This window comes from Nuphar pumila, chromosome 3 (assembly GCF_984573655.1).
Source record: "Nuphar pumila chromosome 3, dmNupPumi1.hap1.1, whole genome shotgun sequence".
Lineage (NCBI taxonomy): Eukaryota > Viridiplantae > Streptophyta > Magnoliopsida > Nymphaeales > Nymphaeaceae > Nuphar > Nuphar pumila.
Window position 1 is genome coordinate 59,726,368 of NC_143251.1, and position 72,089 is coordinate 59,798,456.

Consider the following 72,089-nt stretch of genomic DNA (forward strand, 5'->3'; position numbering starts at 1 on the left):
TTAATCACAAAAACCCAAATGATGGAAAGGAACAAAAATAACAAATTTGTGAGGGTGGGCCTACAAAAAGTGTTTCTTCAAACTACGAGAGAGAGAGAGAGAATGTGGTGGGTAGGCATGGAAATTGTAAAAGCAGCTTAGAAATCAATGGTCCCCACCTCTCCTCTCAAAAGAAAGCATAAGAGATTTGTTAAATAAAAAAAAAACACAAAGATAAGTTTCTTACCTTATTTTTTCCTTATGCTCTCTCAATTACCTTTTTTAGCCTAGCCAAACCCACAAACCCCAAATTCGAGAAAATAAAAAAAAATCAATGATCCTCACATCAACAAGAAAAAAATGGACCATCAGAGGAAGACGAAAAGGGAAATGCATTCAACAAGAAAAACATACAAAGAAAATAAACCAACCTTTTCAACTTTGAACTCTCTTTCTGTTATTTTTTAGAGAGAGAGGGAAGCTGGGATGAGGTGAAACGGTTTCTGCTAGAGATAGATGGGTCATAGAGAAGAAACTGAATGGACTACATCGAATGAAGAAAAACCCTACAATTTTTTTAGAAAAGTACTTTTTTTACAATGTTGGCACCCTTTTTTTTATGGGGTTCACTTGGAATGCCAAGTAATGTTGTTGTCGAAATAAACACCCAAGACTAATCTCCATGTAACTTTGAATCCAATGTTCACCAGCCTAATTAGTTTCTCATATACCTTACTTTCATTAGAAGTATATACATATATATATGAAAATTAGAATATGTTTTCCAGCAACTGATTTTAACCAACAATCATCCGATTTACAGATCAAACAGCTTCTATCTTTCTCCTTCCCTACCTTCCCCTTTTCTCTCCCACCACTTCCACCACTATGCCACTAGCCTTCTCCCTAATGACCATCGTCACCCAACAAGGTCCACTAGTTTCCTCCCTATCACCTTCAGCCTCTATTAAAGTTGATTTTCTTCCCACCACCAACAACATTCATCTTGGTCAGTCTCCTCTCCACCTGCCGCAGTGTCTATCCAGGCCAGTTTCCTCCCCACCACCGGCTAGTCTCTCTCTCTCTCTCTCTCTCTCTCTCTCTCTCTCTCTCTCTCTCTCTCTCTCTCTTTCTCTAGAAAGTGACGACCATCATCCCTCCGATGAGCCTCTTTTTGGCACTTTAAACATTGTCCCTCTGGCGAGCAATGACAACCATTCCTCCATCTACGAACCCCACCTCTAGCGATCTTCTGCTCTCTCTAATCAGGTTCTCCTCTGCATGTATCTCTCTGAAATCCACCAAATCTTCCCTTCCTTAATTACCCACGACCCAACTCCCCATTTTCTGCCATTTCCATCAGAAAGGCAAAACCGCATATTTCTCTCATCGGTTGCTTCGTCTCTGTTTCAAACCCTAATCTTTTCTTATCGCAGAATCTCTCTGTCCCTACAAAGATCGGGAAATCTCTCTGTCCCTGCAAAGCAGAAGAACCCTGGTTGAAACCATAGCCTCTGCCCCTCTCGGTCTCGACTCAAGTCTCACCTTCGTCCTGCGGTTCGTCCCCCTTTGCCACCATTCCAGCATCGACGACGGTGGGAGATTGGGAGTTTTTGGCGTCTAGCCACCGGTGAAGGAGCAACCCCCCTCGACACTCAGGAGCCACCGTCGCTCGACCTCCTCTGCACGACGCCTCTAGCTGTGCTCGAACCACCATCACTCGACCTCCTCTGTAGCTACGCCCCACCGCCCCTCAGGCAGCAAGTTCTTTCGAGTTTTGGGGGTTTCATGTCTGCTGAAGAGGGCCTTTGACTGTGGATCCTCGGTCCTTTGGAGATTTGGGGGTTGCATCACCCTCGCTCGCTCGTCGTGCTCCAACCCTAGGTCGACCTCCGACTGCAGCCATCCACTGCACCTCCGGCAGCCAGGTGCTCTCTCTCTCTCTCACCTTTCTTCCTCATGAATAGCTCGCCGCGTGTTTTCTAGGGTATTGCTTTCGATCTCTCTTTGAGAGCAAATCAACGGGCCCTCCATATCATTTCTCAAATTTTGCATTTTCAAATTCCAAAATGATTTCATTTAAATTTCTTTTTCAAAATTCAATTTCATTTCTCAAATTTCAAACTTTTAACTTTCATTCAAAATCCCAATTCCAAATTCAATTTAAACTGGGATTCTGAGTTTCAACTTTAAATTTTAAAACAAATTCAAAGTTCAAAATGAATCTCAAATTCAATTTTGATTTTCCACTTTCAAAATTCAAAGTAAATTCATTTCAATAATTCAATTTGAATTTTTGAAATTCTCAAAATTCAGAGTAAATTCAGTTTAAAAGTTCAATTCTAATTTCAAATTCAAAATTTGTATTCTAAATTTTAATTTCAAATTTCATTTTCAAAATCAAGAGTTCAAATTCAAGTCTCAAATCAAGTTTTCATTTCAACTTTTAATTTCAATTTCAATTTATAAGTTCATTTTTCAAAACTCAATCTTTCAAAATTTCAATTCTAATTTTAAGTTCAAGTTCAATTATGATTTCAAATCTCAAAATCAATTTTTAAGTTTGATTCTTTATTCAAAATCAATTCAAATTTGATTTTCAATTAATTTTAGATTTAAAAGTTCTCAACTTTGAATCCAATTTTAAAATCTTCAATTTCATGCTTTCAATTCAAGTTTTAACCTTTCAATTCAAAATTGATTTTTAAACTTCAAAGTTTACTTCTTAAAAGAATGTTTTTAAATACATTTCAAAATCACTTGAAAAAATCCAAGTTTCTGAAACATTTTCAAAGAGCATACACATTTTCCAAGTTCAAAATCATAGCACGAGCCTGATTCCATGTGCATTAAGAACTTAGAATAATTACTTAGACCAATTTACGCAAAGCAAAAGGCATGAATTTTATCCATGGTTTGATTACCTTTGGTAAAGGCGCTAGAAACGGTTGAACCTCGTACCGACGAGCGAATCGTGTCTCTTTATTTTCTCATAAATTTCAAAACGGAGGTGAGTAATTTCAAAATATCTCTACAAAAGGTCAAGTGAGACCTTGCGAGAGTTTTTCTCTTTTTTTCCTAAAAAGGAAGAAAAGAAAAAATTTTGCAACGATCATAAAAACCCATAAAATTTTGATACTTTTAAGAAGAATAAAGGCAAATTTAATGTTAAAATATTATTTAAACTTAAGATATGATTAAATTGTAATTCAAGCTTTAATCTAGATTTAGAAGAAATTTCAAATTAGGAATTTATTTTGAATCGGGTTTTAATTTTTAATTAGATTTAATCTAGATTTAATTTGAATCTAATTTTGGAGTTTATTGTGAATAGAATTTTGAGTTTTGATCTAGTTCAAATTTGACTTAATCGTCAATTTGAATTTAAATGTAACACCTTTGACTTTTTTAGAGCATTTTTAATGAATAAAATAATATTAATAAGGATTTTTATATGAAAGAAACATAAAAATGCAAATTAGTCTAAGTTGAATTTGAAAAGATATTTTATAAAGAATCAAAGTTGATTTTATTGAAGTTTTCATTCAAAATTAAATTTATAAAAAGCTAGAATTTTAATAAAATAATTGGCAAATTGTGTCGAAATAAAGTCAAATATGATTTTAGATGAATTTAGGTTCAATTTGATGTGTAAGTGACGTAATTTTATTAAGTTAAAATTTGGTTTGTATGGATTTGAAAACCATTCTAAAATAGCATAAAATAATAAATATATATTTTATAGAATGAAAAACTTGAATTAACAAAGTTTAATAGAATGATAGAGGTCCACATGTGGGGTGTCCCCTTATGTGGGCCCATCTTATGTGGCAGCTCATGTTGGAATTAAATTTAAAAGTTGTAAGTTAGAATCCGTGAAAATTGATATTTCAAAAGTTTTCTAAAAATAAAACAAACAAAGAGAGAAAAATATATATGTATGTTAAAACTTAACAAATAAGTGATGTGTGTTAGGCTAAGTTGTTTTGAAATTTAGAAAGTTTGGGCTGAAAAATTAGGAATTAGAAAGTTTTGTAAAGGAGAGAGAAACTATATAAAGAGCCAAGAGGGGCTCATGCCCTCCCCCCTCCCCGTTATTGGTATGTTTAGAATTTTTGGCCTTCTCTCTCTACTCTTCTCTTCTCTCTCTTATTTTCTCACTTTTTTATCTTTCCTTCTTGCTTCTATCCTTCCACTATTAAGTGTAGGAGGTCTGAACCTCCGTTAAAGTTAGGTTGATCAAGGAGTTGCAGCCACACAATCGAAAGAGTTTTAAAAATAGTTTATTTGAAAAAATGTTTTTGAAATCATGTAAGTATTTTGCAAAACTTTATCCTTGTTGTACATATTGAAGTGGTGGAACTAATATGCTTATAAGTAAGTATACATTCAGTTCGTCACGGCTAATAAAAAATATATATGAGAAAGAACACTTATGTTTGTTTTTACTAACCAAACCGGTTTTCAAAAGAACATAAATATGATTTTTGTTTAAAATGAACCCATAAAAAGAAAAGAAAATAAAAAATTTGCTTTCATGAATCAGTGAAAAGAAAATATGGAACATGTGTTAGTCATTTCACCCGAATGTCTATTCTCGACTGTGTGAAAGATATGACATATGTCGGGTAAATAGATCATATCTACCTCATTCAAAAAAGATTTTATGAACGGTTTATTGTGTTGGAAAGCTGAGGAAATTTCATATATTTTAGAAAAAAATTAAACTTTGTTCTTCGAATATGCATAGAACAGTGACAATTAGAACAATCAAGTATACATGAGCCTAAATCGATCATGTCTCCTTAATTCAAAGGAATTTTTGTTAACGATTTGCGGTATTAGAAATCTGGTAAAATTTGTTACATTTTGTAAAAATTTGAACTTAGTTCTTAGACTATGAATAGAGTTGTCACAGTCAAAACAAAATGGCAGATATGGGCCTAAGCGGATCTCGAACCAGGTATGAATCGGTTAAGCAATACATGCAGTGAATGTATGATTTGAGCCTATGTTTTTAAATGATAAATAAGCATGCAGATGCAACCTATAATGTTGTGTTTATGCAGGTAATAAGTGCCTAAAGGAACATGACATGAAAAGAGAAACTTTTGCATGTGCATGATTGAATGCACACTGCCCCCCCCCCCCCCGTTATTGGTATGTTAAGAAATTTTAGCCTTCTCTCTCTACTCTTCTCTTCTCTCTCTTATTTTCTCTCTTTTTTATCTTTCCTTCTTGCTTCTATCCTTCCACTATTAAGTGTAGGAGGTCTGAACCTCCGTTGAAGTTAGGTTGATCAAGGAGTTGCAGCCACACAATCGAAAGAGTTCTAAAAATAGTTTATTGGAAAAATTGTTTTTGAAATCATGTAAGTATTTTGCAAAACTTTATCCTTGTTGTACATATTGAAGTGGTGGAACTAATATGCTTATAAGTATACATTCAGTTCGTCACGGCTAATAAAAAATATATATATGAGAAAGAACACTTATGTTTGTTTTTACTAACCAAACCGATTTTCAAAAGAACAAAAATATGCTTATAAGTAAGTTAACATTTCAATTCAAAATTGATTTCTGAACTTCAAAGTTTACTTCTTAAAAGAATGTTTTTAAATACATTTCAGAATCACTTGGAAAAATCCAAATTTCTGAAACATTTCCAAAGATCATACACATTTTCCAAATTCAAAATCGTAGCACAAGCTTGATTCCATGTGCATTAAGAACTTAGAATAATTACTTAGACAAATTTAGGCAAAGCAAAAGGCATGAATTCGATCCTTGGTTTGATTACCTTTGGTAAAGGTGCTAGAAACGGTTGAACCTTGTACCAAGGAGCGAATTGTGTCTCCTCATTTTCTCATAAATTTCAAAATGGAGGTGAGTAATTTCAAAATATCTCTACAAAAGGTCAAGTGAGACCTTGCGAGAGTTTTTCTCTTTTTTTCCTAAAAAGGAAGAAAAGAAAAAATTTTGCAACGATCACAAAAACCCATAAAATTTTGATATTTTTAAGAAGAATAAACACAAATTTAATGTTAAAATATTATTTGAACTTAAGATATGATTAAATTGTAATTCGAGCTTTAATCTAGATTTAGAAGAAATTTCAAATTAGGAATTTATTTTGAATCGGGTTTTAATTTTTAATTAGATTTAATCTAGATTTAATTTGAATCTAATTTTGGATTATATTGTGAATAGAATTTTGAGTTTTGATCTAGTTCAAATTTGACTTAATCGTCAATTTGAATTTAAATGTAACACCTTTGACTTTTTAAAGCATTTTTAATGAATAAAATAATATTAATAAGGATTTTTATATGAAAGAAACATAAAAATGCAAATTAGTCTAAGTTGAATTTGAAAAGATATTTTATAAAGAATCAAAGTTGATTTTATTGAAGTTTTCATTCAAAATTGAATTTATAAAAAGTTAGAATTTTAATAAAATAATTGGCAAATTGTGTTGAAATAAAGTCAAATACGATTTTAGATGAATTTAGGTTTAATTTGATGTGTATGTGATGTAATTTTTTTAAGTTAAAATTTGGTTTGTATGGATTTGAAATCCATTCTAAAATAGCATAAAATAATAAATATATATTTTATAGAATGAAAAACTTGAATTAACTAAGTTTAATAGAATGATAGAGGTCCACATGTGGGGTGTCCCCCTATGTGGGCCCATCTTATGTAGCAGCTCATGTTGGAATTAAATTTAAAAGTTGTAAGTTAGAATCCCTGAAAATTGATATTTCAAAAGTTTCCTAAATATAAAACAAACAAAGAGAAAAAATATATATATAAGTTAAAACTTAACAAATAAGTGATGTGTGTTACGCTAAGTTGTTTTGAAATTTAGAAAGTTTGGGCTGAAAATTTAGGAATTAGAAAGTTTTGTAAAGCAGAGAAAAACTATATAAAGAGCCAAGAAGGGCTCATGCCCCCCCTCGTTATTGGTATGTTTAGAATTTTTAGCCTTCTCTCTCTACTCTTCTCTTTTCTCTCTTATTTTCTCTCTTTTTTATCTTTCCTTCTTGCTTCTATCCTTCCACTATTAAGTGTAGGAGGTCTGAACATCCGTTGAAGTTAGGTTGATCAAGGAGTTGCAGTCACACAATCGAAAGAGTTTCAAAAATAGTTTATTTGAAAAAATGTTTTTGAAATCAATTAAGTATTTTGCAAAACTTTATCCTTGTTGTACATATTTAAGTGGTGGAACTAATATGCTTATAAGTAAGTATACATTCAGTTTGTCATGGCTAATAAAAAAATATATGTGAGAAAGAACACTTATGTTTGTTTTTACTAAGCAAACCGGTTTTTAAAAGAACATAAATATGATTTTTGTTTCAAAACCAACGGTGACCTTGAATAAATCAAAATTGGGGTTTGGTTTAAACTGAACCCATAAAAAGAAAAGAAAATAAAAAAATTGCTTTCATGAATCAGTGAAAAGAAAATATGGAACATGTGTTAGTCATTTCACCCAAATGTCTGTTCTCGACTGTGTGAAAGATATGACATATGTCGGGTAAATAGATCATATCTACCTCATTCAAAGGAGATTTTATGAACGGTTTATAGTGTTGGAAAGCTGAGAAAATTTCATATATTTTAGAAAAAAATTAAACTATGTTCTTCGAATATGCATAGAACAGTAACAATTACAACAATCAAGTATACATGAGCCTAAATTGATCATATCTCCTTAATCCAAAGGAATTTTTGTTAACGATTTGCGGTATTAGAAATCTGGTAAAATTTCTTACATTTTGTAAAAATTTGAATTTAGTTCTTAGACTATGAATAGAGCTGTCACAGTCAAAACAAAATAGCAGATATGGGCCTAAGCGGATCTCGAACCAGGTATGAATCGGTTAAGCAATACATGCAGTGAATGTATGATTTGAGCCTATGTTTTTAAATGATAAATAAGCATGTAGATGCAACCTATAATGTTGTGTTTATGCAGGTAATAAGTGCCTAAAGGAACATGACATGAAAAGAGAAACTTTTGCATGTGCATGATTGAATGCACACTGCTATTGAAGTGCATGTGTTATGCATTATGTGTTTATATGATTGTGTAAGAATACATATAGTTAATCATGATCAATGCCTATAAGTGAATGCATAAATGAGTTTGATATGTTATAATTGCATGTGTCGCATGATAGTATCTTTGGCATTGAATTTTGCATTCTTGAACCCAAATAATAGGGCTAAAATTATATTCATTCTGTATATGCATGGATAAATAATAGACTTAATCATGTAAACATTGATTCTATTGAGCTTATAATGAGAAGGTAAGTAGTACTTTCGACTTCATGGAACTTGTTTTGAGCATGGAAGGTTGCTCCTTCTCAGCCATGAAAATAGGAAAATGCCTCCACATTAGTCATGGGGTGGTAGGTCGCGAAACACATGAGTAGAAGTTTGATGCATCAGGAAAGAGGTGTTGGGAGCTCTCACCCAGGACAAGTGAAAGGTGTCCGTCTAGAGCATAACCATAAATTGTTTGAATGTACCTCCTAAGTCATGGTCATGATCTTGATCTAGGTACTATTTGTATAATACCCACAGGGCTAAGAAATGATCATCGTAATTGTTTGTGCATTTAGTTAAGCATGGCATGCATCACGTAAAACAATAACCTAAATAAAGACAATTAAAGTCACGCATGCATGAAAGATCTTATGTCCTTGAATGGTCAGTGCATTTACGTTTATCTAATCATGCATAAGATTATAACTATTTATAAATGATATTCTTGTGATGCGTTGTGATGATATGTATATTTGAATGAATAATTGACTGCATCATTATGTGAGTTTGTTGAAATATGATAATGTATACTAGTTTTGGTTTACCTGTGTTGTTATTTCCAATCAGGCTTTCACGAGTCTGACCCATTTTATGGATTTTCAAGTGAGGTATGATATATAGCTGCGGAGCGAATATGGAATGCTCCGACGTTGTTGAGAGCCAATCTTTTTCTTTTTTGATGATAGTTTTGAAAAAATATTTATTGTTATTTTAGATTGAAAATACTCTGATATGATTTTTTAATTATTGAGACTGAATTAAATTTTAATAGTGAATGTTATTCGTATTTTAGTTCAGTTATGATGATTGTTCATACTGTAGCCCACCCAGAATATTTAACCCAAAGAAAAAGGTTGTTTTCACTAGTTTTAAAAGAAAAAAATTTCTCAAAGTCATTAGGAGGGCTACCAAAGTCCATAGTAAGTTTACTTTTATTTATTTTTATTTTATTTATTGGGGTGTATTTAATCTCTAATTTCTATATTTTTGTTTGTTTTCCATATTTTCTAGTGTTGGTGTTGACATATACCATCAACCGCATTTTTATTTTTAGAAAAGCAAATCGAGGTATGTTGGATCGTATGACAAAGGAATCAAAAGATGAAAAGTTGCACCCTTGAATCATCTGATCCTTGCTCACAGAAGGAAGAAACACTCAAATTCTTGAAGAACGAAACCCATAACTTTCAAGAATCTAATCCCAAATCTATATTTTTAAATATTTATTTAAAACTCATTTTCAAAATCTTTCCAAAAATATGGATCTAGATAACCCGATGGAATCCCATAAATATTTGAAAAAGCCGATGGGAAAGCCATCGACCCCTAGGGCTTTCAAATGGGCTAAGTGCCAGACCACTTGTTTAATTTCAGAGAGTGAGAAAAGCCATTGTAGTACCTTTAAAACTGCATGCTTTTATCCGATATTGACCTTGTCATGTATGCGTTATGATTAAAATCTTAGAATTATAAGATGATGCACCACATATTTTCTTGTCCCGTCCTTGGTTTCAAAAAATATTTGGATTGCCATGGTGGGGTTTTTAGTCTAATTTGAAGCTCTATGTACTCAATTAGAGATCTCATATCGACTTAAATTTAGCGCCAAAAGGAAAGAAGAGGCAGATTATTTGGAGTTGGTGGATTAATCTTGTGTAGTGCTTGTTTTGGTAGGGACGAAACCCAAGGACTTTTAAGAGTAATCTTGCAATACATTGAAGAATTTAGTTTTTATTGAAAAATCCTTGAAAATTATTGATATATACTAATAAGTCATAAATTTTTTAAAAATTATTGTATTAATATCAGGTTTTTACAATAGCAATTCTTTAAAATATCAAGTTAAAATTTTCACTTTTATGAAATATATATTTTAGATCTGGATTCATATATGAATCTGATTTTGACCTAGATATGGATTTGTTATTAGCATTTCAGGTTCAGATTAGGATCTCCATGATAATGCAGAGTGCAAGGAGAGTGGAACAGCAAAACTCACGCACACACCGAAATGCCCACACCAGCACAGTGATGTAGCCCATTCACTATCTCAAATGAAGCTTGTCCCTCGTGGCGGCCTGCAATGGTATTCGGCTACTCTCTAGATTTGTCATAGTTAATTAAATTGAGAATTGTTTGTATTGCCTAAGAATCATTGCACAGATTGGATCCTTTTGCTTATATTTTTGTTATTTGAATTTTAAATTGGATTTCAGTTTTTTTATTAGGCTTTAGGTTGATTTTGGATTCGTAAACTTTGGCCTTTTTCTATAAACAATCATTGTTCAAACAAATTTGGGACGATTAGAGATTTATTTTTTATTCTTTTAAGCTTCCAAAATTTTCGTTTTATCTTCAGTCGATTTTTAGTGTTTTGATAGTTTAGTATGCAATAGTATAGATCGTGGTGTAGTTTTTACTATCCCACTCTGGACCCTTGCATCATATTCATTAATCATTTGGAAGAAAATCACTATTTGAGGGAGCTTTAATCCCATGAACCATCCACACAGACACTTGTGTGTGCATAAGTAAAGCAAAGATATAATCCAACCAAAAAAAGGTCCAAAATCTATAACCAATGATTATCAGGCAGCTTTCCTTCTTTAATATTTGAGTGTTTCATCAACTGAATCTTATATATTTATTATTTATAATTTATTTAACAAGATATATGTTTTGTGAAGATTTTATTTTTTGAGAAGAAAGGCAAACATTCTCATTTTGTAGAAATTAATTCATGACATATACAAAGATAATTAAAAACACGGTGATTGAGACAGCTGAATTCGAGATGAGCTATCAAAAGAGGTCCCAATTCTAGAACCGCTAAACATGAGCATGTTGAACCAACATGTCCGGAAGCAAGGCGTTGCTCCTGTTTTTTGCTTTCTTCAACATCATCCATTCTCTACACTTGTTGGTGGTTCTAACCTGTAATAACTTTATGCTTGGGGTTGCCCTCTAAAAAACAATCTCATGCTTGTGTAACCAAATCAGCTGCCATTGAAATCAAAACCCAGCTACTCCACTTGTAGTCCCCTTTGCCCGATCCTTTTGAGAGAGGAACACATCTCACAGACTGCAAAAACTATCAGCTGTAACCTTGTTCTAGAAGAACTCCTGCAGCTTCCTAAACCATATGCACCCAGCGAAGAGGTGCTCATTAGATTCCACAACACACTCACAAAAATAGCACCGACTAACCAGTTGAAACCCCATCAATTGGAGATTGTCAACAGTTTTTGACATGCCGTGGAGAACGAGTCACCCTTGGAGGAAGGTCAGCCCCCCCCCCCCCCCCCCGTGATAGTGATCTAGCAGCCAGGTCGCAAAAAGGTTGGCTGGTATCTAGTAACAAGAGGTCATATTTTACTCTCTATCTTTCTCGTATTTTCACCTTATTTTGTCATTATTGTTCCTAATCCTCATTCCTGCCAATGATCACATCAAATTCTGAAGTTGTTGGCTAAACTATGTTGTCTAGCTACATTAATCTGCCATTGTCCCTCAACCGACCAACTGTTGTGAAGTTTTTACATCTCAACATGTTTTTCAAAAAGTGCAAAGGGATGACTCACAATGCATTTAAAACTTTACAATACAAAGTATTATAATCCGTTAATGTTTAGCACTTAATTTAAAGACATACCAAAATCTTGAAAATTCAGAATCTAAAACATACTTTTTACTTCCTTAAAAGAATATTAATTAAAAAATAAAAAATAAAAAATAAAAACAATATGTATTGTCTGATTGAAGAAAAACTCAACTGTTGGAGAATATATAAACACCATATGATAATCCATGATTGTAGAGGGTGTTCAAGTTCAGCTCATTTCTTGATTGAACTGAGCCATGGTTGAGTTCGTGAAAAGCCTGAGCCAAACAAGCAAAGTACAAGCTAGTTCATTTACAATATATATATATACTTGTTCATAGTTGAAAATAATAGAATTTACAACATAAACCTACTAAGCCAAACTCAAACTCGGCTCATTTACAAAATAAATTATTGTTTCAAACTTATAACGAATAGGATTTGAACTCTAAACTTATTGCGTGCAGGCTAAACACTTCAACCATGCATCGTTTCATTTCCAAGCGCAAGCTTTAAGATTTGAATATGAAGCATTTAGGAAACTGAAGTAGAAGAAAGTAATAATTGAAGAGAGAAAAAAGTAACATTAAAAAGGGTAGATAAAGCCTGCATTTTTGCTCATCCTTGAGCCTCTTTTCCAAAATAAGAAATAAATAAGTTTTACATGAAAAAATAATTAACTAAAAGAACAATTCTTCTTATAAAGTAAAAGTGTAATTTCAATATCATGAAAGTTTGACATTTTACATGTGGGTGATTCCTTGGAATGGAGCCAATTGATATACAACGATGGGACTTCTGACTTTATGTTTTGAATCATCCCAAACAAGTGAAGCTGATGCCATAGGATTGGCGCCAAGAGGATCACCATTCACCTCTACCTTAAAGGATAGACGTTGTCCCCGTCTGCTAAATAAAGAGTTTCTGGTGTGACACTGATCTTAAGCCCACTTGGGACATTGACCATTGCTTTGTAGACTGAAGTTGTTGCACCAACATTGGTCACTGTGCGATAGAACACGGCATGGATCGGGTCGGATCCATTGTTAACTTGGACCTGCATCAATGGGTAGTTGAGACCATCATAGCCTTGGCCGGCAGGTATGGCAGAGCAGTTGTTATATTGACCACCAGTCACGATTCCCAAGGCAGCACCGTCTATGTGATCTTTACAGAGAAATTGGGCGTATGACAATTGGTCCATGTCATACACTAGGCCTGGGTGAACAGCATGTCTTGGATCAAATAGACCCGAACCGTAGGCAAATTCTGCGTCCTCATTCAGCCTTGGGTCCATCATCTTTGCTGGAAATGAGAAAGAAAAACGGTTAAAGATATGGTATAGGCACCTTTGAATCTTCAGACATAATGGGCTATCTGGGTTAGCAACTTCCAAGGTTAGGCACATCTAGAGCAGTTACGGTCATGGGTTGTATTCAATCCATCTTGTACATCTCACTTGGAAACCATGAGAATGTTAAAGCGGGGGGCCATACATAGATAGCTCCATCAAGTGAGATGTGCAGTTGCGATGGAATATAACATCATATCAAATAGCATGACAACTGCCCTCGTTGCAACTATTTGTAAGCACCTGCCATGGTTTTTTTTTTTTCCCTTATATTGGCAAAAATAGGCACCTACCATGTTGAGAATTGAGTATTCATTTCAATGGAGAGAGCAGAAACATTTTGCAGATTATTTTTATGAATTGCAATATAGAACTATTGGCATGTTATTTGGCGAATCTCTAATTATATTTTTGTTTGCAAAAGGCAAATCAATGGATTTCCAAATTCACACATTTACATACCGGAGCAAAAACAGAGAACAACACTACTATTTTGATGCAATCTACCAACTGTAGAATTCTTTGAGTGAAGTAATAGATCAAACTTACGAAACCACAAAGACAGATCTATACATCTACAATCAGATACTAGTGTGTATTTATTTGTTTTAAGGTATCATTGTCAATGCAAAGCAAATATTATAGAGGAAAAATATCAAATCAAACAAAATAGAAAACAAATTTACCTGTGGTCATGAGAGCAGACTTGATTGCAGCAGGAGACCAACGAGGGTGGAAAGACTTGACGTATGCAGCCGCACCACTCACATGAGGACATGACATTGAAGTTCCAGACATTATATTATAGTTAACCATTTGTTCGTCATCCTTCTTCCCAGTCATTGAAGATAATGGTGTATATGCGGCCAGAATATCTAGCCCAGGGGCAGTGATATCAGGCTGTAATCAAGGGTATGGTTATTAGATCAAGCAACAATGATTAGCACTATCCGATCATTTAGAGGACATAAGGGGATGCATGGCATCCAGTCATTGGGCAGAGTACCTACTCAGCCAATGATCCGATTTGCTCTCCCTTTTAAGCATGTAAAATACTGCATTACCTTGAGGATTCTTGGTGAGAGTGTATTCGGGCCACGAGATGAGAAAGATGCAATTTGTGGAATGCTCACATTAACTGTATAAGACTTGTATATAACTGCATAAGGCGACCTTCAAGAAAAATAGAGGAAAAAATCAATTTTAATGGATAATGTTTGGAACAATCTTTGTGCAACAAGTATATACGTGATGTAATATAGCAATTCATAGAGCTTTGGAGAATAATTAAGATGGCAAAATCAGGTTTTTGGAAGGTCTGTTGGCTTCAGTCTCCCATTGCAGACAACATTGTCAAGAGTTGGTAGTCTTATTGATGTGGCCAAATATCGTGGGTGGGCTTTAATTAGAGTTCCAGATATGACTACTCCATTGCTTAACTTTATATTGACATCGAATTGCTTCCCAAATACGAATTCGGGTGATATTCAAGGATGGGTTTGTGTCACAAATAACCCTATCCTCCTCTGGAATTAGCTAGATGAACAAGGTTAGGGGCCCAACCGAGAAGGAAGGAGCTGTAGGCTGACAGAGAAGGATCGTCACCTACGATACACGCCACCGCGCAACAACAACAACAACAACAACAACGCAATTGCACAAAAAGGGAGTGAAGATGATTGTATAGTGGTGGTCAATGCATGGAAGCCTCTCACTTCAAGGTTTCATTGTAACCGTTACCCATGTCAGGAATTTCAGTGAGGAGATCGAGTTTCAATTTACTTACCTAGTGGAATTGATGTAATCATTTATTGTCATTGATTTGTTGGTATCCACTAAAACTGCTGGTAGAGCAAAAGGGAAAGCTGCGTCTTGGCTTTTGTAACTCTGAAAGATGATTCCAGCCCCTCCAATGTCCCTAACACTGGAGTCAAGGTCTCCTTTTACCAAATCACAAAGAACAATCTTCCCTTTCACCTTGTTGGGATCTAGAGTCTGATCACAAAAACTGCAAACAAATTGTTAAGCAATCATGAGTACAAGCTATAATCCTATTGCAGACATTTTATTGGGTAAGAATCTTCAACCCACTTTTGAAAAATATTTTTTGACAAATATAACCATACGGATCGGATCTCTATGGTCAAAAACCTAAGGATTGCCTCTTGTAGCGAATTCTTTTAAGAAGTACGTGAGATTTTATATATATATATATACACTACACGCGCAAATGAACCCCAAGAATTTCTAAAAATTATCTTGAACTTTCCCGAGGAACGCAAAGACTATACAAGTATGCAGTTGTTCTTACGTTGGATATGGCCCGTAGCCACCTGAACTGCTTCCTGCCTGGGCCCCAGTGATGAGTGGGTAATATTTCTTATTCGGGGAATAAGTATTTAATGATATGCTCTGTCATTTTAAAAAGAAGAACCAAATTAACAAACTTAATATATAAGCTAAAACAAGCGACCTAGCTAGAAAAAAAGATTGTGAAGAAAATTTTTAGTGAAGAGCCAAAGGTATACTGTAATCTGCATGCCATTGCCCAGTGCAAGTTTGGTTCTGAACTGCCGATCAATGGAACTCGCCGCCACCGTAAGGATCCATGGTGACACATTCTCCACCATGCCAGGGTCAGGGCCATCGTTCCCGGCCGACGCCACCGTGATAATTCCCTTACTCATGGCATGAAACGACCCGATCGATATTGCATCCTTGAGGTATCCATTGTTCATACCGCCTATGGAGATTGAGATCACATCAACACCATCGGCGATGGCATCGTCGAAGGCAGCAAGAATGTCGATGTCGGAGCAGCCAGTGTCTTCCCAGCATACCTTGTATGCAGCAAGGCGAGCTGCAGGGACTGCACCCCGCGCAGTGCCATTAGCAAGCCCATACATGCTTGCGTTTGGAACTTGGACACCAGCTGCAGTTGATGCTGTGTGGGTGCCATGACCCTTAGTGTCAACTGTAGATAGTATATCAGAGGGTTGAAGTTGCGTGAAGGTCCGTCTATTCTATAATAGTTGGCTCCGATGAGTTTGCTGTGTCAATTTAATTATTGAAGGTTGGGAGTGTAAATCTTTGAATGAATCAGAGAGAGAGAGAGAGAGAGAGAGAGAGCATACTTGTTACACCCACTAAAATGCTCAGATCTTTCACATGTGCCCTTCCATTTAGCAGGAGGAGGTCCAAGATCCTTGTCGTCAAAGCTCTGTGAATGGGGGCTGATACCTATGTTTATATGAGGAAAGATGGCATCATTTTCTTGAAAAGAATCAATTTTATGAAAAGAAGAAGAAGAAGAGCTCCTTCAAAATAAAATAAAATAAAAAGAGCAACAAATGTGACTGGGTCAAGTTGGCTAGAAAACCAAGGAACAACTTATTCATATCTAATCAAACCATTGCTTACATTCATAATACCCTTTAATGCTTACCTGTGTCCAAAACTCCAATGATGACATCACTTTCAAACTTGAGCTGCCTTTTTACATTCAAAGGGAAGCCGACGAAATCCCACGATCTTGTGGTGTGAAGCTTGTGATAGGAATTAGGAAATACTGATGTCACGCCTTCAGTTTCTGCACATTATTAAGTAATAGTATATTAAACAAGCTAAACTATTGGAAAAATTGATTATGTATACAATAGTCAATGTACTTGTGTTTCATACTAACCAGCTAAACTTTTTGCTTCCTCCGGTGAGAGTTTTGCAGCGAATGCATTGAAACTTCGCTTGTAACTGTAGACCATTGTCTCTCTTGCAATGTCATGGCTGCCAAAATGAATTTCATGAAATTAAAGCAAATTGCTCATCACATGCTCAAGGAATGCCAATAATTAATTGTGAACGAGTGGAAACTTTTTGGATAGTATACACATTTATGATTTAGTATCAATAACAAATAAATTTTCGAAATTTAAGTTTGATAGGAAAACTCATTCATTTGAGATACTACTGCTACCATTTTGATGTAGGATTGGTTGGAAAACATCATGTGGCACCAGCCATGATTGTTTGGGAAAGCTAGGTTTATATATATATATATATATATATATATATATATAGAGAGAGAGAGAGAGAGAGCGAGAGTGCTAAATGAAGCATGCTATATGGGTTGTATGAATTTTTTTTGTTTTATTTTAAAAGTTTGATCATACAGATGAGATCTGTGTGCCTGGTATTATACGGATCAAGGCATGTAGTGTTTGGTTTCAAGACATGGTTGGTTTTTATAATGTTTGAAAAATTGATGGCCAAAAATCATAAATCTTCAAGACTCCAAATATATATCATGATAGACTGCACCTGTCGATGGATTTAGAGAGGGAGAGAGAGGGAGAGAGAGAAAGGAGAACATTCACCATTCAACATTACCAAAATACATCCAACAGAATATTGGATGGGAGAGAAACAAAAGAGAAACAGAGAGAGAGAGAGCGACCTGCCGGTTACAGATGCAAGCATGTGATGGTGCGTGTCTGAGAGAAAATTGGATGGCACGTCTCCCATGTACACGATGTATGACTGCCAATGTTAGACAGTTTAATATATGAAATGATTAATCTATGTCAAGTATCAACAGAAAATCTTAAGTTATGTGAACCACCAATAATTGCTTGAGATTTATGACTTCCAAATAATCAAATAGGAAAAATGATATCCAATTGACTCACTAGCTACCTACTTGTGAGAAATAAATTTGAGCTAGTCTCATCAATTACTTACCTTCCTTTCCGTGGTGCTACTGCAATGGACCACCGTGAGTAATAGGAAGCAAATTATGAAGGACATTTTTGAAGTACCCATTTTTCTTTATCTGTTTGGCAAAAGATACTTGGAAGAAATTGGTAAAATGGATTTGGTAGGAAAAATAAGGGAATTTATTTGAAAGAATTTGGATTCTTTTTATTTGACTGCCTTTTACATGCATGCCAAACGGAAAAACAAATGCATTTTGGAATCCTTAATTCCCAAGAATCGCTCTACTTCCCAAGCAGAACCTTCACTTTTGCTAGACACAATGGAGGGCAAGGAGAAGATCGGTAAGTTGTTTTCACGTGGTAAGTATTAATAAGGTGATCAGTTGCTAGCCTGTGGTTGAGATCTTTTTCCCTTAAATTCTGGATGTTAGAAAACTTTCTGCATTTAGACAATCATAAAGATACCCTTGGCATTACAAAGAATGGAAAATCAATATATGAGCTGGATCCCAGCAACCTGGATCCGAACTTGAATTTAATGCTGCAAATATGGATCCGAACTGAAATTGCAGTAGAGTTGAACTCGTATATGAGGTTTTATATGGTAGTACTGATTCTGACAGTGTTTGTAAACGAGAGTTTTCATGGAAATAAGCATAAATAGGTTGATTTGTATTGTTGTATATATTCCCACACATGCATGGATCTAAATAGATTCAGATTGAGTCCAAAATAACATAAATATGAAGTCAATCTAAATATATAAGTAGATCTTATTTTAAAATTCATGTATGGGTAGCATGTCTAATTTGTAGTTTGGATCAAAAGTCCGTCTGGATCCAGTCCCATTGATGACCATTTCTGATCAATTAGACAAACCGTGCTTGGAGATCCATTTGTTAAAACAGGCAGGCTTAACCCCTGGACAATGGAGCAGGGCCCAATTCTGGCATAGGTGAGGTTGGTCCAGATCTGACTCAATTCCTAATTTTCGTCATTTCTTTTTTGTAAACCCTAAATGTAGAACCACCCATCTTATACGTTTTGAACCGATTGATTGCCCTATTAATTGGGAATTAGGGTATCTTCAAAGGACTTGCTGTCAATTAGTAAATTGAACATATTTACAGCCTACAATTGTTGTCTTAAAATTAAAAGGCTCATCAAGTGGTTGGAAGACCATGAGCTTCGGGTCCTATGATTCGGTTCAATTTCAAGGGGTATCCAAGCTTTTGGCTTGAACCACCTTGAACTGTGTCAAACGTAAAAAAGCTAATGGCAAGTGAAGATGATCATGCTTATCCTCAGCTTTGTACAAAAAATTCTCCAATAAACAAGGAACTGATTGTATGAATTTTTAGGGTAAAATGATCCGCCCCAACCCCAAATTATTTGTTCCAAATCTGTCATATTCGGATATGGATTATCTGAATATCAGATTTTATAGGTCAGATCTACTTCGGAATAGGATTGAAGCTTCAGACCCATTTTTCACCCCTACGCTATGCCACTTTTCAATGATCAGATCCAGTGTCGATTCAATCAAGACCGGATCCATATCCGGACCTGTTTTGATCCCAAGGTAAAACCCAGTCAATGATTCTGTTAGTGTAAGTGAAACATAGACCTTGACAGACCATAAATTGTGTGCCTGGAAAGTAGTCAGTCTTCCGTGCTCTTGTGGACATTCAGGGATTCCATGGAGCCAAACGTTTGCTTTGAACCTTGCAATGTTGTCCCTAAATGTGGGTCAATGGTTCCATTCCCAGCCATGTACTGGACCTGCTACTTGGCCTACAACCTACCGAGCAAGTTCATTTGGCTTCGCCAAAAATATTAAAAAACAAAAAACCAATAACAAAGACCATCATAAGTGTTTAATTTGGTGCACCTCTCTTTCCATTATTCGATCCACATATTCTTTGCGTTGGGAGTGTTAACTTGTATAGTGTAACTAGTGTCCTGCAGTCCGGCGCTATAGATGTGTTTTGATATGGTCAATTTGCTAAGAATCTACAGTTGAATTATGCTTTTTTGACAAAATTACGTTAACTTTCTGATGAAAAACATGCTTTTTTGGGTTTAGAAAGATAACAATAATTATGGGATATTGATTTTTCAAACCCTAATAAAAAACTTGTTTATGTACCAAAAATTTGAATGATGCGAGACTAATTCACTTTATTCTTGACAGTTTTGCTCTTTTGTCTGGTAAAAATCATAGCGAACAATTGAATTTTTTGAGGTAACAACTTACATGGCACATGATTTTCTCAAGTGATAACTTACACAAGTAGTTTAACCAAGGCACCTAAATTTTTCAGGCAACAAAAAGGCAAAAATATTAAGAAAAAACTTAATGGACAGATTTGTCATAGTTTCTAAGACCTTCTCATAGGCTTATCTATCCAAATTAACTTTTGCTAGCGACATTGTTGTTTATCTTGTGAATCATGTGAATTTTAGCATAATAGTACTATAGCAGGTGATGAGATATCACTTGCTGCAACAGAGGATAGAGAATAGAAAAAACACAGTTACAGTCCACTGATCCCAATACACCTGCTACAAAAAACATTAGCAGATGCAGAAAACATAGATAAGCAACCACATTAGACTACACTAGAGTCAAACTATGAGTCCATACAACTTCCATTTGACTGCAGATCATCCTGCTGATTGAAAAAACACAGTTACAGCCCACTGAGCCAATCACTTGTATATATAGGAGTTGTTTGCACACTTTTGTTCTCATTGCTTTTACTAAGCATTTCTTCAATAAAAGCTTTATTTTTAATATTTTGTTCTCTTGTATTAGCCCTTGTAGGCTTCTTGTATTGTCCTTAAAGGACTCGTGGTTGAGAACATAGTGAATCTACTATTGTATGCCTTTAGTGGCTCTTGTCTTTTCATCTTCCACTTCTTTCATTACATCATAAGAAAGAGAGGTTGTGCCCTACCGTTTCCAAGGCCTTTAAAATGCAACCTATAGAAAAGTTGTCCTGAGTAAATATGTTGTAAGCTAACATCAACCATGTAACAATTCATTGCTTTTTGTTTGAAACTCACCAAACATAAAGAGGAATAAGGTTCACACACGTCTAGCTGGCTGAAAGACTCATTAAAAGCCCATCTTTTTAACATGAAATGTTGTCATGAAACTTATCGAACTGCATGTATAACCTTGGAGTAGTAAAACCAATCACTATAGAGATTGAAAATTTGTATAGAAACTCCCTTACAAACAAGCTACAATAGTAACAGGATTGATCAAAATAATATGAATCATAAAGCAAGATAGAAGTTGCATTAGTGCATGCTGAGAACCGATAATGAAGATCCCAGAGCTATGACAAACTACATCAGCACCTTCATTTTTAGTAATTTAAATATATACGAGGAGCAATTCCATTTTCAGCAATAACCTTGTTGAGCACATGCTTAAATCAGCTGAACTAGTAAGGATTAAAAGAACTGCCACCATCATGAAGACCATAAAGCTGCAAAAAAAGCTACACAAGCAAGAATGTAGATTATGCAACAGAGAATAATAATGTAATTGAGACGACTCTGACTGTTATATGTGAAATTTATACAAAACAACATCAAACAAGTTATCTGATGCCAAATGAAATTAGAATTATATAAAATAAAAGTTCATTTTCTAAATCACATCGTTCTAAATCTTTGAAGAAGCTCAAAAAGGATGAGAGAAGTGTGTCAATCCTCCCAAAATAAAAACAAAATAAAACCCCAATATCTATGTCACACGGACTCGGCTAAGGAGGCACCGCACCCGAGTCGACACGCCCCAACACAGGTGCGGCTTCGGACACGGCCCAGACTCGGTCAATGCCAATTCAAAATCGGTCAACGAGTCAAGGCCGAGTTCGTCCATGTTTTGCACTCGATCAACATTGATCGAGTCTATTTTTGTCCATTCTTTAGGACAAAAATTTATAAAAACTAAAAAAAATATATCTTTTATATATTTTTATATATACTTCTGTCTTTAGAGAGAAAGACTGTGCAGAGCACAGTCTTTACCCAAACTGTGCAGAGCACAGTCTATACCAGACTGTGTATATATATATATACTTTTACAAAAGATAAAGCCCCCAACATTAAGAAAAGAAAAAGAAAAAAATACTTTTATAAAAAAGTTGCAAGGTTTTCCTTCATTCGATGCAGCCCATTTAGTTTTTTCTTTCCCTCTGCCCTCGTCTCTCTCTAACTAAACCCGTCTTCTAACTCCCAACCTACCCAACCCCTCTCTCTAAAAAATAACAGAAAGAGAGTTCAAAGTTGAAAAAGTCAAGGTTTTTGTTTGTGTTTTTCTTATTGAATGCATTTCCCTTTTTGTTCTCCTCTGATGGTTCATTTTACTTGATGATGTGAGGATCATTGATTTTTTGCTCCCTTTAATTTTGGGGTTTGTGGGTTTGGCTTAGTATTAGAAAAAAATGCATCACATGTAGGGATCAAACAAGGTCTTCACCCTCGCCTTGTCTTAAAATTCTGCCATCCATCCCCACACAACTTTTAATTTTAACAATTATCCTCACCTCCATCCCCTATCCAAACAAGCCGAGGTGGGGTGGGACCCCATTTCCCCTTGGTCCACCACCATTCCTAAAGAAGGAGAGAGAGTTTTACTAATAGCGATCCGTGATTGGGTGGGTGGGGAGGCAAGGCGGGGCAGGAGAAAGCGCAAGTCCAACCCCACCTCCACCCCTGCATACATTTTTGTTTTAACCTCCATCCTCGTTTTATGTCCTACATACCCGGTCCAAGGTGGGGCCCCATTTTTCCCCGATTCATTGTCATTCCTAATCACATTATAACCCCACCTTGAGCTTCAGATGGGGTTTGACCAGCCACTTCCAAACTAGTTGAAATATATTTGGCTAATATTAAGCTAAGGCACATAGAAAATGAAACGATTAATCACAAAAACCCAAATGATGGAAAGGAACAAAAATAACAAATTTGTGAGGGTGGGCCTACAAAAAGTGTTTCTTCAAACTACGAGAGAGAGAGAGAGAGAGAGAGAATGTGGTGGGTAGGCATGGAAGCTGTAAAAGCAACTTAGAAATCAATGGTCCCCACCTCTCCTCTCAAAAGAAAGCATAAGAGATTTGTTAAATAAAAAAAAAACACAAAGATAAGTTTCTTACCTTATTTTTTCCTTATGCTCTCTAAATTACCTTTTTTAGTCTAGCCAAACCCACAAACCCCAAATTCGAGAAAATAAAAAAAAATCAATGATCCTCACATCAACACGAAAAAAATGGACCATCAGAGGAAGACGAAAAGGGAAATGCATTCAACAAGAAAAACATACAAAGAAAATAAACCAACTATTTCAACTTTGAACTCTCTTTCTGTTATTTTTTAGAGAGAGGGGGAAGCTGGGATGAGGTGAAATGGTTTCAGCTAGAGATAGATGGGTCATAGGGAAGAAACTGAATGGACTACATAGAATGAAGAAAAACCCTACAATTTTTTTAGAAAAGTACTTTTTTTACAATGTTGGCACCCTTTTTTCTGTGGGGTCCACTTGGAATGCCAAGTAATGTTGTTGTCGAAATAAACACCCAAGACTAATCTCCATGTAACTTTGAATCCAATGTTCACCAGCCTAATTAGTTTCTCATATACCTTACTTTCATTAGAAGTATATACATATATATATGAAAATTAGAATATGTTTTCCAGCAACTGATTTTAACCAACAATCATCCGATTTACAGATCAAACAACTTCTATCTTTCTCCTTCCCTACCTTCCCCTTTTCTCTCCCACCACTTCCACCACTATGCCACTAGCCTTCTCCCTAATGACCATCGTCACCCAACAAGGTCCACTAGTTTCCTCCCTATCACCTTCAGCCTCTATTAAAGTTGATTTTCTTCCCACCACCAACAACATTCATCTTGGTCAGTCTCCTCTCCACCTGCCGCAGTGTCTATCCAGGCCAGTTTCCTCCCCACCACCGGCTAGTCTCTCTCTCTCTCTCTCTCTCTCTCTCTCTCTCTCTCTCTCTCTCTCTCTCTCTTTCTCTAGAAAGTGACGACCATCATCCCTCCGATGAGCCTCTTTTTGGCACTTTAAACATTGTCCCTCTGGCGAGCAATGACAACTATTCCTCCATCTACGAACCCCACCTCTAGCGATCTTCTGCTCTCTCTAATCGGGTTCTCCTCTGCATGTATCTCTCTGAAATCCACCAAATCTTCCTTTCCTTAATTACCCACGACCCAACTCCCTATTTTCTGCCATTTCCGTCAGAAAGGCAAAACCGCATATTTCTCTCATAGTTGTTTCGTCTTTGTTTCAAACCCTAATCTTTTCTGATCGCAGAATCTCTCTGTCCCTGCAAAGATCGGGAAATCTCTCTGTCCCTGCAAAGCAGAAGATCCCTGGTTGAAACCCTAGCCTCTGCCCTCTCGGTCTCGACTCAAGTCTCACCTTCATCCTGCGGTTCGTCCCCCTCTGCCACCATTCCAGCATCGACGACGGTGGGAGATTGGGAGTTTTTGGCGTCTAGCCAGCGGTGAAGGAGCAACCCCCCTCGACACTCAAGAGCCACCGTCGCCCGACCTCCTCTGCACGACGCCTCTCGCTGTGCTCGAACCACCATCACTCGACCTCCTCTGCAGCTACGCCCCACCGCCCCTCATGAAGCAAGTTCTTTCGAGTTTTGGGGGTTTCATGTCTGCTGAAGAGGGCCTTTGACTGTGGATCCTCGGTCCTTTGGAGATTTGGCGGTTGCATCACCCTCGCTTGCTCGTCGTGCTCCAACCCTAGGTCGACCTCCGACTACAGCCATCCACCGCACCTCCGGCAGCCAGGTGCTCTCTGTCTCTCACCTTTCTTCCTCATGAATAGCTCACTGCATGTTTTTTAGGGTATTGCTTTCGATCTCTCTTTGAGAGCAAATCAACGGGCCCTCCATATCATTTCTCAAATTTTGCATTTTCAAATTCCAAAATGATTCCAGTTAAATTTCTTTTTCAAAATTCAATTTCATTTCTCAAATTTCAAACTTTTAACTTTCATTCAAAATCCCAATTCCAAATTCAATTTAAACTAGAATTCTGAGTTTCAACTTTATATTTTAAAACAAATTCAAAGTTCAAAATGAATCTCAAATTCAATTTTGATTTTCCACTTTCAAAATTCAAAGTAAATTCATTTCAAAAATTCAATTTCAATTTTTGAAATTCTCAAAATTCAGAGTAAATTCAGTTTAAAAGTTCAATTCTAATTTCAAATTCAAAATTTGTATTCTAAATTTTAATTTCAAATTTCATTTTCAAAATCAAGAGTTCAAATTCAAGTCTCAAATCAAGTTTTCATTTCAACTTTTAATTTCAATTTCAATTTCAATTTATAAGTTCATTTTTCAAAACTCAATCTTTCAAAATTTCAAACTTCAATTCTAATTTTAAGTTCAAGTTCAATTATGATTTCAAATCTCAAAATCAATTTTTAAGTTTGATTCTTTATTCAAAATCAATTCAAATTTGATTTTCAATTAATTTTAGATTTAAAAGTTCTCAACTTTGAATCCAATTTTAAAATCTTCAATTTCATGCTTTCAATTCAAGTTTTAACCTTTCAATTCAAAATTGATTTTTAAACTTCAAAGTTTACTTCTTAAAAAAATGTTTTTAAATACATTTCAAAATCACTTGAAAAAATCCAAGTTTCTGAAACATTTCCAAAGAGCATACACATTTTCCAAGTTCAAAATCATAGCACAAGCCTGATTTCATGTGCATTAAGAACTTAGAATAATTACTTAGACAAATTTACGCAAAGCAAAAGGCATGAATTTTATCCTTGGTTTGATTACCTTTGGTAAAGGCGCTAGAAACGGTTGAACCTCGTACCGACGAGCGAATCGTGTCTCTTCATTTTCTCATAAATTTTAAAATGGAGGTGAGTAATTTCAAAATATCTCTACAAAAGGTCAAGTGAGACCTTGCGAGAGTTTTTCTCTTTTTTTCCTAAAAAGGAAGAAAAGAAAAAAATTTGCAACGATCACAAAAACCCATAAAATTTTGATACTTTTAAGAAGAACAAAGGCAATTTTAATGTTAAAATATTATTTGAACTTAAGATATGATTAAATTGTAATTCAAGCTTTAATCTAGATTTAGAAGAAATTTCAAATTAGGAATTTATTTTGAATCGGGTTTTAATTTTTAATTAGATTTAATCTAGATTTAATTTGAATCTAATTTTGGAGTTTATTGTGAATAGAATTTTGAGTTTTGATCTAGTTCAAATTTGACTTAATCGTCAATTTGAATTTAAATGTAACACCTTTGACTTTTTAGAGCATTTTTAATGAATAAAATAATATTAATAAGGATTTTTATATGAAAGAAACATAAAAATGCAAATTAGTCTAAGTTGAATTTTAAAAGATATTTTATAAAGAATCAAAATTGATTTTATTAAAGTTTTCATTCAAAATTGAATTTATAAAAAGTTAGAATTTTAATAAAATAATTGGCAAATTGTGTCGAAATAAAGTCAAATACGATTTTAGATGAATTTAGGTTTAATTTGATGTGTAAATGATGTAATTTTATTAAGTTAAAATTTGGTTTGTATGGATTTGAAATCCATTCTAAAATAGCATAAAATAATAAATATATATTTTATAGAATGAAAAACTTGAATTAACAAAGTTTAATAAAATGATAGAGGTCCACATGTGGGGTGTCCCCTTATGTGGGCCCATCTTATGTCGCAGCTCATGTTGGAATTAAATTTAAAAGTTGTAAGTTAGAATCCGTGAAAATTGATATTTCAAAAGTTTTCTAAAAATAAAACAAACAAAGAGAGAAAAATATATATGTAAGTTAAAACTTAACAAATAAGTGATGTGTGTTAGGCTAAGTTGTTTTGAAATTTAGAAAGTTTGGGCTGAAAATTTAGGAATTAGAAAGTTTTGTAAAGCAGAAAAAAACTATATAAAGAGCCAAGAAGGGCTCACGCCCCCCCTCGTTATTGGTATGTTTAGAATTTTTAGCTTTCTCTCTCTACTCTTCTCTTTTCTTTCTTATTTTCTCTCTTTTTTATCTTTCTTTCTTGCTTCTATCCTTCCATTATTAAGTGTAGGAGGTCTGAACCTCCGTTGAAGTTAGGTTGATCAAGGAGTTGCAGCCACACAATCGAAAGAGTTTTAAAAATAGTTTATTTGAACAAATGTTTTTGAAATCATGTAAGTATTTTGCAAAACTTTATCCTTGTTGTACATATTTAAGTGGTGGAACTAATATGCTTATAAGTAAGTATACATTCAGTTTGTCATGGCTAATAAAAAAATATATATGAGAAAGAACACTTATGTTTGTTTTTACTAGGCAAACCGGTTTTCAAAAGAACATAAATATGATTTTTGTTTCAAAACCAACGGTGACCTTGAATAAATCAAAATTGGGGTTTGGTTTAAACTGAACCCATAAAAAGAAAAGAAAATAAAAAAATTGCTTTCATGAATCAGTGAAAAGAAAATATGGAACATGTGTTAGTCATTTCACTCGAATGTCTATTCTCGACTGTGTGAAAGATATGACATATGTTGGGTAAATAGATCAAATCTACCTCATTCAAAGCAGATTTTATGAACGGTTTATAGTGTTGGAAAGCTGAGGAAATTTCATATATTTTAAAAAACAATTAAACTTTGTTCTTGAAATATGCACAGAACAGTGACAATTAGAACAATCAAGTATACATGAGCCTAAATCGATCATATCTCCTTAATCCAAAGGAGTTTTTATTAACGGTTTGCGGTATTGGAAAGCTGGTAAAATTTCTTACATTTTGTAAAAATATAAACTTTGTTCTTAGACTATGAATAGAGCTGTCACAGTCAAAACAACATAGCAGATATGGGCCTAAGCGGATCTCGAACCAGGTATGAATCGGATAAGCAATACATGCAGTGAATGTATGATTTGAGTCTATGTTTTTAAATGATAAATAAGCATGCAGATGCAACCTATAATGTTTATGCAGGTACTAAGTGCCTAAAGGAACATGACATGAAAAGAGAAACTTTTGCAAGTGCATGATTGAATGCACACTGCTATTGAAGTGCATGTGTTATGCATTATGTGTTTATATGATTGTGTAAGAATACATATAGTTAATCATGATCAATGCCTATAAGTGAATGCATAAATGAGTTTGATATGTTATAATTGCATGTGTTGCATGATAGTATCTTTGGCATTGAATTTTGCATTCTTGAACCCAAATTAAAGGTCTAAAATTATATTCATTCTGTATATGCATGGATAAATAATAGACTTAATCATGTAAACATTGATTCAATTGAGCTTATAATGAGAGGGTAAGTAGTACTTTCGACTTCATGGAACTTGTTTTGAGCATGGAAGGTTGCTCCTTCTCAGCCACGAAAATAGGAAAATGCCTCCACATTAGTCGTGGGGTGGTAGGTCGCGAAACACATGAGTATAAATTTGATGCATCGGGAAAGAGGTGTTGGGAGCTCTCACCCAGGACAAGTGAAAGGTGTTCGTCTAGACCATAACCATAAATTGTTTGAATGTACCTCCTAAGTCATGGTCATGATCTTAATCTAGGTACTGTTTGTGTAATACCCACAGGGTTAAGAAATGATCACCTTAATTGTTTGTGCATTTAGTTAAGCATGGCATGCATCACGTAAAACAATAACCTAAATAAAAACAATTAAAGTCACTTATGCATGAAGGATCTTATGTCCTTGAATGGTCAGTGCATTTACGTTTATCTAATCATGCATAAGATTATAACTATTTATAAATGATATTATTGTGATGCATTGTGATGATATGTATATTTGAATGAATAATTGACTGCATCATTATGTGAGTTTGTTGAAATATGATAATGTATACTAGTTTTGCTTTACCTGTGTCGTTATTTCCAATCAGGCTTTCACGAGTCTGACCCATTTTATGGATTTTCATGTGAGGTATGATGTATAGCTGCGGAGCGAATATGGAATGCTCCGACGTTGTTGAGAGCCAATCATTTTCTTTTTTTATGATAGTTTTGAAAAAATATTTATTGTTATTTTAGATTGAAAATACTCTAATATGATTTTTTAATTATTGAGACTGAATTAAATTTTAATAGTGAATGTTATTCATATTTTAGTTCAGTTATGATGATTGTTCCTACTGTAGCCCACCCAAAATATTTAACCAAAAGAAAAAGGTTGTTTTCACAAGTTTTAAAAGAAAAAAAAATCACAAAAATTTTTTGGTTAAAATTTTGGTGCGTTACAATTGCTCCATTGGGTTCACTATATCGGACCTGAATAGAGTCTTAATCTTGTGACAACTCTGACAGATTTCTTGTGCTCATCAAAGTCATTAGGAGGGCTACCAAAGTCCATAGTAAGTTTACTTTTATTTTTTTTTATTTTATTTATTGGGGTGTGTTTAATCTCTAATTTCTATATTTTTGTTTGTTTTCTATATTTTCAAGTGTTGGTGTTGACATATACCATGAACCACATTTTTATTTTTAGAAAAGCAAATCGAGGTATGTTCGATCGTATGACAGAGGAATCAAAAGATGAAAAGTTGCACCGTTGATTCATCTGATCCTTGCTCACAGAAGGAAGAAACGCTTGAATTCTTGTAGAACGAAACCCATAACTTTCAAGAATCTAATCCCAAATCTATATTTTTAGATATTTATTTAAAACTCATTTTCAAAATCTTTCCAAAAATAAGGATCAAGATAACCCTATGGAATCCCATAAATATTTTAAAAAAGCCGATGGGAAAGCCATCGACCACTAGGGCTTTCAATTGGGCTAAGTGCCAGACCACTTGTTTAATTTCAGAGAGTGAGAAAGGCCATTGTAGTACATTTAAAACTACAAGCTTTTATCCGATATTGACCTTGTCATGTATGCGTTATGATTAAAATCTTAGAATTATAAGATGATGCACCACATATTTTCTTGTCCCATCCTTGGTTTCAAAAAATATTTGGATTGCCATGGTGGGATTTTTAGTCTAATTTGAAGCTCTATGTACTCAATTAGAGATCTCATATCGACTTAAATTTAGCGCCAAAAGGAAAGAAGAGGCAGATTATTTGGAGTTGGTGGATTAATCTTGTGTAGTGCTTGTTTTGGTAGGGACGAAACCCAAGGACTTTTAAGAGTAATCTTGCAATACATTGAAGAATTTAGTTTTTATTGAAAAATCCTTGAAAATTATTGATATATACTTATAAGTCAAAAAAATTTAAAAAATTATTATATTAATATGAGGTTTTTACAATAGCAATTCTTTAAAATATCAAGTTAAAATTTTCACTTTCTTGAAATATATATTTTAGATCCGGATTCAGATATGATTCTGATTTTGACCCAGATATGGATTTGCTATTAGCATTTCAGGTTCAAATTAGGATCTCCATGATAATGCAGAGTGCAAGGAGAGTGGCATAGTTTGATCATCGCAAAATTTTATATCTCTTGTGGTTTCTCTCTCTTCCTTCTCTTTTCCTTTCCAACCTCTATTTTCCTCCTTTTTGAAGGGAGAAAAGTAAAAGAGAGAAAAGAAGAGGGAAGAGAAAAGAAAAGAAGAGGAACTCTTTTGTGGGGTCTCACTTGACCTTAATTTTGAAGATATTTAAGAAAATAACTCGCCTCCGTTTTGAAATATTTACGGAAAAACTGGGAGACAGGATTCGCTCATTGGTACGAGGTTCGACCATTCCTGGCGCCTTTACCAGGGGTAATCGAACCAAGGGTCGAATTCATGCCTTTTGCTTTGCTAAAAGATTATCTAAGAATTTATCCTAAGTCTAAATGCACAAAGAATCATGCTTGTGCAAATGCAAGGATGTATGCTCTTTCAAAAAATGATTTTGGAAATCTCCAAGTGTTTCTAAGATGAATCTGATAATAGAATGAGGAAATGGTTTCTAACTTTAGAACTTTAAGATTTAAGTTTTTGGAATAATCAGAACTTGGGAAAATAAATTTGAACTTCGAAAGGAATGGTTTTGAAGTTGAGATGAAAGGAGAAGAAAGGAAAAATCAAAGTCATAAATGGACTTTGAATTTAGGATTTTGAATCAGGATAGAGATGGAATGTGATTTGAATTTCAGCTTTAAAGTTTGAAATCAGAGTAAGATTTGAGAAATCCAAATAGAATTGATAGATGGAATTGGTTTTTGGATTTTTGGGAATCAAAACTTGGATTTTGAAATCTGGGATGAAATGGAATTGGATTTAAGAATTGGAATTGAGAATTGAAGTTGATTTGAAATCTGGAATTCAAGATGGATTTTGAATCCAAAGTTTGGGCTCTAAATAGAGTTGAGATTCAAAATTGAATTCTGGGTTTAGAATCCTAAATGGGAATTGGATCTGAGTTTTGGAATGGAGTTCGGATCTGAAGTCTGAGATCCGTGGTAGAAATGAATTCTAGATCCTAAATGGAATTTGGATCTGAAGTCTGAGATCCAATATGGAATTGGATTCTGGATCCTAAAATGGAATTTGGATCTGAAGTCTGAGATCCAATATGGAATTGGATTCTGGATCCTAAATGAAATTTGGATCTGAAGTCTGAGATCCAATATGGAATTGGATTCTGGATCCTAAATGAATTTGGATCTGAAATTTGAGATCCAATATAGAATTGGATTCTGGATCCTAAATGAATTTGGATCTGAAATTTGAGATCCAATATGGAATTGGGTTCTGGATCCTAAAATGGATGTGGATCTGAAATCTGAGATCCAAAGTGGAGATTGTACTTGAAAATCTGGATCCAAGTTGGGATTAGGATCTAACTTTGGATTTGGATTCTAAAAGTCCATATAGGATTTTTTAAAATGGATCTGGGTTTTGAAAACCCAGATTGAATTTAAATTTTAATAGGGGTCAACTTTTAAGATTCAGAATCAATCTCAAATTGTGATTAAAGATAAGAATATAAACTTGTTGAAAAATGAATCAGAAACTTCAAAGTTAAATTGAACTTTGAATTTTTTGAATCTTTGAATTGAATTGGAATTTTGAATACAAAATGATTTTGAAATTCCAAAGTCAAATTGGACTTTGAAATTGAGATAGAATTGAAATAGAAATTTGAGAAAAGATGTTCAAAAATCACTTGGGTTTTTAAAAGAATTTTTTGAAAATATGATGCAATTCTATCCTAAATGATGAATGAATTTAAAGAATTTGAAATTGGATTTTGAAAAGCTATTTCATGAGGTTGAAGATATAATATATCACTGACTATGGTCATTGAATATATTATATAATAACCACATTTAAATTCAAGTGAAGAATAAAATACATTTTTGGTGCTTTTATAGAATTTAAAATGAAATTAACTCTCAATATACCCTGACTATGGCCATTGATATATATATTGAATTAATTTTAAATTAAATTCTGATAAAAGAGGAAAATATTTACAGAAGATATGATGATTTTTTAAAAGGATCCAGTGTAGATCTAGTGTTATTTTGTAAAAGATAAAAATACTAAGTTTTGTTTACATCCCGACTATGGCCGTTGATGTAAATCATCAACTTATCATTAATTTACCTCTTACGAAATGGTGCGCATGCCATTCATGTTTCACCATTGTGAGACTTTGAGAAATAAAAGTGAAAAGCATGAAAATAAGCAATTTTAGGATATTTATAATGCTCATTCATTCTATCTAAAACAGGAAATATAAATTCTCATTAAGATCTAACTATTACAACGCATAAAGTTGAATTTACAACTCTCAATGATGATATCTTCCATATATTTCCTACAAAACACTTGGTTAGCATGAAAATAGAAGAAAGTTGCACATATCATATGAATATCAATGGTAGAAATGCTCATATACCAAGATGTTTATGATGGAAAGAAGGAAAATGACCAATATGTCTTCATATATATGAATATATTTGTATATGGTAATAAATATGAGATATGTGAAAACCTTGTAGCTAAAACACCTAAAACTTCCTAAATCTGGAATTGTAGCATTCTTTCCAAAATTTTGCAGGTAGGATCAAAACCACTCCAGCATACTTTATATCATTGTGAAGAATAATCTCAACTCCATTAGTAAATTAGAAATCATCACTGAAACTAAAAGGAGCAGCTCTAACGATTAAGGTCATGGAGAAATCCTTATGACAGTATATGCGAAGGTGCAAGTTGTGGCAGCAGACAAATACAGTGAAGGGATTTGTATACAGAGGAATATATGAAATGGATATCAACATGGTGCGGATGGTGCAGGAATAGTGTGCAGGGAGGTGTATAGATGTTATGGGGAAGTTCCACGATAGTAAATCTGCAGCAGACATAACAGTAAGAGAATCCTAACTGGTGGCTGGGCTGCAAGTATATGTAGGTGAGAGAAGCTTGGTGCCTAGAGACTATGGACACTGAATAATTGTGGTGCATGCAGGCCACTGAATATATGAACTCGGTAAGTCCTTGAGGGCCTTAAGAGAGTGCTCTGCTTGGCAGGACACCTCGAGATAATGGGAATCAGAATTTTATTGCAAGTAGTCATGCCAACTCCTGACAGGATAACCGATATCCACAATGCATGGGCCTGGATGGGAGTTGGACTTATGAACGGACCTCTGAAGAATATGACTGCTGCTTGGAGAGTATGAAGACAACACAGGTAGATACAGATGGACTATAGATATAAACAGTACTGCTGCTTATGAATCAAGAGACACACATGGGTTTTGTGAACTAGTAACTCATAATGTTGTGAAACTTTTAGGAGTATTAATAATGTCAAATAGTGCAATAGAAAAACTAATTTCTAGGACAAGATGCTTGGTTCTTTCAGTTCTCAGAGACTACAAACCAGAACAAGATGAATCTGAATTCAAAATTCACCAGCAGAACAACTCTCACAGGTGCTTCACTCAACTCACAACGACTAAGTTCAAACAAAAAGCTTTCCAAAAACCTTTAACAATCTAGTTAGGAGATTTCTTTTTTTTTTTTGAATCTAGGAGATCTAAGTGGTTGACCTACATAAAAAAGTTAAGCCTTGAAGCCTTGAATGTGGTTTTCAACTTTCTGATGGGTGGAAGGTAGTGAAATCGTATTGGGAGGTGATGCTGCTGGAAATGAATGGAGCTGGAATATGTGTACAGGCGCAGAAGTGTGGTGGGGTATATGCTGTGAAGAAGGGTGAACAAAAAAAAGCATGGAGTTATTATCCACGAATTCTATCAAACTGCCTCCATCTTTGGCAAAACTCTGCATCCTCGAAACTCAATGAATGCTACTTTAAATCACATGACCTAAACTAGAAATGCTCATGAACATAATTTTTTTTTTGAGGACATAAAGTAAAAGAGACAAAAGTTGGAGAGAAGGCTTTATCATATAAGGTCGGCAACCATCGATGGTAAATCAGTTGTAGCAGAATTGGTTTCTGCTATGAAGACAAGATTTTCCTGGGAGATCCCAGATATCGAACTTGTGGATATCCAGCTTTGAAATAACATTGTGCTGAATCTGTCCCCACAGATGTTCCCTTTTAAGTAAAATAGCACAACTCTACACCTGTTGGATGAAATTGAAATCCTGGAAGGAATGCTAACTCCACCATTTAGAATTAAAACATCCTTTTCTTGCAGCTCAATCCAATGTTTATGTACAAACCTCTGGCACCAAGATCTTGCTGAAATTAAGCATAACTCATGATAGTTTAACCACGTAACTGTTTGTTTTGTCTAAAATTGTTGCCAACATTATTGTGTTGAAATGTCAAATTGTTGGATTTCAAGAAACAAGTTGCATTAAAAGCAAAATGACTTGGAGGCCACCATCTGTTGAGGCCAATGTTGTAAGCACATATTTACTCTGTTTAAAGCAAGCTCCATATTATTCAACCAGGGCCCATATTGGTTGTCAAGAGGCCCTTTAGTAAAGATATATCATATGAAGTGCAGAAATGGGTCCAAGTTCTAAAGACAATCACTCCAGAAATTGAATTATTTACAGTACATATAATGTGCTAATACCAGAATAAAAAAAATTGAAACAGGAGAAGATGAAATCAGCAGGTTACCAGTAGATTAAAAATGTAATTAACTATCGCATGAGAACAGGAATTCAAAATTCACATGACAGATAAAACGCATATTAAACATAAAAGCAAATGGGATTAAAGATTGGATGTAGAAGAAAATAAAATAAAAGGTGTGAATTATAACGGTGACCTGTATGACAACAATGGAGTTATCGAACTCGCAGGATCGTGCGTGGTGATCGGTTAAGGCTTAAAAACAAGATCATAAATAAATAAAAAATGCAGGGCAATCATCCATAATGCAAAGGATTCCATGTCGTCAATGCCATGGGGCATGATACAAACGTGGGTCTGAAGCTAACAAGCTTGCAGATCAACGACAGTATTGACTCAAGTACAAAATCCATAGTGTCAGACATAAATTAGGAAAATGACCAGAAGGAACGAAAATCGAAATGCATGAAACAATGATAAGAGAGATGTAACCCAGCAGAGGGGGCCAAATTTTTATTGCAAAAACGCGAATCGGGGCTGCTATAGGCAGACCGATGTTGCGATATTGCTACAATATTAAAGAAAAAGAAAGCCCAAAAGAAGAGATTCTGGGAGAAAAAAAATGGAAGGGGCAAATTTACAGAGGAAGCAGAAGGAGGAAAGGAGCTTTACCTGATCTTTGCAGGGATTCTGTATTCGTAGTTCTTCAGAAGGAAGATCGTATGGTAGATGATGGATGCTTCAGCAGAAAAACCAATGCTCGATGATGATGGATTGTAAATCGATTCCCGCCACTCGAAGATTTGCTGGAGCTTCAGACTAGTGGACTCTTTTCACCCAGGAAATGAGAAGAAAGACAAAGGGGAAATGAAGAGGATTACTGGAGCTTCAGGAATTATTGCGTGAGACAAAGTTGTTGTATGGAATGTTCAGAAAGAAAATGGATGGGTGAATGTAGATGGCCGATACCAGAAAAAAATGGATGATGCTCAACAGAGGAGGATTGATGTCTCTTCTTAAAGAGATCATCGAAGCTTTGGAAGAGGAAATGGTTGAAGATTAAGGGTGGAGAGAAGAGGGTATGTTGAGGATCGGATGATGGAGAAAGGAGGAGAGAGGCGCAGGAAGGAGTCATTGGAATTCTCCACTTTATCATAAAGGAGGTCCACTTTTTAAGAAATTTTTATAAAGTGGTTAAAAGTGAGGTTTTTGGCAAAATGGCTTCAAAAAGCTTAAAAATCATTCATTTTCTTGTAGCTTTTTCCATTTTTTTTGGTTTTTTATGTTATTTTTCCATTTTTTTGCATTTTTAGAATAAAATCCTAAAATTTTACGAGAAACCAAAGATTAAAACTATTTTTTTTGTGTGTTTTTGTAAAATATTTACAAAAGGGAGTTTTCTGAGAACTCAAGGCGACTTTTGAGAAAATTTCTTCAGAAAGTGGTTTTATGTCCGAATTTTTAGGAAATATTCGAGGTTTACAACCTCGAATTGAGAAATATAGGGTTGGGGATTCAACAGAGTGTCAGATGAATTGCTTGAGCCATTTAGAGCCATTTTTGGTATTTTTGTAATTTTAATTTGGAAATCGGACAACGGGGCTCAGATTTGGATTTAAAACACTGGGTTTGGATTCAGAATTGAATTTTGAGTATATCAATATGGAATTCATTCCGAAAATCTGAAAAATGACTGAAATTTAGCTTCGAAATCGCTTTGATTTTCTCAGAAAATGGAACCAGGGGCAAAAAGGTCACTTTTGCAAATCTTTGAAAATTTTGGGGTGTTCACACATAGCAAAACTCACGCACACACTGAAATGCCCACACCAGCACAGTGATGTAGCCCATTCACTGTCTCAAATGAAGCTTGTCCCTCGTGGCGGCCTGCAATGGGTTTCGGCTACTCTCAAGATTTGTCATAGTTAATTAAATTCAAAATTGCTTGTATTGCCTAAGAATCATTGCATTGATTGGATCCTTTTGCATATATTTTTGTTATTTGAATTTTAAATTGGATTTCAGTTTTTTTATTAGGCTTTAGGTTGATTTTGGATTCATAAACTTTTGCCTTTTTCTATAAACAATCATTGTTCAAACAAATTTGGGACAATTAGAGATTTATTTTTTATTCTTTTAACCTTCCAAAATTTTTGTTTTATCTTCAGTCGATTTTTAGTGTTTTGATAGTTTAGTATGCAATAGCATAGATCGTGGTGTAGTTTTTACTATCCCACTCTGGACCCTTGCATCATATTCATTAATCATTTGGAAGAAAATCACTATTTGAGGGAGCTTTAATCCCATGAACCATCCACACAGGCACTTGTGTGTGCATAAGTAAAGCAAAGATATAATCCAACCAAAAGAAGGTCCAAAATCTATAACCAATGATTATCAGGCAGCTCTCCTTCTCCAATATTTGATTGTTTCATCAACTGAATCTTATATATTTATTATTTATAATTTATTTAACAAGATATATGTTTTGTGAAGATTTTATTTTTTTAGAAGAAAGGCAAATATTCTCATTTTGTAGAAATTAATTCATGACATATACAAATATAATTAAAAACACGGTGATTGAGACAACTGAATTCGAGATGAGCTATCAAAAGAGGTCCCAATTCTAGAACCGCTAAACATGAGCATGTTGAACCAACATGTCCGGAAGCAAGACGTTGCTCCTGTTTTTTGCTTTCTTCAACATCATCCATTCTCTACACTTGTTGGTGGTTCTAACCTGTAATAACTTTATGCTTGGGGTTGCCCTCTAAAAAACAATCTCATTCTTGTGTAACCAAATCAGCTGCCATTGAAATCAAAACCCAGCTACTCCACTCGTAGTCCCTTTTGCCCGATCCTTTTGGGAGAGCGAGGAACACATCTCACAGACTGCAAAAACTATCAGCCGTAACCTCGTTCCAGAAGAACTCCTGCAGCTTTCTAAACCATATGCACCCAGCGAAGAGGTGCTCATTAGATTCCACAACACACTCACAAAAATAGCACGAACTAACCAGTTGAAACCCCATCAATTGGAGATTGTCATCAGTTTTTGTCATGCTGTGGAGAACGAGTCACCCTTGGAGGAAGGTCCCCCCCTCCCCCGTGATAGCGATCTGGCAGCCAGGTCGCAAAAAGGGTGGCCGGTATCTAGTAACAAGAGGTCATATTTTACTCTCCATCTTTCTCGTATTTTCACCTTATTTTGTCATTATTGTTCCTAATCCTCATTCCTGCCAATGATCACAGCAAATCCTAAAGTTGTTGGCTAAACTATGCTGTCTAGCTACATTAATTTGCCATTGTCCCTCAACCGACCAACTGTTGTGAAGTTTTTACATCTCAACATGTTTTTCAAAAAGTGGAAAGGGATGGCTCACAATGCATTTAAAACTTTACAATACAAAGTATTATAATCCGTTAATGTTTAGCACTTAATTTAAAGACATACCAAAATCTTGAAAATTCAGAATCTAAAACATACTTTTTACTTCCTTAAAAGAATATTAATTAAAAAATAAAAAATAAAAACAATATGTATTGTCTGATTGAAGAAAAACTCAACTGTTGGAGAATATATAAACACCATATGATAATCCATGATTGTAGAGGGTGTTCAAGTTCAGCTCATTTCTTGATTGAACTGAGCCATGGTTGAGTTCGTGAAAAGCCTGAGCCAAACAAGCAAAGTACAAGCTAGTTCATTTACAATATATATATATATATACTTGTTCATAGTTGAAAATAATAGAATTTACAACATAAACCTACTAAGCCAAACTCAAACTCGGCTCATTTACAAAATAAATTATTGTTTCAAACTTATAATGAATAGGATTTGAACTCTAAACTTATTGCGTGCAGGCTAAACACTTCAACCATGCATCGTTTCATTTCCAAGCGCAAGCTTTAAGATTTGAATATGAAGCATTTAGGAAACTGAAGTAGAAGAAAGTAATAATTGAAGAGAGAAAAAAGTAACATTAAAAAGGGTAGATAAAGCCTGCATTTTTGCTCATCCTTGAGCCTCTTCTCGAAAATAAGTCATAAATAAGTTTTACATGAAAAAATAATTACTAAAAGAACAATTCTTCTTATAAAGTAAAAGTGTAATTTCAATATCATGAAAGTTTGACATTTTACATGTGGGTGATTCCTTGGAATGGAGCCAATTGATATACAACGATGGGACTTCTGACTTTATGTTTTGAATCATCCCAAACAAGTGAAGCTGATGCCATAGGATTGGCGCCAAGAGGATCACCATTCACCTCTACCTTAATGGATAGACATTGTCCCCGTCTGCTAAATAAGAGAGTTTCTGGTGTGACACTGATCTTAAGCCCACTTGGGACATTGACCATTGCTTTGTAGACTGAAGTTGTTGCACCAACATTGGTCACTGTGCGATAGACCACGACATGGATCGGGTCGGATCCATTGTTAACTTGGACCTGCATCGATGGGTAGTTGAGACCATCATAGCCTTGGCCGACAGGTATGGCGGAGCAGTTGTTATATTGACCACCAGTCACGATTCCCAAGGCAGCACCGTCTATGTGATCTTTACAGAGAAATTGGGCGTATAACAATTGGTCCATGTCATACACTAGGCCTGGGTGAACAGCATGTCTTGGATCAAATAGACCCGAACCGTAGGCAAATTCTGCGTCCTCATTCAACCTTGGGTCCATCATCTTTGCTGGAAATGAGAAAGAAAAATGGTTAAAGATATGGTATAGGCACCTTTGAATCTTCAGACATAATGGGCTATCTGGGTTAGCAACTTCCAAGGTTAGGCACATCTAGAGCAGTTACGGTCATGGGTTGTATTCAATCCATCTTGTACATCTCACTTGGAAACCATGAGAATGTTAAAGCGGGGGGCCATACATAGATAGCTCCATCAAGTGAGATGTGCAGTTGCGATGGAATATAACATCATATCAAATAGCATGACAACTGCCCTCGTTGCAACTATTTGTAAGCACCTGCCATGGTTTTTTTTTTCCCCCTTATATTGGCAAAAATAGGCACCTACCATGTTGAGAATTGAGTATTCATTTCAATGGAGAGAGCAGAGACATTTTGCAAATTATTTTTATGAATTGCAATATAGAACTATTGGCATGTTATTTGGCGAATCTCTAATTATATTTTTGTTTGCAAAAGGCAAATCAATGGATTTCCAAATTCACACATTTACAGACCGAAGCAAAAACAGAGAACAACACTACTATTTTGATGCAATCTACCAACTATAGAATTCTTTGAGTGAAGTAAAGGATCAAACTTACGAAACCACAAAGACAGATCTATACATCTACAATCAGATACTAGTGTGTATTTTATTTGTTTTAAGGCATCATTGTCAATGCAAAGCAAATATTATAGAGGAAAAATATCAAATAAAACAAAATAGAAAACAAATTTACCTGTGGTCATGAGAGCAGACTTGATTGCAGCAGGAGACCAACGAGGGTGGAAAGACTTGACGTATGCAGCCGCACCACTCACATGAGGACATGACATTGAAGTTCCAGACATTATATTATAGTTAACCATTCGTTCGTCATCCTTCTTCCCAGTCGTTGAAGATAATGGTGTATATGCGGCCAGAATATCTAGCCCAGGGGCAGTGATATCAGGCTGTAATCAAGGGTATGGTTATTAGATCAAGCAACAATGATTAGCACTATCCGATCATTTAGAGGACAGAAGGGGATGCATGGCATCCAGTCATTGGGCAAAGTACCTACTCAGCCAATGACCCGATTTGCTCTCCCTTTTAAGCATGTAAAATAGTGCATTACCTTGAGGATTCTTGGTGAGAGTGTATTCGGGCCACGAGATGAGAAAGATGCAATTTGTGGAATGCTCACATTAACTGTATAAGACTTGTATATAACTGCATAAGGCGACCTTCAAGAAAAATAGAGGAAAAAATCAATTTTAATGGATGATGTTTGGAACAATCTTTGTGCAACAAGTATATACGTGATGTAATATAGCAATTCATAGAGCTTTGGAGAATAATTAAGATGGCAAAATCAGGTTTTTGGAAGATCTGTTGGCTTCAGTCTCCCATTGCAGACAACGTTGTCAAGAGTTGGCAGTCTTATTGATGTGGCCAAATATCGTGGGTGGGCTTTAATTAGAGTTCCAGATATGACTGCTCCATTGCTTAACTTTATATTGACATCGAATTGCTTCTCAAATACGAATTTGGGTGATATTCAAGGATGGGTTTGTGTCACAAATAACCCTATCCTCCACTGGAATTAGCTAGATGAACAAGGTTAGGGGCCCAACCGAGAAGGAAGGAGCTGTAGGCTGACAGAGAAGGACTGTCACCTACGATACACGCCACCGCGCAACAACAACAACAACGCAATTGCGCAAAAAGGGAGTGAAGATGATTGTATAGTGGTGGTCAATGCATGGAAGCCTCTCACTTCAAGGTTTCATTGTAACCGTTACCCATGTCAGGAATTTAAGTGAGGAGATCGAGTTTCAATTTACTTACCTAGTGGAATTGATGTAATCATTTATTGTCATTGATTTGTTGGTATCCACTAAAATTGCTGGTAGAGCAAAAGGGAAAGCTGCGTCTTGGCTTTTGTAACTCTGAAAGATGATTCCAGCCCCTCCAATGTCCCTAACACTGGAGTCAAGGTCTCCTTTTACCAAATCACAAAGAACAATCTTCCCTTTCACCTTGTTGGGATCTAGAGTCTGATCACAAAAACTGCAAACAAATTGTTAAGCAATCATGAGTACAAGCTATAATCCTATTGCAGACATTTTATAGTGTGCGAATCTTCAACCCACTTTTGAAAAATATTTTTTGACAAATATAACCGTACGGATCGGATCTCTATGGTCAAAAACCTAAGGATTGCCTCTTGTAGCGAATTCTTTTAAGAAGTACGTAAGATTTTATATATATATAAACACATATATATATATATATATACACTACAGGCGCAAACGAACCCCAAGAATTTCTAAAAATTATCTTGAACTTTCCCGAGGAACGCAAAGACTATACAAGTATGCAGTTGTTCTTACGTTGGATATGGCCCGTAGCCACCTGAACTGCTTCTTGCCTGGGCCCCAGTGATGAGTGGGTAATATTTCTTATTCGGGGAATAAGTATTTAATGATATGCCCTGTCATTTTAAAAAGAAGAACCAAATTAACAAACTTAATATATAAGCTAAAACAAGCGACCTAGCTAGAAAAAAAGATTGTGAAGAAAATTTTTAGTGAAGAGCCAAAGGTATACTGTAATCTGCATGCCATTGCCCAGTGCAAGTTTGGTTCTGAACTGCCGATCAATGGAACTCGCCGCCACCGTAAGGATCCATGGTGACACATTCTCCACCATGCCTGGGTCAGGGCCATCGTTCCCGGCCGACGCCACCGTGATAATTCCCTTACTCATGGCATGAAACGACCCGATCGATATTGCATCCTTGAGGTATCCATTGTTCATGCCGCCTATGGAGATTGAGATCACATCAACACCATCGGCGATGGCATCGTCGAAGGCAGCAAGAATGTCGATGTCGGAGCAGCCAGTGTCTTCCCAGCATACCTTGTATGCAGCAAGGCGAGCTGCAGGGACTGCACCCCGCGCAGTGCCATTAGCAAGCCCATACATGCTTGCGTTTGGAACTTGGACACCAGCTGCAGTTGATGCTGTGTGGGTGCCATGACCCTTAGTGTCAACTGTAGATAGTATATCAGAGGGTTGAAGTTGCGTGAAGGGTCCGTCTATTCTATAATAGTTGGCTCCGATGAGTTTGTTGTGTCAATTTAATTATTGAAGGTTGGGAGTGTAAATCTTTGAATGAATCAGAGAGAGAGAGAGAGAGAGAGAAAGCAAGTTCATTTGGCTTCGCCAAAAATATTAAAAAACAAAAAACCAGTAACAAAGACCATCATAAGTGTTTAATTTGGTGCACCTCTCTTTCCATTATTCGATCCACATATTTTTTGCGTTGGGAGTGTTAACTTGTATAGTGTAACTAGTGTCCTGCAATCCGGCGCTATAGATGTGTTTTGATATGGTCAATTGGCTAAGAATCTACAGTTGAATTATGCTTTTTTGACAAAATTACGTTAACTTTCTGATGAAAAACATGCTTTTTTGGGTTTAGAAAGATAACAATAATTATGGGATATTGATTTTTCAAACCCTAATAAAAAACTTGTTTATGTACCAAAAATTTGAATGATGCGAGACTAATTCACTTTATTCTTGACAGTTTTGCTCTTTTGTCTGGTCAAAATCATAGCGAACAATTGAATTTTTTGAGGTAACAACTTACATGGCACATGATTTTCTCAAGTGATAACTTACACAAGTAGTTTAACCAAGGCACCTAAATTTTTCAGGCAACAAAAAGGCAAAAATATTAAGAAAAAACTTAATGGACAGATTTGTCATAGTTTCTAAGACCTTCTCATAGGCTTATCTATCCAAATTAACTTTTGCTAGCGACATTGTTGTTTATCTTGTGAATCATGTGAATTTAGCATAATAGTACTATAGCAAGTGATGAGATATCACTTGCTGCAACAGAGGATAGAGAATAGAAAAAACACAGTTACAGTCCACTGATCCCAATACACCTGCTACAAAAAACATTAGCAGATGCAGAAAACATAGATAAGCAACCACATTAGACTACACTAGAGTCAAACTATGAGTCCATACAACTTCCATTTGACTGCAGATCATCCAGCTGATTGAAAAAACACAGTTACAGCCCACTCAGCCAATCACTTGTATATATAGGAGTTGTTTGCACACTTTTGTTCTCATTGCTTTTACTAAGAATTTCTTCAATAAAAGCTTTATTTTTTATATTTTGTTCTCTTGTATTAGCCCTTGTAGGCTTCTTGTATTGTCCTTAAAGGACTCGTGGTTGAGCACATAGTGAATCTGCTATTGTATGCCTTTAGTGGCTCTTGTCTTTTCATCTTCCACTTCTTTCATTACATCATAAGAAAGAGAGGTTGTGCCCTACCGTTTCCAAGGCCTTTAAAATGGAACCTATAGAAAAGTTGTCCTGAGTAAATATGTTGTAAGCTAACAGCAACCATGTAACAATTGATTGCTTTTTGTTTGAAACTCACCAAACATAAAGAGGAATAAGGTTCACACACGTCTAGCTGGCTGAAAGACTCATTAAAAGCTCATCTTTTTAACATGAAATGTTGTCATGAAACTTATCGAACTGCATGTATAACCTTGGAGTAGTAAAACCAATCACTATAGAGATTGAAAATTTGTATAGAAACTCCCTTACAAACAAGCTACATGGATGATATTTTGGAATGCTCTTTTTTAAAACACTTATTTTCAATAAAACTTTGGAAAATCGTCAACCAAAAATATAAAAACCGACTTTCCACAAAGTGGTAAGTACGGGTCGATCCTCAGGGAACAGGAATTAATAACTACAATTCTAGAAAATTTAATTTATTAATATCAAATGGCAATCTACAATTATAAAGTGAATACAAATACAATTAAGCACTAAAAGAACACTAAACAAGCATTCAGTCTTCTGCACCACACCAAGGGTATTTCTGTCTTTTCGCCACTTAGAGAATCTTCTCACTTGTATAATAACCCTGGAAACTAAATATGCTTTTCAACCTAAAAATGCAGAAAAATACAAAGTTAGTTTTCTATTTTAATTATGCAAACAACAACTAAAACTATATCTAATTCTACGAAAATAATAAACAAATGCTACTTATCAAACAAAAATTGAATAAAATACTAAATTAATTCTAAACTTAACCAAATTACTTCTACTAATGCTGTATGATGATTATGCAAATTCTAAAATACAGAAACTACTGAAAACAAACCTAAAATGCCGAAACTAAGAAAATTACGAAACTGCCCCTAACTAGTGTAAACTAGCAATCTGACAGGTTATCGGAAAACCACTGTTTGACAGGCAAACGAGGTCCGATTTTCCCGAAATTTGTTCTGTTCTGCAACTGACAGATTAAACAAATTGACAGTTTTTACAGAATTGAAAAACAGTATCTGGAACTCCAGATATAAGCGTTTCAAATCTGGGAAAAATCAGGATATCGTCAGTCCTGTAATTTAAAATCCAGAAAAAGCGGTTTTCACAAAACGCTTAAAGATCAGACCAAATCAACTCCGAATGAACTGAAATTTGGTCTGCAGTTAAATAACACGTTAATAAAGTGAATAGAAGAAAAAAATTTGGAAAACACAGAATTTTTGCTCAGAAAATAATTCTGTTGCGACAGGGCAAAAATCTGGTTTTTATTTGAGTGCACTATTCACTTTATGAACCTGTTTACCCCCTATCAAATGTAATCTACACCTAATGCAATCTAAATGACATTGTATAACAGTGTATATGCAGATGAATATTAGGAAAACACTAAATGCACGACGAACAAAACACTACAAGCAATTTATGACTAGAACGAAGTTAACTAACAATAGACATGCAACTATGCTCAATAATGAAATACAATCTAACTACTAAGTTAACTAATATCTAACTATCATTCAAACCACAATGAAACACATTTCATACATACTAAATAAATATGCTATACGTACACACACTTCTACACTAAAACTAAATTAGATAAATAAACTAATTAATATAGAAATCAAAAGAAATAATAAGAAATGACTTACTTAACTAAAGAACGAAGGCTAAGGTTAGGTTTCACTTGGTTGACTCGACTAGGATCGGTTTCGACTTGAGTAGGTTCAGTTTGGGTTTGGATGCACTCGGATGGGATTAGGTAGGCTCGATTTGACTAGGTTGAAAGAGATAGGTTCGAGCTAAGGTTAACTCACTAATTGGATTCGGTTTTGAGTTACCTTAATCAACTAGGTTCGGTTGACTTAGGTGGACTCGGTTTGACCTTAGTTAAGGTTGGGTTGGGTTTGGCTAAGGTTGACTCGATCTCGGATTGGTCTTGACTTGGACTTAGGCTAGGCTAGGGTTTGAACTTGGTTTAGGATAGACTTAGTCAACTAGGTTCGGGTTGACTTAGACTCAACTAAGTTGGACTCAACTTAGGTTCGACTAGGCTCGAATGGGCTAAGGTAAGCTCGGTTTGACTCACTAGGTTTAGACTAAGTTTTTACCCGAGTTAGGTCTTTGACTAGGTTTAACCAAGGTTGGGTTTTGGATTTAGGTCTAGCAAGACTAGGATGAACTCGGTTTAGGTAGGCTTGAACTAAGTTGAATCAACTAGGTTTGACTTAGATAGGTTAGGTAGACTAGGTTGACCTAACTTAGGTTAGGGTTGACTCCACTAAGCTTGACTAAGGTTGGGCTTTGGTCTTAGACTCGACCTAAATGCGGTTTAGGCTTTGACTTGGGCTAGGCTAGGTTTTGACTAGACTCAAAGGGGGTGTAGACTAGGGGTTGACTCGACCTAGGCTCGGTTTGACTAGGTTAGGTCTAGACTAAAGTAGTAACCTCCTAATTAAGCTACAATTAATCCAAAGTTCACGATTTTAATGGAGGAGGTTGGAAAAAGGAATGTAATAATTACCAATGTTCAAACTTTGAAATGCTTTGGATTCTCAAAAATCGCCCCATTTAAAGAGGGAGTTACACTCCTTAATTGCCTTTAATGCCTTTTTGGAAATCTGAAAAGGCCAATCTAGAAATCCACGATTTTTGCTTTTCAAGATGGAATTAAAATGCTTTTAATGCTCTATGGAAATCGTGTAACCTAGATTGGAATTTTGGTTTAATTGCAAAACACTTTCCAAAGTTAAGGAGTAACTCCTTCATTAATGCACATTCAAAATTCAAATCTTCCTTAAATGCCTCACACGATTTTTGAAGAATATCCTTTTTCCAAAAGCTTTCCAATTTTCAATTACTTTAATTGCCTCCCTTCTCAAAAATCGCCAACTTCAATGGATGCTACTTTCTAAACTAATAGACTTAATTATACCTAGGGAACAAAAGAACATAAATGGAAAATCGATTTCCTAGGAGTTAATGCTAACCTAATTCCAAAACTTACCTAAATACAACCCTAAAAACGGCTAAAACAATAAACCCTAATACATTGAACCTAGACAACCTAATTAAACCTACCTAATTGCAATTAAGAATTACCAAAAACAGCTTAGAGCTCGAATTGAGCTCTAATGGCTGCCGCCCCTCCTTGGGGAAGAAGAAGACTAAAAAAAAAAAAAATACAACCTAGAAGAAAATGATTAAACTAAACATCAAACACTTTTGATAAAACTAAATTAAAATCTAATAAAAAGAACTCCTAATTACACAAAGGCAAACATAAACAACACTATGCTGGAATTCATAAAAAAAAACATCAAGAATTAAGACTCGATTTTTGGAATTTTCTCAATAGACCTAAAACACAAAAAAACACAAAATGATAAAAACGATTATCTAGAGTAGTCCTAAAATGCTAACTCTACCACAACACACTTTGCAACACTGTAAAATCAATAAAATATGCAGACATGCAGTATGAAGTAGAAGCTTACACACACACCACTAGCAGACAAAATAAAAGAAATCGGCTAGATGAGATTCTAGCCGATTTTCACAATTTGAATAAAAAATCTTTAAAAATCAAAGACACCCAAATCAAGCAATGACTCAACCCTCAATAGATCTGCAAGAACTCACTAGAATCGGATCTATAAAGGGTCTATTAACCCAGCATGGCTGCTAAAACCCGAACTAAGGCAAAAATTGAAAATAAATCAAAATCGGCTAGAATGGATCTAGCCGATTTTTAATGAAAAATGCCTTTCTTCAAGTCCCCAACACCCAAAATAACTCAAACTGATCTTTTTGAAGGCTTTTTCTGTAGAACTAACACAAACACACACATTGGATAAGACAACCCAAATCGGCTAGAAGAACCTCTAGCCGATTCACACGTTTTTCTTGAAAAGTGATGAAAATCGGTACTCGAACATGCAAACAATGAAACAATCCTAGGTCTAACGTGCTGGTCTATGCACGAATACTATTCTAAGGTTGAAACAAAAAGAAAACCAAGAAACATACAGAAAATAACAAAACCAAAAACCACACACAAAAATCGGTTTTATCTAGAAGAGAAGGAAGAAGAAGACCTACCTTTTGGAAGATCCGACGACCGGGGGGTGAAGAAGAGCGGACCGTGGCTGGAGGTAGACGTCTTCTACAGTTCAAGGATGTTGTACTTCACCAAAAACGGCACCTATTGCAGCTGCTACACGTTGGAGATCCACCGATGATGGAATGTGAGCCGATTCGCGATCGGAGGGTGTAGAAAGCCGGATGGAGGTAGGGCCGGCTCACCTTGGTGTTGTGTTGCGCACTCCCGCCCAAGGTTAATGGTCTCCACCTCTGCTACACCTGCAAAAGTACAGAAAAATGGTGAAAAGACAGCAAGAAATAAGAAAGAAAGGAAAAGAAACCAAAGAAAGCTTGAAAATATGCTTGAAAATCAAGCATAGGTCGATCTTCAATGGCCAACACTTGGGAAAGATGGAGAGGAAGGAGCTGCTGCTGTAGAGTCACTGTAGGGGGCGTCCAAACACAGCCAAAGACGCCTAGGGCTTCTCTAAAAAGTATATTTATACTTTTTGGAATTTGCAAAAACAATGTTATAAAAAAAATATTTTCTAGGCGCCTCTTTTTGGGGGGTTTTCAGAAAAACTTTTTGAAATGGATCTGGATAGGCGTATGGGTTGGGTTTTGGACTTTTAAAGAGTTGATCCAAGGTCCAATTGACCTAATTGGGTCGGATATGGATCCGATCCACCTCGAAATCCATGCCCAAACACTGAAATAGCCATAACTCTTTCATTTTAACTCTGATTTTTCTGAAATTCGAACCATAGCCCCTTACTATCAAAACACATCTAAACATGGGTTTAAAACCTTAAACTTGACACAAAATGCATGAAAAACTTGTTTACATGATGTGCAATTCATGCATCATCAAATACCCCCATGCTTGAATGTTTGTTAGTCCCTTAACAAACCCTAATCATGATATGCACTGAAGACAAGAAATGCTAAGCATGAATGCATAATACTAACTCACTTTCGTAGGAATCACAGTTGCATTTAGCGTATGCAACAAGCCCTTTAAACCCCTAGCTTACACTAGTGGATGAGTAAGGTCTCGTGAGGGTTTGCAGCGATGCTACCCACAAACATCAATAAAATGCAAGGATGATCTTTCAAAAATATTAGGCTCTTAAGAATGCAGTTGTAACAAATCTTTCCTGTAATTGACATTCTCAAAACAAGTTTAAAAATCTCATGCCTCCACAGTAAAAATTCTTTTCTTTCACTTTTCTCATATTGTAGCTAGTTCATGATTTTTCTCCGAAAGTCAAATATTCTCATGTTTTACTCATTTATTCTCACTTGTATATTTTCTGCACAGTAATGCACATATATACTTAAGCAATGAAAATTTTCTCATTTTGCACATTCTCTTTTTTTTTTTTTTTTCAATTTCACTCTCTTTTTCTTTCAACTTTTGATTTCTTGCGCAATCTTCTCGTATGAGCACTATTTCGAATAGTCAGTTTTCGTGACCCGTGTAGCGAGCTTTGGGTCAGTGACTCCCAAGTCGGCCGACCTTAGGGCACTAGATACAGAGTATCCCTCGGACTTAATTGCTCGAGTCACTAGACCTTCTATTCTAATAGTTTACGTATAGTCTTCCTCTTGTCATGTGCAATGTCTCTATCTCTTAGGCTTTCTATGCAGTCCATGTAACAAGCTTTCGAACCGGTGGCTCCCAAACCAGCTGGCTTTGGGGCACCAGATGTAAAACACCCTTCAGATTCTACTTACTCGAACTACAAAGGCCACAGATATCGACTTAGACAAGAGATGATCTCCTTCGTTATCCTTTTCGTTAAGATACTCAAACACTTCATCTCGTGTCTGAGTTCTACTACTAGGATTCACGAAGACATCAACAACTAAACGTAACTCTATTCTTTTAAACTCATTTTTCAAACACATCTTTCCATTGCTTATTTCTTTCACAAAACATACTGTGCATACTTATACAAAAGTGATTCAAAATTTTCTAACAATCAAATACTATCTTTTCTTTGAATTATCTCATAAACAACTACTATATTTGATTCAGTTCAGAAAAAAAATTTATGGGGCTTAAAAATTTTTAAACTGTTAGATTATGCCAAAAACAATCATATATGCTACACTTTGTTCTTAAATGCCTACTTTGATTACCAGTCATACAAAAAATTTTTGTGTATTTTTGTGTGCATGCATCTAAACCACCCCCCCATGCTTGAATGACACTGTCTCTAGTGGCATACAAAATGAATAAAAATGTAATGCAAATGCACACTAAAAGACACTAACAAAAATATGGGAGAAAGGATAGATACAACCTGATTTGCTCTGAGCTTTTGAAGTTGATTTTCCTCTGATTCTTGAATTCTTTGAAAACTCTTCTCTGTACCTGGTAATTGATACACTAATTGTTAAGTTCATCCTGCATACATCAAAACACAAATTAGCACATGTGAAATGAAATACTAAATAAATAAAAACTCTGAAATGAAAAATAAATAATGTACATATGATACATCCCTCTGGTCGAATCTTCATGCCTTCGTGAGATGCACTATCTCACACTCACCATCCTGTAAGGCATCTGAAATGAATGGCTTCAGTCTTTGCCCATTTACTTTGAATGTACCTTGGGTCATAGGATCGAATAATGTCACTGCTCCATGGGGAAATACTTCTTTTACAATGTATGGACCTGTCCATCTCGATCTTAACTTCCCTGGGAATAAATGTAAACGAGAATTGTATAGCCACACTTTCTGATCTGGCTCAAACACTTTTCTGACAATATGCTTATCATGAAATGCTTTTGTGCGAGCCTTGTATAATTTGGCATTCTCATATGCATCATTCCTGAGTTCCTCTAATTCTGAGAGCTACAGTGCTCTCTCTTTGCCAGCCTGGGTGAGGTCAAAATTTAATTTCTTGATAGCCCAGTACGCTCTATGTTCTAACTCGACAGGAAGATGACATGCTTTCCCGAATACAAGGCGATACGGGGACATGCCAATGGGAGTCTTAAATGCAGTTCTATATGCCCAAAGTGCATCATCTAAGCGCTGGGACCAATCCTTGCGGTCCGGACGAACTGTCTTTTCTAAAATTCGCTTAATCTCCCTATTAGACACTTCAACCTGTCCACTAGTCTGCGGATGATATGGAGTGGTGAATCTGTGATTGACAGAATATCTTCTCAGCAGAGAAGCTATCTGAACATTCCTAAAATGCTTGCCACCATCGCTAATCATCGCACGTGGCACTCCAAAACGACTGAAAATGTTGTGCTTAATAAACTTAAGCACTACTCTGTGATCATTGGTCTTGGTGGCCACAGCCTCGACCCACTTGGACACATAATCAACCGCCACCAGAATATATAAATTTCCGAATGAGGGCGGAAATGGTCCCATGAAATCAATGCCCCAAACATCAAAAATTTCGACTATCAAAATCGGCAGCAAGGGCATCATGTCCCTCTTGGACATGTTTCCAATCTGCTGACATCGCAGGCATCGCCTACAGAACTCATGAGCGTCCCTGTGGAGTGTGGGCCAATAAAATCCTGACTGCAAAACCTTTGCAGCCGTCTTCCTACTACTAAAATGCCCTCCACAGGCTAACGAATGGGAAAAATTCAAAATGGATTGGTATTCCTCCTCCGGAACGCATCTCCTAATGATCTGATCTGCACAGTATTTGAACAACTCCGGTTCATCCCAATAATAGTGCCTCACCTGAGATAGGAACCTCTCACGCTCATTCTTGTTCCAATGCTCAGGTATCTGCCTCGAAACCAGATAGTTCACAATATCTGCAAACCAGGGTAACTGCGATGTACTGACTGACATGATCTGCTCGTCGGGGAAAGAATCATTGATCGGTCTCTGATCCTGCGTGGTCTCCACGATCAGTCTGGAAAGATGGTCTGCTACTACATTCTCGCTTCCCTTCTTATCTCGAATCTCGAGATCAAACTCCTGTAGTAGTAGGACCCAACGAATTAATCTCGGTTTGGTGTCTTTCTTATTCAACAAATATTTCAATGCAGAATGATCAGAATAGACAACCACCTTCGAACCGAGTAAATAGGACCTAAATTTATCCAATGCGAAAACTACCGCAAGTAGTTCCTTCTCTGTCGTAGTATAATTCATCTGTGCATCAGACAGAGTTCTACTCGCATAGTAGATCACATAGGGCTTCCTATCAATGCGTTGTCCTAGAATGGCCCCCAGAGCATAATCAGAAGCATCGCACATAATCTCAAATGGGAGAGTCCAATCTGGAGGTCTCAAAATAGGTGCAGTAATCAAGGCCTCTTTGAGAATCTCAAAGACCTTCATACAATCCTCACCGAAAACAAAGGGCTGGTCTTTCTCCAATAACGTGCAAAGCGGTCGAGAGATTTTGCTGAAATCTTTTATGAACCGCCTGTAAAATCCCGCATGCCCTAAAAATGATCGAATCTGCCTCACAGAGGTGGGTGGAGTCAAACGAGAAATGGATTCCACCTTCGCTCTGTCAACCTCAATACCACGCTTGGACACAATGTGTCCAAGTACAATCCCCTCATGGACCATAAAATGGCTCTTTTCCCAACTTAGGACGAGATTGGTCTCCACACACCTACTCAATACTCGAGCAAGTTTGTGGAGGCAATCTTCAAAAGAAGAGCCATACACAGAAAAGTCGTCCATAAAAACTTCCATCACATCATCAATCATGTCCGAGAAGATAGCAAGCATGCACCTCTGAAAAGTAGCCGGGGCATTACAAAGCCCAAAAGGCATACGTCTAAATGCGAAGGTGCCATAAGGACATGTAAACGTGGTCTTCTCTTGGTCGTCAGGATGGACAGCTACCTGATTGTATCCTGAATATCCGTCTAGAAAGCAGTAGTAGCTCTGTCCTGCGAGTCGCTCTAAGATCTGATCAATGAATGGCAATGGGAAATGATCTTTCCTAGTTGCCACATTCAACTTCCTATAATCGATGCAGACTCGCCATCCTGTAGTGGTCCTCATCGGAATTCTCTCACCCTTCTCATTCTCAACCACAGTGAGTCCTTGTAAGACCCGCAATTTTTCAAATAACTCTGAATAAATTCCTGAGGCATTCTTCAGTGAAAAATAGCATTTTTATCGTAAAGCGAATCAAACTGATTCCTGCGATCCAAATATACTTAGGATATTCGTATCTTCACGAATATATGCTCAAACGCTCTGGAGATCATAACTTCCTCCCTGCTCGAAATCAAGAGATTCCTGCGAGCCAACTTTCTTAGTTGCATAAATACGAAGATAATGGCCTACTCAGAATTTTTCGGAAAAAATGCCGAAAACTCAACTTTTTTGCGGGACCCACGAAAATGTTGGTGGGACCCACATAAATATTCTTCAGAAAATATCCGGTGGGACCCACGAAAATATCTCATGGAAATATCTTAGATGGATAAGATCAAACAGTCAGATGGATAAGATCAAACAGTCAGATGGATAAGATCAAAGGGAATTTCTGAAAAAGCTATGGACTAAAATGGAAATTCTGAAACTTGGGGCTCAAGTTTCAGAATCTATAAATAGAGGAGCCCCCCTCCTTTGAAAAATCGTCTAGCCCTCTCTCTCTCCTCCTTTTCCAAACCTCCCCTACCTAGCCTAGCCCACCTGAGCCCACCTGACCTGGTCTGAACCTGCCTGACTTAGCCTGAGCCTGCCTGACCTGGTCCTAACCCACCTGACCTAGGTCTGAACCCACCTGACCTAGCTCAAACCCAGTTGACTTGACTTGAACCTAGTTGGGTTGGAAGTCAAAGTCAAAGTCCTTTTTGGTCCAGCTTTTGGTTTGGATTTCTGAACCCAGACTTAGCCTACTTGAGCTGAGTTCGAATCTGCTGAACCCAGTTGACTTGGATCGAACCCTGTTTGGTTCAAACCACTTAGGTTGAGTAGCTTGACCTGCTCTACCTCTTTCTCAACTAAGTCAGCTTCATCTGACTTAGTCTGACCTCTCGAAAGAAGGCTCGAAGCCGAAGAAGCAACCCGGAGCCGTTTCTTCCACGATTTGAAGTAAGTTCGCTTCATTAAACCATCTCTCTCAAGTATTTTATTGTTTGTATATAGCATATACTTTCTGAAGTAGTATCTTGCTTTAGTTCTTGGTTGAGCCCTCTAGGACACTTCGGTGTTCACGCGCTCGCCTCGTAACTATCGTCGGATATATATGTTCGAATACGCAGTATATGCGTTCTTCAAAATAGTATCTCACCCTAGTTCTTGGTTAAGCCCTTTAGGACACTTCAGTGTTCACTCGCTCGCCTCGTAACTATCGTTGGATACAGATCTAGGTGTATATCTGCTGATACTGCCGACGCGTCTTATATCGCACAGGCCATGTAATTTACCTTTGCCGTCGCGTCGTATGATGCCAAGGCTCCCTGCTTTCTGTACTTCCGATTACTGCACTTCCGATTATGCATTTACTTACGCTGTCGCGTCGAACGATGCCAAGGCTCCTGCTTTCTGCAATGTATTTACTTACGCCGTCGCGTCGAACGATGCCAAGGCTCCTGTTTTGTTATATATGTAGAATATTTCGTTCAGTTACACACCCTGAACAATAGTATATGCATTTCCTTTACGCCGCCGCTGTATAAAGCACAGGCTTCTGCTTATATTACATATATGGCGCGTAAGTGAGCGTTCAAACGGAGATCAACTCCAAAATCGCCCATGCGATTCCCTTACCGCTCCTCGTACAAGATTCTGCTTGACGAATGAAGCCCCTATTGGAAAGGCTTCGCCTTTTGGCAAAATGCTCTTTACGTAAATACTAAATCAATTACGTATGGCCTGGCTATGGCCCAAGGTTCCTGCAACCTTGATGGATGCAAAGTACGCACAACGGTGCGCATCCATTTCCCGAGTTAAGCGTAGCGATTTCCCACCAAAGAGGGGAGATGCCGCTGAAACGGATAAAAGAAACGCACGCTTTCTCCGTAAAAGAGAGGAAGTGCTGCTGAAATTCCTGAAGGAGCTAAGAATGGCTCAGAAAGAACGTAGCAGAAGTGCTACCCAGTTATGGAACGCCTTCTACAATGTAGAAAGGTTCGTCGCACCACTGCCGGTAGAGCAGAGAAGGTGTTGACAGAATGGTTGGCAGAAGAGCTGCCAAAATCAGTTAAGTGGCACAATGATGTCCTTTGTTGGAACGATGTCAGAATGACTCGTCTCCCTGACACCTGCAAGGGCATCATACTTGTAAGAGCCGTTGCGCCAAAGTAGTGGTAGCGCCTTGACGAGGTCCTGAGCTCGTTGCGTAAAAATACGCCGAGTAGCCGATCCGTAGAGATCGAGTCATGTGCATGCTCATTGAGAATTATCAGACAACCAGACTCGTAAGGGCCGCTGAGCCAGAGTGTGTTGTTTCCACCGAAAGAGGTGAAGTGCTCGTCAAGGCCGAAGTGCCGAGAGCAGAGTTAAGCATGCATATGAATAAAACCTTTGTTCCACGGTGAAAACCGTGTGGTTGATTGGGGTCGGGTACATACTTCTCAAAGGCTGCCCTATAGGCATGCAATGTTCGTCAAGTAATTGTAAGACCGGCAGGCCCCTTTCAGAATTTCTCACCGAGGAAGACGGTGATGGCGCAGCCTTGAGTGACATATATTTCACCCGAACATGATAGAGTTCATTGATGGCCTTCGTCACTCAGAGGTATGGAGGTCGTGGTTATCCTTAAATATCTAAGGATTGAACCCAACTACTGCAGTAGCAGAATGCATTCGGATACCTAGTAAGGATCTCTTCCGGTATGCTGTACCGTCCTACTAGGGGGATGGGGTCAACAGGCCTCTGGGGTATCTAAAATACATAGAATAATCAACCCCCAGATCGTCGTGTTGTCGCCCAGATATGAGTCCCCTAAGCCCAGGGGGAGGTGCAATTATCGAAACAAAGCATTAGCTTAGGTACAGCGCTACTTTGATTGTATGAGTGGATGACGTTGTTGAGTCAGTCCTGCATAACCTTTGTGAAGGTGTCATGGTCGGTATACTACTGGACCGATTGGGAAAGAACCCCATTGATATCCGTACGACTAAGTGAAGCTCGGAGAGCTGTCCTTAGATTCGTAGGATACGGATGTGCCAAGCATAAAGGCTTGAGCTAGACATCCATTCGTGACTCTGAGGAAGTCAAGGCTAAGTCGTAGAGACTTGAGAGGTTATTCTAACTCACAGCCCTGAAGAGGCTTATGCGAAGTCATGACGACTTGCGTGGATGTTCAACTCATAGCCCTGATGAGGCTTGTGCGATATACGCTAAGTCATGGAGGCTTGAGCGTCGTATTACGAACTGCGACCCTGAGTGGTCTATGCATTTACTTGAGTTGAATAGATAGGTGTTTGCCTACTTACCAGACCATCAGTGGTTCTGACCCCGTTTAATGGGGATTTCAGGTGTTGAACCTGCGTGGCGATATGCGGAGCAAGGCGGCATCAAGTTCCAGGGTTTCTCTAGACATAGTTGTACTGCTTCCTTTTTATTGAACCTTCACTGCTTTTCTAAGCAGTAGTGTTGTAATAAACATGTGCTTTCGATAAAATGGAACACTTTGGTGGTCAATGAGTTGCTTGGCCACATACCTGCAACGTGCTCGGAGTTTTCTAAAACCGACGACTCATTATCGTCTTATTCCGCTGCTAAAAGCTTTTCTAAGTTCCGCTGCAAAGAAAAGAAAAGAAAAGAAATCCATGAAAATTTTAACTTAGCTTTATTTGGAAATTCGGGGCGTTACAGAATTGGTATCAGAGCATGAGTCTGAGAAACCTGGTTCAAGATCCGTCATGTTTGCGGTATCGCACTGTAAGTATAAATCTTATACTTTCTCTAATTTGGGTGTATTTGCATGAATAGATAAATGGCTCCTAAGGCGAGGAGAACCATGTCGAGCGAGGAGTCTCATACACAGGGCTTCCTGTTGGAGACGCTCAACAGGCTTGTGTCTGCCATTCGTGAATCAAGGCAAGCACCAACCCTGCCTCGCAATGAGCACTTTGGAGGAATAACTTATGAAAAGTTCCTCAAACTAGACCCACCAGTCTTCGTTGGCAGTGCCGATCCAGAGCTTGCAGAAAGCTGGATTGAGGAGACGGAGCGTGCATTCCTGGTATTGGGAGTACCAGAGGATAGAAAGACTAACTTCGGCACATATAGGCTGAAGGATAATGCACGAAAGTGGTGGGATACCACTAAGATTATCCAGTTCTCAGATCACGAAGTCATCACTTGGAATGATTTTCAGAGAGCATTTTTGGATAATTACTTCCCGTTGCACTCCAGGAATAAAAAGAAGATGGAGTTTTTGGAATTGGAGCAGGGTGGTATGAGTCTTATCGACTATACTACTAAGTTTCAGAACCTTGAGCGGTACTGCTCTCAGTTATTCGATACCGACCAAGAAAGGGCCGATAAATATATAAATGGATTGCAAGAAGGGTTGCGATCTCGTGTGATAACAAGCATGCCCTCGACTTTTCAAGCTGCTGTGGCAGCATCTTCAAAGATTAGCGAGGATTGGGCACGATCTAAGGGGATCATAACAAAGAGGCCCGTAGTTGATGGTGGGAACAATAAGAGGACGTTCTCAGGTGGCCAGGACTCACGACCACCTTTTTATAAGAAGTATTTTCAGGAGAACAACTTTTCTCCACCTGCCGAGCAGTCATTGCAGATGGTAGAAGCCAATCAGCCCTACCAACAACCTAATTTTCGATGCCCGAGGTGTAGCTCAGATCATCCCGGAGGGGTTTGTCCTCGCGATACGGGAGGTTGCCTATATTGCGGCAAACCAGGGCATCGTTTGAGAGAATGTCGCAAGAAGGCCTCAGATCTTCAACGAAGAAATATGGGATCTGGAGGACCCTCTCAACAAATACAACAACAACGACTGCCACTACCCAGGATAGAGCAGAAACCTGTGGCAGGTCGTGTTTATGCGGTGACAGCCGAACAACTCACGGATAATGATCGTATCAAGGAATCTGAATACCTTGATAGATAGAGTTGTAATGGGTAAAAAGCTATCAAAGGACAAGATCCAATAATCGCTCGAGACAAGAGGCTTATGACCTTGTGTATGGTCATCTGGATCGATATGTATCCTTGCTCTCTAAAGTAATGTTGGATTTGTTAAATTAAATCTTAAGTGCTTATGCCCAAAATTTATGGCTATAGACCACATGATTGAGAAATTAAATTTGCGTAATTAGAACGTTAAAAGTTACTTAATAAAATAAACCATCGAGGAATTATTCCCAAGAAGAGAGTCCTGTGAGGTTTTACATATTCAAGATCAGATCGTCTAGCCAAAGTGAGCCTGTGAGGGTATACAGCTCCGTGCGTGTGTATATGTTCCAAAACCAGTAGCTTGGCTAGTATAATTCTGTGAGGGTGTACTGATCCAATATCAGGTAAGTCTGACGAAGGCGAACCTGTGAGGAGGTACGTTTCCAATACCAGGTAGTCTGACAGGGGACTTATTCCAATATGGTTAATCTCTAGAAGAATGATCTGTGTGTACAAAATAGTTACACAAGATGGCTATGTTAAATAGCCGGTTGGAAGAACGTTGATTCAACAAACTATCGTGGTTGTAGCATGATTTGAACTCAGATATGAGAAACATACCTCATCGATCATGAATCATGATATGAGGTAATGATTGGAATAAATACAATGTTGAACTAAGTGAATAAAATTATGAATCTAACATATGGGAGAAATATCCCGAGTTACGCACTTAGTACTCTTAACTGAATTTCGCGGACGAAATTCCTTTAAGAGGGTAATGATGTAAGACCCGCAATTTTTCAGATAACTCTGAATAAATTCCTGAGGCATTCTTCAGTGAAAAATAGCGTTTTTATCGTAAAGCGAATCAAACTGATTCCTGCGATCCAAATATACTTAGGATATTCGTATCTTCACGAATATATGCTCAAACGCTCTGGAGATCATAACTTCCTCCCTGCTCGAAATCAAGAGATTCCTGCGAGCCAACTTTCTTAGTTGCATAAATACGAAGATAATGGCCTACTCAGAATTTTTCGGAAAAAATGCCGAAAACTCAACTTTTTTGCGGGACCCACGAAAATGTTGGTGGGACCCACATAAATATTCTTCAGAAAATATCCGGTGGGACCCACGAAAATATCTCATGGAAATATCTCAGATGGATAAGATCAAACAGTCAGATGGATAAGATCAAACAGTCAGATGGATAAGATCAAAGGGAATTTCTGAAAAAGCTATGGACTAAAATGGAAATTCTGAAACTTGGGGCTCAAGTTTCAGAATCTATAAATAGAGGAGCCCCCCTCCTTTGAAAAATCGTCTAGCCCTCTCTCTCTCCTTCTTTTCCAAACCTCCCCTACCTAGCCTAGCCCACCTAAGCCCACCTGACCTGGTCTGAACCTGCCTGACTTAGCCTGAGCCTGCCTGACCTGGTCCTAACCCACCTGACCTAGGTCTGCACCCACCTGACCTAGCTCAAACCCAGTTGACTTGACTTGAACCTAGTTGGGTTGGAAGTCAAAGTCAAAGTCCTTTTTGGTCCAGCTTTTGGTTTGGATTTCTGAACCCAGACTTAGCCTACTTGAGCTGAGTTCGAATCTGCTGAACCCAGTTGACTTGGATCGAACCCTGTTTGGTTCAAACCACTTAGGTTGAGTAGCTTGACCTGCTCTACCTCTTTCTCAACTAAGTCAGCTTCATCTGACTTAGTCTGACCTCTCGAAAGAAGGCTCGAAGCCGAAGAAGCAACCCGGAGCCGTTTCTACCACGATTTGAAGTAAGTTCGCTTCATTAAACCATCTCTCTCAAGTATTTGATTGTTTGTATATAGCATATACTTTCTGAAGTAGTATCTTGCTTTAGTTCTTGGTTGAGCCCTCTAGGACACTTCGATGTTCACGCGCTCGCCTCGTAACTATTGTCGGATATATATGTTCGAATACGCAGTATATGCGTTCTTCAAAATAGTATCTCACCCTAGTTCTTGGTTGAGCCCTCTAGGACACTTCGGTGTTCACTCGCTCGCCTCGTAACTATCGTTGGATACAGATCTAGGTGTATATCTGCTGATACTGCCGACGCGTCTTATATCGCACAGGCCATGTAATTTACCTTTGCCGTCGCGTCGTATGATGCCAAGGCTCCCTGCTTTCTGTACTTCCGATTACTGCACTTCCGATTATGCATTTACTTACGCCGTCGCGTCGAACGATGCCAAGGCTCCTGCTTTCTGCAATGTATTTACTTACGCCGTCGCGTCGAACGATGCCAAGGCTCCTGTTTTGTTATATATGTAGAATATTTCGTTCAGTTACACACCCTGAACAATAGTATATGCATTTCCTTTACACCGCCGCTGTATAAAGCACAGGCTTCTGCTTATATTACATATATGGCGCGTAAGTGAGCGTTCAAACGGAGATCAACTCCAAAATCGCCCATGCGATTCCCTTACCGCTCCTCGTACAAGATTCTGCTTGACGAATGAAGCCCCTATTGGAAAGGCTTCGCCTTTTGGCAAAATGCTCTTTACGTAAATACTAAATCAATTACGTATGGCCTGGCTATGGCCCAAGGTTCCTGCAACCTTGATGGATGCAAAGTACGCACAACGGTGCGCATCTATTTCCCGAGTTAAGCGTAGCGATTTCTCACCAAAGAGGGGAGATGCCGCTGAAACGGATAAAAGAAACGCACGCTTTCTCCGTAAAAGAGAGGAAGTGCTGCTGAAATTCCTGAAGGAGCTAAGAATGGCTCAGAAAGAACGTAGCAGAAGTGCTACCCAGTTATGGAACGCCTTCTACAATGTAGAAAGGTTCGTCGCACCACTGCCGGTAGAGCAGAGAAGGTGTTGACAGAATGGTTGGCAGAAGAGCTGCCAAAATCAGTTAAGTGGCACAATGATGTCCTTTGTTGGAACGATGTCAGAATGACTCGTCTCCCTGACACCTGCAAGGGCATCATACTTGTAAGAGCCATTGCGCCAAAGTAGTGGTAGCGCCTTGACGAGGTCCTGAGCTCGTTGCGTAAAAATACGCCGAGTAGCCGATCCGTAGAGATCGAGTCATGTGCATGCTCATTGAGAATTATCAGACAACCAGACTCGTAAGGGCCGCTGAGCCAGAGTGTGTTGTTTCCACCGAAAGAGGTGAAGTGCTCGTCAAGGCCGAAGTGCCGAGAGCAGAGTTAAGCATGCATATGAATAAAACCTTTGTTCCACGGTGAAAACCGTGTGGTTGATTGGGGTCGGGTACATACTTCTCAAAGGCTGCCCTATAGGCATGCAATGTTCGTCAAGTAATTGTAAGACCGGCAGGCCCCTTTCAGAATTTCTCACCGAGGAAGACGGTGATGGCGCAGCCTTGAGTGACATATATTTCACCCGAACCTGATAGAGTTCATTGATGGCCTTCGTCACTCAGAGGTATGGAGGTCGTGGTTATCCTTAAATATCTAAGGATTGAACCCAACTACTGCAGTAGCAGAATGCATTCGGATACCTAGTAAGGATCTCTTCCGGTATGCTGTACCGTCCTACTAGGGGGATGGGGTCAACAGGCCTCTGGGGTATCTAAAATACATAGAATAATCAACCCCCAGATCGTCGCGTTGTCGCCCAGATATGAGTCCCCTAAGCCCAGGGGGAGGTGCAATTATCGAAACAAAGCATTAGCTTAGGTACAGCGCTACTTTGATTGTATGAGTGGATGACGTTGTTGAGTCAGTCCTGCATAACCTTTGTGAAGGTGTCATGGTCGGTATACTACTGGACCGATTGGGAAAGAACCCCATTGATATCCGTACGACTAAGTGAAGCTCGGAGAGCTGTCCTTAGATTCGTAGGATACGGATGTGCCAAGCATAAAGGCTTGAGCTAGACATCCATTCGTGACTCTGAGGAAGTCAAGGCTAAGTCGTAGAGACTTGAGAGGTTATTCTAACTCACAGCCCTGAAGAGGCTTATGCGAAGTCATGACGACTTGCGTGGATGTTCAACTCATAGCCCTGATGAGGCTTGTGCGATATACGCTAAGTCATGGAGGCTTGAGCGTCGTATTACGAACTGCGACCCTGAGTGGTCTATGCATTTACTTGAGTTGAATAGATAGGTGTTTGCCTACTTACCAGACCATCAGTGGTTCTGACCCCGTTTAATGGGGATTTCAGGTGTTGAACCTGCGTGGCGATATGCGGAGCAAGGCGGCATCAAGTTCCAGGGTTTCTCTAGACATAGTTGTACTGCTTCCTTTTTATTGAACCTTCACTGCTTTTCTAAGCAGTAGTGTTGTAATAAACATGTGCTTTCGATAAAATGGAACACTTTGGTGGTCAATGAGTTGCTTGGCCACATACCTGCAACGTGCTCGGAGTTTTCTAAAACCGACGACTCATTATCGTCTTATTCCGCTGCTAAAAGCTTTTCTAAGTTGCGCTGCAAAGAAAAGAAAAGAAAAGAAATCCATGAAAATTTTAACTTAGCTTTATTTGGAAATCCGGGGCGTTACAGAATTGGTATCAGAGCATGAGTCTGAGAAACCTGGTTCAAGATCCGTCATGTTTGCGGTATCGCACTGTAAGTATAAATCTTATACTTTCTCTAATTTGGGTGTATTTGCATGAATAGATAAATGGCTCCTAAGGCGAGGAGAACCATGTCGAGCGAGGAGTCTCATACACAGGGCTTCCTGTTGGAGACGCTCAACAGGCTTGTGTCTGCCATTCGTGAATCAAGGCAAGCACCAACCCTGCCTCGCAATGAGCACTTTGGAGGAATAACTTATGAAAAGTTCCTCAAACTAGACCCACCAGTCTTCGTTGGCAGTGCCGATCCAGAGCTTGCAGAAAGCTGGATTGAGGAGACGGAGCGTGCATTCCTGGTATTGGGAGTACCAGAGGATAGAAAGACTAACTTCGGCACATATAGGCTGAAGGATAATGCACGAAAGTGGTGGGATACCACTAAGATTATCCAGTTCTCAGATCACGAAGTCATCACTTGGAATGATTTTCAGAGAGCATTTTTGGATAATTACTTCCCGTTGCACTCCAGGAATAAAAAGAAGATGGAGTTTTTGGAATTGGAGCAGGGTGGTATGAGTCTTATCGACTATACTACTAAGTTTCAGAACCTTGAGCGGTACTGCTCTCAGTTATTCGATACCGACCAAGAAAGGGCCGATAAATATATAAATGGATTGCAAGAAGGGTTGCGATCTCGTGTGATAACAAGCATGCCCTCGACTTTTCAAGCTGCTGTGGCAGCATCTTCAAAGATTAGCGAGGATTGGGCACGATCTAAGGGGATCATAACAAAGAGGCCCGTAGTTGATGGTGGGAACAATAAGAGGACGTTCTCAGGTGGCCAGGACTCACGACCACCTTTTTATAAGAAGTATTTTCAGGAGAACAACTTTTCTCCACCTGCCGAGCAGTCATTGCAGATGGTAGAAGCCAATCAGCCCTACCAACAACCTAATTTTCGATGCCCGAGGTGTAGCTCAGATCATCCCGGAGGGGTTTGTCCTCGCGATACGGGAGGTTGCCTATATTGCGGCAAACCAGGGCATCGTTTGAGAGAATGTCGCAAGAAGGCCTCAGATCTTCAATGAAGAAATATGGGATCTGGAGGACCCTCTCAACAAATACAACAACAACGACTGCCACTACCCAGGATAGAGCAGAAACCTGTGGCAGGTCGTGTTTATGCGGTGACAGCCGAACAACTCACGGATAATGATCGTATCAAGGAATCTGAATACCTTGATAGATAGAGTTGTAATGGGTAAAAAGCTATCAAAGGACAAGATCCAATAATCGCTCGAGACAAGAGGCTTATGACCTTGTGTATGGTCATCTGGATCGATATGTATCCTTGCTCTCTAAAGTAATGTTGGATTTGTTAAATTAAATCTTAAGTGCTTATGCCCAAAATTTATGGCTATAGACCACATGATTGAGAAATTAAATTTGCGTAATTAGAACGTTAAAAGTTACTTAATAAAATAAACCATCGAGGAATTATTCCCAAGAAGAGAGTCCTGTGAGGTTTTACATATTCAAGATCAGATCGTCTAACCAAAGTGAGCCTGTGAGGGTATACAGCTCCGTGCGAGTGTATATGTTCCAAAACCAGTAGCTTGGCTAGTATGATTCTGTGAGGGTGTACTGATCCAATATCAGGTAAGTCTGACGAAGGCGAACCTGTGAGGAGGTACGTTTCCAATACCAGGTAGTGTGACAAGGGACTTATTCCAATATGGTTAATCTCTAGAAGAATGATCTGTGTGTACAAAATAGTTACACAAGATGGCTATGTTAAATAGCCGGTTGGAAGAACGTTGATTCAACAAACTATCGTGGTTGTAGCATGATTTGAACTCAGATATGAGAAACATACCTCATCGATCATGAATCATGATATGAGGTAATGATTGGAATAAATACAATGTTGAACTAAGTGAATAAAATTATGAATCTAACATATGGGAGAAATATCCCGAGTTACGCACTTAGTACTCTTAACAGAATTTCGCGAACGAAATTCCTTTAAGAGGGTAATGATGTAAGACCCGCAATTTTTCAGATAACTCTGAATAAATTCCTGAGGCATTCTTCAGTGAAAAATAGCGTTTTTATCATAAAGCGAATCAAACTGATTCCTGCGATCCAAATATACTTAGGATATTCGTATCTTCACGAATATATGCTCAAACGCTCTGGAGATCATAACTTCCTCCCTGCTCGAAATCAAGAGATTCCTGCGAGCCAACTTTCTTAGTTGCATAAATACGAAGATAATGGCCTACTCAGAATTTTTCGGAAAAAATGCCGAAAACTCAACTTTTTTGTGGGACCCACGAAAATGTTGGTGGGACCCACATAAATATTCTTCAGAAAATATCCGGTGGGACCCACGAAAATATCTCATGGAAATATCTCAGATGGATAAGATCAAACAGTCAAATGGATAAGATCAAACAGTCAGATGGATAAGATCAAAGGGAATTTCTGAAAAAGCTATGGACTAAAATGGAAATTCTGAAACTTGGGGCTCAAGTTTCAGAATCTATAAATAGAGGAGCCCCCCTCCTTTGAAAAATCGTCTAGCCCTCTCTCTCTCCTCCTTTTCCAAACCTCCCCTACCTAGCCTAGCCCACCTGAGCCCACCTGACCTGGTCTGAACCTGCCTGACTTAGCCTGAGCCTGCCTGACCTGGTCCTAACCCACCTGACCTAGCTCAAACCCAGTTGACTTGACTTGAACCTAGTTGGGTTGGAAGTCAAAGTCAAAGTCCTTTTTGGTCCAGCTTTTGGTTTGGATTTCTGAACCCAGACTTAGCCTACTTGAGCTGAGTTCGAATCTGCTGAACCCAGTTGACTTGGATCGAACCCTGTTTGGTTCAAACCACTTAGGTTGAGTAGCTTGACCTGCTCTACCTCTTTCTCAACTAAGTCAGCTTCATCTGACTTAGTCTGACCTCTCGAAAGAAGGCTCGAAGCCGAAGAAGCAACCCGGAGCCGTTTCTTCCACGATTTGAAGTAAGTTCGCTTCATTAAACCATCTCTCTCAAGTATTTGATTGTTTGTATATAGCATATACTTTCTGAAGTAGTATCTTGCTTTAGTTCTTGGTTGAGCCCTCTAGGACACTTCGGTGTTCACGCGCTCGCCTCGTAACTATCGTCGGATATATATGTTCGAATACGCAGTATATGCGTTCTTCAAAATAGTATCTCACCCTAGTTCTTGGTTGAGCCCTCTAGGACACTTCAGTGTTCACTCGCTCGCCTCGTAACTATCGTTGGATACAGATCTAGGTGTATATCTGCTGATACTGCCGACGCGTCTTATATCGCACAGGCCATGTAATTTACCTTTGCCGTCGCGTCGTATGATGCCAAGGCTCCCTGCTTTCTGTACTTCCGATTACTGCACTTCCGATTATGCATTTACTTACGCCGTTGCGTCGAACGATGCCAAGGCTCCTGCTTTCTGCAATGTATTTACTTACGCCGTCGCGTCGAACGATGCCAAGGCTCCTGTTTTGTTATATATGTAGAATATTTCGTTCAGTTACACACCCTGAACAATAGTATATGCATTTCCTTTACGCCGCCGCTGTATAAAGCACAGGCTTCTGCTTATATTACATATATGGCGCGTAAGTGAGCGTTCAAACGGAGATCAACTCCAAAATCGCCCATGCGATTCCCTTACCGCTCCTCGTACAAGATTCTGCTTGACGAATGAAGCCCCTATTGGAAAGGCTTCGCCTTTTGGCAAAATGCTCTTTACGTAAATACTAAATCAATTACGTATGGCCTGGCTATGGCCCAAGGTTCCTGCAACCTTGATGGATGCAAAGTACGCACAACGGTGCGCATCCATTTCCCGAGTTAAGCGTTGCGATTTCCCACCAAAGAGGGGAGATGCCGCTGAAACGGATAAAAGAAACGCACGCTTTCTCCGTAAAAGAGAGGAAGTGTTGCTGAAATTCCTGAAGGAGCTAAGAATGGCTCAGAAAGAACGTAGCAGAAGTGCTACCCAGTTATGGAACGCCTTCTACAATGTAGAAAGGTTCGTCGCACCACTGCCGGTAGAGCAGAGAAGGTGTTGACAGAATGGTTGGCAGAAGAGCTGCCAAAACCAGTTAAGTGGCACAATGATGTCCTTTGTTGGAACGATGTCAGAATGACTCGTCTCCCTGACACCTGCAAGGGCATCATACTTGTAAGAGCCGTTGCGCCAAAGTAGTGGTAGCGCCTTGACGAGGTCCTGAGCTCGTTGCGTAAAAATACGCCGAGTAGCCGATCCGTAGAGATCGAGTCATGTGCATGCTCATTGAGAATTATCAGACAACCAGACTCGTAAGGGCCGCTGAGCCAGAGTGTGTTGTTTCCACCGAAAGAGGTGAAGTGCTCGTCAAGGCCGAAGTGCCGAGAGCAGAGTTAAACATGCATATGAATAAAACCTTTGTTCCACGGTGAAAACCGTGTGGTTGATTGGGGTCGGGTACATACTTCTCAAAGGCTGCCCTATAGGCATGCAATGTTCGTCAAGTAATTGTAAGACCGGCAGGCCCCTTTCAGAATTTCTCACCGAGGAAGACGGTGATGGCGCAGCCTTGAGTGACATATATTTCACCCGAACCTGATAGAGTTCATTGATGGCCTTCGTCACTCAGAGGTATGGAGGTCGTGGTTATCCTTAAATATCTAAGGATTGAACCCAACTACTGCAGTAGCAGAATGCATTCGAATACCTAGTAAGGATCTCTTCTGGTATGCTGTACCGTCCTACTAGGGGGATGGGGTCAACAGGCCTCTGGGGTATCTAAAATACATAGAATAATCAACCCCCAGATCGTCGCGTTGTCGCCCAGATATGAGTCCCCTAAGCCCAGGGGGAGGTGCAATTATCGAAACAAAGCATTAGCTTAGGTACAGCGCTACTTTGATTGTATGAGTGGATGACGTTGTTGAGTCAGTCCTGCATAACCTTTGTGAAGGTGTCATGGTCGGTATACTACTGGACCGATTGGGAAAGAACCCCATTGATATCCGTACGACTAAGTGAAGCTCGGAGAGCTGTCCTTAGATTCGTAGGATACGGATGTGCCAAGCATAAAGGCTTGAGCTAGACATCCATTTGTGACTCTGAGGAAGTCAAGGCTAAGTCGTAGAGACTTGAGAGGTTATTCTAACTCACAGCCCTGAAGAGGCTTATGCGAAGTCATGACGACTTGCGTGGATGTTCAACTCATAGCCCTGATGAGGCTTGTGCGATATACGCTAAGTCATGGAGGCTTGAGCGTCGTATTACGAACTGCGACCCTGAGTGGTCTATGCATTTACTTGAGTTGAATAGATAGGTGTTTGCCTACTTACCAGACCATCAGTGGTTCTGACCCCGTTTAATGGGGATTTCAGGTGTTGAACCTGCGTGGCGATATGCGGAGCAAGGCGGCATCAAGTTCCAGGGTTTCTCTAGACATAGTTGTACTGCTTCCTTTTTATTGAACCTTCACTGCTTTTCTAAGCAGTAGTGTTGTAATAAACATGTGCTTTCGATAAAATGGAACACTTTGGTGGTCAATGAGTTGCTTGGCCACATACCTGCAACGTGCTCGGAGTTTTCTAAAACCGACGACTCATTATCGTCTTATTCCGCTGCTAAAAGCTTTTCTAAGTTCCGCTGCAAAGAAAAAAAAAAAAAGAAATCCATGAAAATTTTAACTTAGCTTTATTTGGAAATCCGGGGCGTTACAGTCCTGACTTCTTTGGCACAACTTGAATCGGACTGACCCACTGACTATCAGAAATAGGGTAAATGATTCTGGCATCCAACCACTTCACCACCTCTTTCTTCACCACTTCCTTCATGTTGGGATTTAGCCTTCTCTGCATATCCCTAAATGGCTTGATTTCCTCATTACAATGGATCCTATGCATGCAGAATGAAGGATCAATCCCCTTTAGATCAGCAACTCCCCCTCCAATCGCTGCCTTGTGCTCTCGAAGAATAGTCAGTAATCTCTGTTCCTGCTCCTCAGTGAGCAAGGACGAGATGATCACAGGCAGAGTCTCATCATCTCCGAGGTATGCATACTTGAGTGAATCTGGTAAGGGTTTCAACTCAAGTTTCGGAGGCGACTCGATCGACGATTTGGCGGGGGTCTCCGCAAGTGGTGGAAGAGGTTCCCTGACCGCTCCCCAAGGTGGTCTCTCCGACGACACTCTAGACACATCTACACTATCTACACAGCTATTCTTCTCTATATGGTACAAATCTAAAGAATCCTCAGTAATGTACAACTCGGGCTGCTCCTCCACTAACTCCTGTGCAATGTCTATATGAAAGCAGTCCATGTCTCCTGCTGGTCCCATTGCGGCATTGAAAATATTCAGCTTTACCTTCCTATTGCCGAATGAGAGATCCATGGCTTCGGTCCTACAGTTGATGCATGCATTGGCAGTCGCCAAGAATGGTCTGCCTAAAATAATCGGAGTCTGGTGCTGGCTGTCTACTCCTTCCATATCAAGGATAATGAAATCGACTGGAAAATAAAAGTCATCCACTTTAACTAGCACGTCCTCCAAGACACCTCTCGGTACCTTGACGGAACGATCTGCCAGTTGAAGTGTAATCGGAGTCGATCTCATCTCACCTAGCCCGAAAGAATCAAAGAAATATCTGGGCAGAATGTTCACGCTTGCTCCAAGATCGAGCAATGCGCGTTCTATCTGGATGTTCCCTATAGTACAAGCAATGATAGGGGCTCCAGGGTCCTTGAGCTTTGGTGGTGTCTGATGCTGAAGTACTGAACTCACCTGCTCAGTCAGATGGACCCTGTTAGGAACTCGCTCTCTGGATTTCCTCTTTTGCGTACATAGCTCCTTCAGGAATTTGACATAAGCCGGCACCTGCTGAATAGCATCGAGCAAAGGTAGGTTGATCTGCACATGCTTGAAGATATCAAGCATGTCCTGGATCTTCGCACCTTGCTTCCCTCTATAACCAGGAGACTCTAATGCTTTGGGATAGGGTGGTGGGGGAATATACTCTGCTGGCTCCTCCTCTTTGCGAGAAGGCTCACTCCTATCCTTCTTCTTCTCTGAGGATAAAGATGATGAAGGTGATGATGGGGATGGGGATGATGATTGAGCCGACGTAGGTGAAACAATGGTCTCTGGCTCCTCTATCTTCTCTCTACTCTCTCGCTCTCTGCTCTCGACGTGATACTCATGTCCACTCCTCAAGGCCATAACTGATTTAGCCTGCTGCTGTGTCTCAGTATGAAATAGGCCTCCAGTCATCTGGTCCTTACCCTTCGGGTTCATGACAGCCTGACTCGGCAATGTACCCTCGGGTCTCCTACTAATAGCCTCAGCTAACTGTCCCATTTGCGACTCTAACTTCGCAATGGACTGCGTATGCGAGCTCAAAATCTGGCTACACTTCTCGAAGGCATTCTGATTAGAGGTTTTCACCTCTTGGAATGCCTGGAGAAGTCTCTCCTCAAAAGATGTCTGCGGGGCAGACTCCTGCTGAATCGGGGAAGGAACTGAAGAAGAAGAAGACTGAGCATAGTTCGGTCTTTGAAATGGCTGAGTAAAAGATGGCTGCCGAACTGGCTGAGAGGAAGAAGGCATCTGTATAGAAGACTGTGGATTCTTCCATGAAAAATTGGGATGGTTACGCCAACCCGGATTATATGTCGATGAAAATGGGTTATTTGGCGGTCTGACGTAACCCTGAGCTGCCTGAACTTGTTCTTGAACAAATTCAGGGTACTGAGCTGCTGAAGGGCACTCAGTGATCTCGTGTGTCGGACTGGCACAAAGAGTACACACCTGCTGTGTAGTGGATGGTCCTGAGAGAAGCTGGTCCAGCTTCTGAGCAATCATGTCTACTTTGCACTGTAGTGCAGTAGATGGACCAATCTCAAGAACACCAGCTTTCTTCTGAATGCTGGGTGTGGCTCTATCAGAATGAGAGCTCGAAGCATGGTGGAGTGAATTCTCGACCAATGTATCAAATAGCCTCCATGCTTCGTCCTCGCTCTTCAGCATGAATGTCCCACCGCATGAAGAGTCGATCATCTGACGATTCTTGTCAGACAATCCATCATAGAAACTCTGCACCAGTTGCCATTTCGGCACCTGATGATGGGGGCATTTCCTGAGGAGATCCTTCATTCTCTCCCAGGTCTCATGAAAGCGCTCACCATCTAGCTCTGAAAAGCTAGTGATGGCTCTACGATATTGGTTCGTGCGACCAATGGGAAAGTATTTCCGAAGAAACTCCTGTTGCAACTGATCCCAGGACTCTATTTCTACAGAATCTAAGGACTTTAGCCAATACTTGGCTTTGTCCTTCAATGAAAAAGGGAATAGAGTCAACCTCAACGCATCATCATCGAAATTCTGTATCTTAACAGTAGAACAGATTTCGAGGAATTCATCTAAGTGTCGGTAGGGATCCTCATGACTAAGGCCATAAAAGGATGGAAGCATTTGAATAATGCTGGCCTTAATCTCATAATGTGGCGCTCCTACATCGGGTCTCCGAATGCAGGATGCCTGAACATAGTCTGTGGGAATGAAGTATTCCCGCAGAGGGCGTGAAAGAACTGGGGGTGGAGGTGGAGGATCCATGTCAGCCATTGTTGCCGAACTTCGATGAGAATGTAAAATTCTCTCTGGGTTGTCAACAAATGGGTGTAATGGGGTTCCTAGACCTCGTCGACCCTGCATACACTGGTACTAAGACCAGATGTAAGCAAACGACCTAACTAAAAAAATTAACTAGCACAGATACTAAAATGTAAATAAGCAAATAACAGTAACTAAAAACAAACAAATATGCTATATAGCTATGTCAGAATTCTATACTAAATAATTAAATAACAAAGTAAACTATTCTAAAATGCTAAAACAAATAAATACAGGAAATCACAAACTATGTTTTTCTAAAACCCACCTGTCTAATCGCTCCTTGCAGAATGATAATTAAGTGAATCCTAAAAAGAACAATATGTGAATCCTATATTTACTAACTATGTTAATCCTATATTCACTTACTAATCCTACTAACTAAAAAGAAAAAAACTAATTAACTAACTAAAACAAAATAATAATAAATTAAACTCTAAGAAATAAAGTAATTAATTCGCCGTTCCCCGGCAACGGCGCCAAAATTTGGTTGATATTTTGGAATGCTCTTTTTTAAAACACTTATTTTCAATAAAACTTTGGAAAATCGTCAACCAAAAATATAAAAACCGACTTTCCACAAAGTGGTAAGTACGGGTCGAT

At 38.1% G+C, this 72,089-nt stretch overlaps 1 protein-coding gene, 1 non-coding gene and 1 pseudogene across 2 annotated transcripts in view; 1 reads left to right on the forward strand and 2 right to left on the reverse strand.

The window, feature by feature from the left end:
• The window catches only part of LOC149842969 (subtilisin-like protease SBT4.14), a 9,704-nt gene extending 8,008 nt beyond the window's left edge, over positions 1-1,696 (reverse strand). The window contains exon 1 of the mRNA XM_090000792.1: positions 1,525-1,696. Coding sequence (XP_089856918.1) covers positions 1,525-1,696 — 172 coding nt within the window. The remainder of the gene's footprint in view (positions 1-1,524) is intronic.
• Positions 1,697-12,662: 10,966 nt separating this feature from the next.
• LOC149842970 (subtilisin-like protease SBT4.14) lies at positions 12,663-42,736 on the reverse strand (annotated as a pseudogene).
• Positions 42,737-70,932: 28,196 nt separating this feature from the next.
• On the forward strand, positions 70,933-71,035 carry LOC149842971 (small nucleolar RNA R71). The gene has a single exon (XR_016431300.1). It is a non-coding gene; the product is annotated as a small nucleolar RNA R71 (small nucleolar RNA).
• Positions 71,036-72,089: the final 1,054 nt, after the last annotated feature.